Below are 72,089 nucleotides of genomic sequence, written 5' to 3' on the forward strand. Positions count from 1 at the left end.
AAAAATCAAGATTCAAAATGAGAGTAAATGGAGGTGAGTGTGAAGAAGAAAGGGTTGAGAGATTGGGTGATTTTTATTTTTTTTTACTTTACAGAAAATCTGACGCACTTCTTTATTTTTTTATTTTTTTGGCCACATCAATTGTAGGGGGTAATAGTTTCACTTTTAGGTAGTTTATATGTGTAATAGATCGCCATGATAGTCTAAGTGTGTAATTCACTTTTCGGTACAACTTCAGGAGGAAATTTATGCATTTTCCCATTTTAAAAATATAATTTTAAAAAAAAGTTAAATAAAAATAAATATTATATTTGAATATGTATTTTAACTTTGAAGAAAGTAGAAAATTTGTGAGTGAATTTTTTTAGAAATTTTGCGGATATATATATAGTTCAGTTAATTAGTTTATTAATATAATCAAAATATACATAATTTATACATTGATTATGTATAAGTATAAATATTATATAATATTTAGTATAAAATATACACGACCTAGATATTTTATACATATTTTGTAACTAGTTGATCTAAGTGTTTAGGATCGCAATTATCTCCAATAAAATCACTTGAAAAACTAATGAAGACTATTTTTTCAAAGTTAGAACTCATCTTCAAATTATTATTTCTCAAAAATTAGTCCAATGGTATCATGAAACGTCATTTTGATTCCTTCTTTTTAATTAAGTAAAAAGTAAAAAGAAATGATCCTCCTCTGTTTTGGAATGCACCAAAATATCATCAATGAATACAATCACAATGGAGTCCAAATACGAGCGAAACAACCCATTCATCAACTCCATGAACGCTTGTCTGGCATTAGTCAACCCAAAAGGCATAAACAAAAACTCATAATGGACATAACGGGTACAAAAGGCTGTCTTAGGGATATTCGATGACCTAATCTTCAACTGATAATAGTGGAACCTCAAATCAATCTTAGAGAACAATCATGCTCCCTAAAGCAGATCAAACAAGTCATCAATGCAAGGAAGAGAGTACCTGTTCTTGACAGTCACCTTATTCAATTGTCTATAATTGATACACATTTTCATAGATCCATCCTTCTTCTTTACGAACAGAACCGATGCAGCCCAAGGTGACACACTATGGTGAATGAACCATTTACTCAACAAGTCCTGCAATTTTTCTTTCAACTTTTTCAACTCATCCAGAGCCATGCAATACAGAGGGATAGAAATAGGCTTAGTGCCCGGCTCTAAATGAATAGCAAAGTTAATGTCCCTATTTGTAGGAACACCTAAAAGGTCAGTAGAAAATACATCTTCAAACTCCTAAACCACGGGAATGGACTTCATAGGAGGTGTCTCAACGCTAGTGTCCCAGATGAAAGTCAAATAAGACATACACCCTCTATTAATCAAACTCTGAGCACAGATGTAAGAGATAACCTTACTAAGATAAGAACCACTAGTAACCTTCCACTCAATCCTTGGACCATTAGGCATTGTTAAGGTAACAGTCTTAGCATAATAATTAAAAATCACATAATAAGGAGAAAGCCTATCCATACCCAAGATAACATAGAAATCTACCATCCCCAGAATAATTATATCTATCCAGGTGTCATACCTATCCAAATAAACAAGACAACATCGATACACTCAATCCACCACTAAGAGCTTATTCACGTATGTGGAAATATGTACATGTACATGCATAAATATACAATCACATGTCAAATTAAATCCAGATGCAAAATAGGTAGACACATAGAAGAATGTAGATCCTGGATCAAATAACACATGTAGATCGATGGCAGACTGAGAAGATACCTGTGATAATTACGTCAGAAGACTCGACCTCGGGTCTCCTTGGAAAAGCATAACACGGGCTCCCCTACCACCTCTAGTCTGTGGAACTATAGCACCACTAGCACTCATATCGGGAGTGCGGCCACCTTAATTAGTCTAACTCTGCCCTGACCCTTTGATGGAGGCATTGGTGCCTCACTGGAGTAGAGTACGTATGTTGGGGACTTTAATGAGTCTGTAGTTGACATTGACGAATCATATGTCCTGGATTTCTACAATCATAACAAGACCTTGGAATAGAGAACTGTTGTGATGAACTGGAAGAACCTATATGACCACCCAGGGCTCGTCGGTCTCTGCTATGATCGCTGATAAATCTGACCTGCACTGTAGGATCCACGGGATATCTGACCCTCCTCAGAAGCTGTCATAAAATCATGAATTGGCCCTCTACACTGAAAAGAAACACCCGTTCTGTAAGACTCTCTACCTCCATATGAGGTACATAAATACTAACCAAATACAAAGGCCCTTTTTGGATACTGTTAGTAATTGTTGGAACAGGACTATGGAGGGTAATCCAATGTGGTGTTTCCATCATAAAATGAAGAGGTTGGCAGCCACTCTTAGTACTTGGTCCAGATTGCAATTTGGTGATATATATGCCAAAGTTAAAGAATATGAAGACAAGACTAGACATGCAGAGGAAGAGCTAATCTCTAGTAATTCTGAAGAGAAAAGAACAAAGCTCCATGCCATCAATGCAGAGTATATAAAATACCTGAAACTGGAGGAATCCATGCTAAAGCAAAAAACTCAGTTGCATTGGTTCAAAGAGGGTGATGTGAATTCCAAGTATTTTCATGCCATGATAAGAGGAAGGAGGAGGAAATTATACATCCATAAGATCCAGAATGAGGATGATAATTGGGTACAAGGTGAAGAAAATATAGCCAAAGCTGCATGTGATCACTTCCAAGCCATTTTCACTGGTGAGGAAACACAAATTCAGGAGCATACCCTCTAATGTATTCCCAGGATGGTAACTGATGAGCATAACAGAAACCTGAAAGCTATCCCTACAATGGAGGAGTTGAGAACTGTAGTGTTTTTAATGAATCCCAATTCAGCTGCGGGACCTGATGGAATGAATGGCAAGTTCTTCCAAGCATGTTGGAACATCATACAAGAGGACCTCCTTAAAGTGATTCTATCTTTCTTCTGTGGACGAGCTATGCCTAAATACTTTACTCACTCTTGTTTGGTGCTGCTCCCAAAAGTACACCATCCTAACAAGCTCTCTGAGTATAGACCAATTAGCCTTAGCAACTTCACAAACAAAATCATCTCCAAACTCATTTCCCTTAGACTGGCACCTATCCTACCCAACCTCATTTCCCTTAACCAATCTGGATTTGTCAAAGGCAGGAACATTTCTGAAAATATTATGCTAGCCCAAGAGATTATACACCAGATCAAGAATTTAAATGTAGGAGGCAATGTAGTTATCAAACTTGACATGGCTAAAGCCTATGATAGGGTATCTTGGTCCTATACTTGTCTAGTTTTGAGGAAAATGGGAATTGAAGAAGGTTTCATTGATATGGTATGGAGAATTATGGTTGATAATTGGTATTCCATCATTATTAATGGTTCAAGGCATGGATTCTTTCATTCCACAAGAGGCCTTAAGCAAGGGGATCTATTATCACTAGCTTTGTTTATCATAGGTGCTGAAGTCCTCTCCAGGCTCAGGAACAATCTTCATCAACACCCCCAATATCATGGTTTCCTGATGGCTAAAAAGGGCCCTCAAATTAATCATCTCAGTTTTGCAGATGACATCATCATATTCTCATCTGGAAGATCTCATACCTTGAAGCTTATCATGGAGACACTACATACCTATGAGCATGCTTCAGGCCAATTGATCAACAGAGACAAGAGTAACTTCATGGTACCCTCAAATGCCTTCAACTCTACTGTTAGAAGAATCAAGAAAGTTACAGGCTTCAAGTAAAAGAACAGCCCTATCACATATCTGGGGTGTCCTCTCTACATTGGTAGACAGAGGATCATCTATTATTCTGAGCTTATAGCTAAAGTTGTGGCGAGGATAGCTGGATGGCAGGCAAAGTTAATTAGTTATGGAGGAAGAGTTACTTTGATTAAGCATGTCATCCAAGCACTTCCTATTCACTTGTTATCTGCTAGTTCCCCTCCTGCAACTACTATCAAGCAAATTCAAAGCATCACAACCAATTTCTTCTGGGGGTGGAAGAATGAAAGGAGGAAATATCATTGGTCTTCTTGGAAGAATCTGAGTTATCCCTATGAAGAGGGTGGTATTGGAGTGAGACTAATATCAGATGTTGCCAAGTCTTTCCAATACAAACAATGGTGGATATTCAGAACTAAGAATTCCTTATGGACTGAGTTCCTCAAAGCTAAGTACTGTCAGAGGTCAAATCCTATAACCAAAAAATGGCATACAGGACAGTCTCTGATATGGAAGCACCTCATGAAGAACAAGCACAATGTTGAGCCTCATATCCAATGGCAGATACAGTCTGGTTCTTGCCTCTTTTGGTGGGATAATTGGTTGGGAGTTGGCCCCTTAGCTAATTTCAGGTCTGCCAGTAGTAGACAGAACAATACTAAGGTGTCTTCTTTCATGATTAATGGTCAATAGAATGCAAAACTGGTCTCTCAGAAAGCACCTCCTCAGTTTGTACCTAGCATCCTGGCAAGTAACATCAACTATCAGCCCCACAAACTTGATCAGGCCTCTTGGAAGCCTAATAACAGTGGGGTATTTAGTTGTTCTTCTGCCTAGGAACTTATCAGGGACAAAAGGAGTAAGACAAGAATTAACTCTCAAACATGGCACAAACACATTCCTTTTAAGTGTTCCTTTCTACTCTGGAGAGCACTTAGAGGGAAACTGCCTACTAATGAAAAGCTTATCAGCTTTGGAGAAGCCCCAGCCCAATGTTACTGTTGCCATAGAGCTGGTTTGGATACCATTGACCATATATTTGTTTCTGGAAACTTTGCCAGGAAGGTTTGGAGTGTATTTTCTGATTCTCTGGGTATTAGTAAAGAATACACACCCCTTAGAAACCTAATGATGAGGTGGTGGTCCAGTAATTACAGTAATGAGGTCCATAAACTTATCCTACAAGCAACTCCAATCTTCATATGTTGGAACCTATGGAAAAATAGATGTGCCATCAAATATGGAGGGAAGCAGTCCAATATTACAAGAGTGATCTACTCAGTCTTCAAGGATAACTTCAACCTTCTAAGTACTACCTACTCCTATATCAGCTGGCCAAATAGCTGGAAGGAACTGGTCCTTCTTGTGGAAAAATATACTAATGAAGTTAATGTTAGTACTGTCTACTGGAGGAAACCTTCAGCTCACATGGTGAAGCTGAACACTGATGGTAGTGCACTTCACAACCCTGGAAAAATAGGAGGGGGAGGATTACTAAGTAACAATCAAGGAGATCTTCTCTTTGCTTTCTCAACCCCTTTTGGAGAAGGCACAAACAACCAATCTAAAATATTGGCAGCCATCTTTGGTTTGACTTGGTGTCTCCAATTAGGATATACTAAAGTGATCCTTGAAGTGGACTCTGAGCTAGTAATCAGATGGATAAAACACTTAGCTCAACAACCATGGACTGTCAAAGCACAACTCCAGCAGTTGCAGGACATCAACCATCAATTCCAGGTCTTCAAATCTAGCCACACCTACAGAGAAGCCAACTTTACAGCTGATGCCTTGTCCAAACATAGCCACAAATGCACTACCCCACAGATTTATCTCACTAAGCAAGAGCTTCCTAAAGAGGCAAGAGCTTACTTTGAGCTTGACAAACTGGAAATGGCCAACTTCAAAAGAAGAAGGCTTAAGAGAATCAAGAAACCACCATGACCTTTCAGCCCTCTTGGTCCAACTTACTCTCCAAATTAGATATTGCTATGCATAGTTATAACTACTTTGAAGGTTCTATAGTTAGGACCAAGGTAAAAAGGGAACTCTCCCCTGTTTATTACTTCCTTAGAATAACAACTATAATCCTTCAGCTTAGGACTAGAGTAGATCTTTTCTTGCTTTTACTTCCTTTTCTTGGAAGTGTAGGTTCCTATAGACATGCAACATACCACCCAAAAACTAGAGGGACAGTCAGGTGTAAGTCTTGGTACAGCCACACTACAGCAAATAATAACACATGGTGCAGCAACATTATAACAACAGCAGGTGAAGGATCACTCAGCACTAGGAATACCCTCCTTGTTGGTTTCAAGTTTGCAGGTACACTGGAAGTTTGCCACAGCTGTTCCAATATTGAACTTATAGTTGGTACAAACAAGCAGTCCAACAGCAGCAGCAGAGGCCAGCAGCAAGCAACAACCATCAAAATTCCAGCACAGACCACAGCTTCAGCCCCCAACAAAAGTATCATGCAATATCAAATTGACCCCAAACTGGGCAGGAATACAGAAAATATAGTAGTTGCAAAGCCCAAGAAGTTTCAGCTCAAACGGATATTTGGAGACGTTAGTCGAGCGACCTTGAAAAAGTTAGCCGAATTAAGTCTCCAAATGGAACACTTCACTACTTGGAGCTTCCAACTTATCCAGATGACCTCCAAACTTTGCAGGAATACAGAAAATACTATATTTGCACAACCCAAGAAGTTTCATCTCCAACGGATAATTGGAGACGTTAGTCGAGCGACCTTGAAAAAGCTAGTCGACTTAAGCCTCCCAATGGTGCACTTCACAACTTGGAGCTTCTATATGGTCCAAAAGACCTCCAAATGTTGCAGGAACACAGAAAATATAGTAATTGCAAAGCCTAATAATTTTCACCTCAATCGGATAATTGGAGACGTTAGTCGAGCGACTTTGAAAAAATTAACCGATTTAAAGCTAACAAGCTCCAAAGAACTGTTTGAGGTCTTTTCTTTTCTTTGCTTTGTCTTTGTTTTTGTATGTAGGTGCAGGTACTCTAAGGAGCTGATCATGAGGAATGATATCCTCCTGAAGGTAGCTTGCAACAACATACAACTGAGCAATTCCACTATGAAGACACCAAGAAGCTGGCTACAGGTTTGCAGCAGCCTATACTTCCCCCACATTTGTGTGGATCTTTGGCTACTTATTCGTACAGGTCCACAGATATCCAAACAAAGGGAGACAAATTCTAGACATGCAAGAGACTCACCAGCCCCCAACAATAATTCAAACATGCCAGATTCTACCCTTTATTACTTTCATCAGCCCAATGATATCCAAGATACTTGGAATTCCTTGTGTGGTTATTTCTTGGTGTGCAGGCACATAATACATCAGCAATGGAACCTTCCAAAATGCAAGGCACCATCACTTAAACATCTAAGCCAGAGCTACATCCCTTACAGCAATATACAACAGCAAAGACATGGTGCAAAAGGTTATAGAATTGGTGGTTTGTGTGTTTTCCTTTTTGGATTTTCTGGATGAAGGTACTCTGAAAAGATGATCCTGATCATAAGGAAGGGTCTCCTCTTGGGATTATTTTTTAACAACAAGCATCTTAACCCCCTCTACTATGGAAGTAACATGGTGATAACCAAGAACTTACAGCAGACTATGACCAAACTACAGCAGGGTCAGAGATGCAGGGTGTTTTGCAACCTGAGGACCTACACCAAGGCATCCAAACTTTGCAGGATTGTAGTATATATTATTTTGACAAGGCCCAAGAAATTTCAGCTCAAACAGATAATTGGAGACGTTAGGCGAGCGACCTTGAAACAATCAGCTGTCTTAAGCCTAAAGAAAGAGAAATTTGCTATTTGGAACCTCAAACTTGGGAAAAAATCCTTCAAATCTTGCAAGGATAAAGAAAAGGATATATATGCAAACCTCATGAAGTTTCAACTCAAACGGGTAATTGGAGACGTTAGTCGAGCGACTTGGAAAAAACTAACTGGCTCCAAAGCACTGTCTGAGGTCCTTTCTTTTTTACTAGATTGGGAAAGTCCTTTCTTGCTTGGGTTTGTTTGTTGTATTATTGCAGGTTGCTGGAGTGATACATCAACATGCCTTAACAATAACTGCATAGAAGACATCACAGATACAACCACCAAATCAAACACCTCAACTAAGAGGACCTCACATGGCCATTTCTGGTTATCCTGTTTGGTTGGATGCTTGTATTTTGTTAATGGTCTATGTGTAGGCACAATAGCATCTAGGACACCTTGGAAAATAGAAGGCAATAATATGGAGACATCACCCTGCCATGCTAGGACTCCACCAATACATCAGCCCTCTACCCAGGACAACTTCCCTTTTGAAATACCTGCAGCAACAAACATGCACCACAAGCCCCCTGCAGCTCCTTGCTTTTTTATTTGTTATGTGCAGGCACATATTTACTCTAAGAAGCTGACCAATTTTTCTTTGAAAGCAACAAGGAGCTGCATACATGAACATCTAGCACACAAGGAACAGCTACAAGTTACTAGTACTAGTTACATCAACTTGCAAATTTGTTTGTTTGTGTGGTTTGTTGGTTTTGTTTATCTGCGCAGGTATTCCAAGGATTTGACCACCATCCAAATGAGGAATCCTCTACTGCTGTACCTAACAAGCAACAACAAGCAAAGTACCTCTTCATCTGATGGGGCACCTTGGCAAGGCTGCTTACATATGTGCAGCTCAACATTAGCAGCAGTTCCTGCAGCAGCAATGCTGCACCACAACAACAACTCCAACTTCAAGAATCCATTGATCCCCATCCCACCACCAACCAACATCAGCCAACCTCTGCTTCACAAAGATGCAGCACACTCTGAGCAATTACAAGCCAATAGTTCTTGGTATCACCAGATACCTTCAAAGGAGCTACTCAATTCTCCTTTGGAGGCAACAAGAAGCTGCCTACAGGTTTGCAACATCCCCCACAACTATCACACTTGTTTGGTTCTTTGTTTGCTTGTTTGTGCAGGTAAACAAAGTCACAGACAAAGGGACATAACAGCCACAATTGCAAGGGCCTCACATACTCCCATCAACTCTCCATGCATACCTGCTGTAGTCCTTCAACACCTGCAGCAGTCCCCTTTCATCCAAGTCTTTTGGAACTCCTTGACTGTTTCCATTGAGGAGAAGACAAGAAGATGGAGCTCCAACAAACACAATGCTAATTATACAACACCCACCTGGAAATCTTTGCTTGCTGACTTGCTGATGTGCAGGCATATCAAACAGCAACAATGGACCCTTCCAAAGTGCAAGGCACCTTCAGTCAAACATTTAATGCATGTTACAACTACTCTGTACCTCAGATTCCTTAACAACAGCCCCAAGGTTGCTGGATGCTATGGCTCCATTTACTTCATTTCCTTTCATCCCCCTTAGCTGCTATTGTTGTTGTTGCACACTTCATTGGGACTTACTTGGTATAACAAGACTACAAAGGGCAAAGATGAAAAGAATTTTCCCATCACATGCGAGATAGAAGTTTCATATACTTGTTCTTCTTCAATGTAGCTATGTCTGGTACGTAGCATAGTGGAATAGGACTAGTGTAGGTTACTTTCATTTTTTCTCATGGAAGGGGAGAGTCTCCCTCATTTATGCTTTCTTAGTCGATTTGTACCGGGAGGAGTCCTCTCATAGGTTTATTGCTTTCTAGTTATAGTTAGTCTCTTTTTTGTATCGGGGATGAGTTAGCCGACCTTAATAGGTTAGCCGACTTATGAACCACCATAGGATCGGAGGTAAGGTTTTATGTCCCCCTCCTTGTATTTTTACTTTGTTTATTTATGTTAAGGCTTGGGGGTGCTGCTCAACCCCTGACTGTGCACGAGAGGTGGAAGCCTCGTGTAGGGTCTATTCCCACAAAAAAAATAAAAATAAAAAAAAAAAAAAAAAAAAAAAACTCCTCCCTATCCATCAATTCCGCCTCCTTAGCAGTACCCACAATGGACTAGAATGAATCCCCCTCACGGGCAGATCTGAACATCACCGTACAAATAGAGTATGTCAACTTTCTCACAAATCTGCGGACCTTCTTAGTCTCATCGGGAAGAACGGTTAAAGCATGCCTAGATAATTGATAAAAACGAGTCTCATACTTCGCAACTGTAAGGCTCTAACCTCAGACTCTAAAACAACAATCGGATCTCCTCCCTCACACTCCAGGAAATAAAATGATCATAGAAAGCACCAACGAACTCGTTCCAGGTCACCTGCTGAGATCCAATCGACCTAAAACTCAAGTACACTCTCCATCACTCCCTAATCGACCCACGTAATTGGAGCTTAGCATAACAAACTTTGTGAGTGTCATCTAATCCAACTGTCTCAAGCAACTTTCCACACATGGCCATAAATTCATGAGCATCATCGGTCTTTCCACTCTGAAACTGAGGTGGATCCATCTTTCGAAACCTCCCATACTTGTGCTGCTCATCATCACAGACGCTCGTTGAGCTCACTCCCTTTATATCCCAACCCCTACCTTTGCCCCTAACTGGGGTCTCAACATCAACCTCGGGGACTACCTCCCCTCTCTACCAGAAGTTGTAGCTCTTGTCCTATCCATTTGTCAAAAAGGACATGCGAAAACTCAATACTAGAGCAAGTAATATGCACGGTACTAATTGAAAGAACAAAAGAGAATTTTCCTAGCAGCCTTCATAGCCTCTCAAAGATAAGTACAAACATCTCTGTATCGATTCTCGAGACTCTACTTAGACTTAGCTTGTATACACATAAGATCTATGTATCTGGGGCTCTGATATCAATTTGTTACGATCTGAAAATGGATGTGATGGCCCTCATCTTAACCCACTGAAATGAGTTAGCCTGAAACCCAACTAAAAGTAATTGCAGAAGTAAATGAGATAATACAAGGCATAACTTAAGCAAAAGGTATAAATATACTCAAATTTCCCCAAGATTGGTTGTCACGTGTACAAGCCGCTAATGTAATGCAAAATATGCGAAAAGAAATACAGTCTCAAATGTCTTTGTCTCCAAAAAATAGGACTAAGACATAGTAAGAGTAAAAGGTTCCTACCAGAAGGAGGCAACAACTATCTGGAGATGATAGCCTCGACTATAGGTAGGAATAGGAAGGAATCACACAGGTCCGGGCTCACAGCCTACACAAGTGTAGAAGCAAGGAGTGAATACCAAATAACACAATACTCAGCAAGCGGACTACTAACACTAGCAAAGCTAAATAGAATATGAGTACTCTTATCATCCCAATCGAACCTCCTTAACTATAACATGAATGGAAATTAGCTCAACCTAGCAGTTCATATCACATATAACACTCAAGTCGATAATAGCTCTCCAACATCTCCAGTCAAATAATAACAAAAATTAAGTATACCAATCACAGAACCATCAAGGGATAAACACAAGTTCACGTATGAAAAATAATGTAAAATGCAATGTAATGAGATGTCACGTATTGTGATGCATATTTGTCCTAATGATACACATCCGCTGACTACGATGTCGGAACCCACGAGGGAATCACATGGTCTATGTATCCATAGGAATTATTTCCTTTCGACATAATTATCAATCATCGAAACCATTTTCCTTTGACATAATCATCACCAATTCTCATCACAATGTTTCAGAACCAATGTAAATAGGCAATGTTCACAGAAATATATGAGAATATGATGATTACCATAACAACACATAAATTACATTGAGATAATCATGTAACATTTCCACTAATGTATCAAGATCATCATCGCATCAATCACATCGATATAAGTCATCAAATTGTCATTTTATTACCCTTTTTCATCATTATTAAGTCAACAAGGTGAGTAAGTAACCAAAATCGATTCCCATTATTCATCAACGCACATATCAAGAAGCACAAGATTCTACAAGCTTTAACGAAGGTTTAGAAGTTCACTCGCTTCAATTCAAGCACAAACTACTCTCCCCTTGTCGAGTAACTGAATCAATAAGATCTATTCAAATATGAATTCCCAATAAGCATACGAGCACAATGATACCCAAATCATCGATTTTGGAAATCGGGCTGAAATCGACCCAAAAATTTAATTTCGAAAAAGAAGGGTAAATCACATGAATATGTTCCCTAAAGTATTTGAAACTCATTAGTGAAAACCATTCCAAAAACAGAGTTGTATTCAATTCATAATCACTATTTTAAGAAAAGTTTGAGTTCTTGAAATACTCTCAAAATTTAGAGTTTAAAATCATAAATTAAGCCTAAAATCAAAAATATAATTAATGGCATTGAAGAATCTTAGTCCAAAACACCTACCCAGTAGTTTTCCCTCAAAAATCCCTCAAGAAATCGCCTCTACCGAGATCCCACAAATTAAAAATGGTGAAAATGGGTCTATTCCCGACTTTTGGGTAGAAAACACTATTCAAGGCACTTTTACCCATCGCGATCACGGAACAAATCAACCTACACCAGAAACAACAAATACAAGAAACACAAGGCATAAAAGTTCTCGAATGGACTCTCAAGATTCGTTCGGAATCCCGTGCACACAAATCATACATACTACCCCACTATGTTCGATGTTTCAGACTCAATGAAACCGTCAGAATTTGAAATTGAGGTCTCCTTGACCCAAAATTCTATTAGTCACAACTAAACTAACTTTAGGCTCAAAAATACCAAATCAAGCTTGGGCCTCTGAAAAAATCAATCAAGACCACTCCTAAGCCTAAAATCATCATCCAAATCTAACCGAATCGTTAGAAATCTATTTCGAGCATCTGAACTCCAAATATTAACCAAAGTCAACTCTTGGTCGAATTTCCATAAATTCTCAACTTAAGACCTCAATTCCACGATAAGACTCTAAAACTGAAAATGACAATTCTCCTAGAATAAATTACGTATTTCGGAGCTGATGAAACTGACGAAATTTTATTTCGGGGCTCATAACTCCGATTGGTACCAAAAACCACTTTTAACCAACTTAAGCCTTTTGAAAACTCAAAACTTCCAAAAATCTTTAACTTTTCAAAGAAATTCCAAAACCAACTTCTAAAACTGATCAAATATAAATCGTGACAACTATCAGGAGGCGTAAAACGGTCATTTTATAAAAATTTCTAAAAATAACCTTTAGAATCATTACATAATATTTGTATACAAAAAGCCAAAATCGAAGCATTGATACGAATATAAAAAGTTAAAAGACATGAAATTGTAATATTATAGGAGAGGAATAAAAAATAGTCAGCCGATCACAAAGGAAGAAGATCATCAGAACATAGAGAGAATTCATGTTGGACTCAACATCTTCATCATTAGTGCTAGTATTTTCAGCTTTCTTCTTGAGTTTCAAATCCGAAAAAATTGACTTTATTGCATGGGACATTGAGGAAAATTCAAGAGGCAAAAAATAGATTTAAAAACCTCTAAATTTCCTTAGCATTATATATACGAATACATCTGGTTTGGGAAGAGGAAAAAGGTTTGAATAACTTATATGTAAAACACAAATTCAATCTGTAATCGATTTGTAATTAAATAAATTTAATTGAATAATATTTGATGAAACTCATTAAATAGGGTAGAATATGTTTAATCCTTCAATTAAGATCATTAATATGATTATGCATGGAAATGAACAAAAAAATGCCTCCCAAAAAGGAAGAAAAATGCCAAAAAACGAGAAAAAGAAAAATGCAAAGATCATAGAGAAGTGCCACATCACCTTCTCTGTATCTAACTTTATTATATAATTGTCTTCATTTGAACGGATGCCACATGCCAAAAAAGATTTATGCCAAAAAAGGACATAAAAGATTTAATTAGTAAATTTCTAAGAAATTCAGTCGAATGTCAAACCATCTCATTTATGCCACATGATTCTGTATGTACGAGGTTAAGCTATATAATTTTAAGTTGAATTCAAATATACAATTTTCTTAAACTGACTTTATATATTTAAAAATCACATCAACATATTATATACAAGTAAAAAATTAAAGCATTAAATATATGAGAAATTTAAAGATAGCCATATTTATAAAATAAAGATAAGAGTTTCAAACATTATGTAAGAGACTGGACTCAAAGGAACCCATATTTTTGTATTTTGTTCTCAAAATTCAAAAGAAAATTCCGATTGTAATAATAATAATAATAAAAATAATGATTTACGTGTTTCAATAGTTTTTTTTTTTAAATGGAAAAAAGGCTCATAAATATTGCTCACATATGAAAAAAGGCTATAAATACATTCCTTCTATTTTTTGGTCTAAAAATACCCTTAATTTATTTTTTTGGTTTAAGAATATCCTTAATCGATTGGAAATGACTCGAAAATATCCTTCTTTCACCTTTTGGTCTAAAAATACTTTCAACCTTTCCTAACTGCCTTTCACCTTTAATTTTAAAAATACTACCAACTTTTGTTATCTATTTATATTTATATAGCTAATATTTATTATTTTAATATAGATTAAACTTTTGCCATATAAAATTCATAATTTTGTTATTTGAACTAAGTGAAATTTTTGCTCTTTTTTGTCTTTAAACTGTTTGTGCTTGAAATCTTTAATTGAAGATAATCATGTAAAGAATATTATTGGACTAGTTGTCATATGTTTTTCTCAACCCTCAAAGTGAATGTTCGAATCTTTGTAGGAACAATATATCCTAACTCTCATAACATTGTCAAATCTTAACACACCTCAGATTCTAATAATTCACCAGAATTTGTCATTAATTAACGAGTTAAGAGTACGTATCATTAGCGTTATCATAGGCAAACATCATAAGAGATCAGCGTGTGATGCAATAAATGTCCTCATAGTATCATTAATGGTCATTATGTTAGTAAAATCTAGAGTTGTTTATGTTGCTTTTATTTAGTATTGTTTCTAGAAAGTTGGTTATCCTTATGATTAGGCAATGAAGTAATCAATGTATTGGTAGAAAGGATCTCCAATGCATTACTCGACTAAAAAATTTTAGTAAATAGACATCTTATTAGAAAATTTGAATCAATAAATAGTTATTTTGTTTAATGTTGAGGATATTCGTCAATTCTATTAATATATGAATTACCCAAATTTTATCCGTTTTTTCTACTCTTTGTTACTAAAAAGTTTGATAACATAAATAATTTATTGATTAAATATAGTTAAACTTAAATATTTTAGGATGAGATAATATTAAGAATTTGAATAAATAAAAAATTTCATTTGGAACAAATAAAAGAATTAACTAATTAGTAAAAGAGTTCAATTTAACTAAATTTGAGTTGATGATATTTTTAAACTAAAGGCATAATACATAAATATGTCATTTAGCTTGATTTCGACTGACATTTATGCCATCTAACTTTGGGGGTGCACAGATAAACACTTAAGCTTATATAAAGATGAATATGTAGACACACATGTCCTACATGTTATAATACACGTAGGACACCACGTAGGGCACAATTGCTTTATAGGATGTCACATATGTCTTATTTTTCAATTTTATACAAGTTTAAGTTTTTACTTGTGCACATCCAAAATAGAGGGCATAAATATCAATTGAGGTTAAGTTAAATGGTACATTTATGTATTATGCATGGACTAAAGGTAGAAGGTGGGGTGTTCATGAAATAAAAACGAAGTTTGAGGGTTTTTTTAGACCAAAGATGGAAAAAGGGTATTTTTGAGCTAAAAAATAAATTAAATTGAGATTATTTTTATACCAAAAGATAAACAAATGATAATTTATAAACCTTTTTTCATACGTAAAAGATATTCATGAGCCTTTTTCGTTTTAAAATAGGTGTGTATCCAAGAGGTCATATTACTGTGTGTGTGAGAGAGAACATTTGTTACGTGTGAGAGCTAAAGATCAATATTAGGCTTCCACGATTTGATAATAATAAGTTTTTTAAAATGGTCTAGTTATGTTTTTTCCCAAAAAAATCTAACTATGAATATTTTAAAAATATTTACTTTTTATTAAAATAATATATTTAAAGAATGATAGCAACGTTAAAGTAATTATCATTCCGTGTCATCTAATATGAATCAAATCGTAAAATTATCATTCCGTGTCATCTAATATTAACCAAATTGTAAATATGGATGGAGTTAGAATTTTCAGTATTTACATTCAAAATATAAAAAATAAACATATAAAAAAATTATAAAAATTCAACATTTATTATATATATATATATATATATATTCTAATATAATATTTGAACGAATAAAATTCAAATAAACACCATGCATATAGGGGTGCTTATCGGGCAGATTTGACGGATTATTATACTTAACAGTTTGACTTAACGGTTATCAGCTTTTAAAAGTACTAATCTGCTAGCCAACCTATAAGATATCGGTTGGATTGGTATCGGATTAGCAATTATCGGATGGTTATCGAATGGTGTATCAGTGGTATGGTAACATGTAAAATTTCTGCCACTTACTTCAATTCTCCTTCACAACAGGCATGGACAATGTAATTTAGGTAAGCAGATAATCAATATGTCATATGTGAAGTTGTGAACAGATTAACAACAATATACAGGCCTACAGGCTACAACCACTTAAACTTCACACTTTCATAATATATTCACAATATACAGGCCTACAGATCAGCCACCATGACAGTGAAGATTCAAGAAGAGTTCACAGTTGACACTACACACAACTTGACATTAAACACTTCACTGAGATAATCAATATGTCATATGTGAAGTTGTGAACAGATTAACAACAATATACAGGCCTACAACAGTACAACCACCATGGTAGTCAAGTTTCAAGAAGAGTACACAATTGACAGTACACACTACACACAATTTAACAGTAAACACTACACTAAGATTAATGCACTCTTGCTTCTGAAGTGGTGCAAAAGATCATTATCTACTGGAAATTTTCATCATAAATGTATTGAAGACAACCTAAGTCATAAAATCACTAACATATAAAAGCAATTGCAACTTCATTACTGATCAAAATCAACTCAAACAACTTTCTGCTCGTCTTTCTTTTCTTGTGGAAGCACATTCTTCTCCAGTTCTTCTGCATTCAACAAATGAATACAAATCATATTAAATCAAATAATTGTCAAATGTCTACTCCTGTTTCAAATTAGATAACACAATACTGAAGAATTTCAACAATGTATGTTAAACAAAGAGAGTACTCACTATTACAAAAGAGTAGCAAGTGCATTAGTTCTCACCAATACATATTTATATGTCAACTACAGTAGGCATAGGGTATTTTTCAGCGCTGGCTAAATCTGAAGAGAAAATTATCATAATGAGTTATGTAATAATTATAAACCATTTACAACAATAATATACAAGTTACAACAAATATAATAAAAAATATCATTACCTTGTTCAAGTTGTTCAAGATTATCAAGAGCTTCCTCAACGCTAACAAATTATTTTAATTTTTTACTTCGAATCCAATCTTGAAGACACACTAGAGCTTGCACTAAATTAGGAGTCCATGAACTCCTAAATGAATCAAGAAGACGTTCTCCCGTACTAAATGCAGATTCAGATGCTACACTTGAAACTGGTACAACTAATGCATCACGAGCCATCTCAGCAAGAATAGAAAATCTAGCTGAGTTCATTTTCCACCAGTTTAGAATGTTAAATTCTTTACTATCATCCTCAGTTTCTTCACCAAAAAATTTATCTAACTCCATTCTAGAATCCACACCTCCATTCACTATTTTATAGTTCTTTAGATTTTTCATGAATGATTCTAAAAGTCCTGTACTTTGGGTACTTACTTGACTGCTAGAAGGCACGAAAGTAGAAGTGTCCAGTGAAGAGCAAGGTGAAGATTGAGCAAGCACGCTGCCTTTTGAGTTGAATTTTACATACTTGCTAAATAATGAAGTCATATACTTCCTTATTTCTGCTTGTATAGATTGCCCTTTCCCCCCAAACATCTTTACAAGTGCATAACTAACTGATTCAAGCTTGTAACGAGGATTCAAAATACACGAACTGAAAATTATCTTGTTCATTTTTGCTGAATCTCCCCAATACTTGTTAAATTTTTCTTGTATCGTTTTTGCCATATCGCTTAAACCAGTGTCTTCGCTTATCATTAATTGATTCAAATAAATAGCAACCGCACAAATTTCAAGAAAATAAATATTTGATGTAACATAACATCAACCGGATATTTTCAAAGTAAGAAGATAAAATATTTCAAGAAATCTCGTAATTCTTTTCACATGGACCCAATCACTACTCAAAAGTTCACCGGCAGTGATTTCAATTTCAATATAAGAATTTTTAAGATAATGTCTCAGGCCAATTTCACGGGAAGCATAATTTGAAAATGCATTCTCAAATTCAACAACCCTACTCAACATCAGATAGGTGGAATTCCACCTAGTTGGAACGTCTAAGCATAAAGATTTTTTGCAACTGAGTTGTTCATCGTCACAACTTTTTTGAAATCTTTTCAACCTCGCAGGAGACTGCCTAACATATCTAACTGCATGTCTAACACGTTCTATAGATAAAGAGTATTATTTTATACCATCCTGAACAACAAGAGTCATGATATGAGCCATACACCTCACGTGAAGGTGATTACCGTTCATCAAATTAGTTCTCATTTTTGTTAATTGCTTAGACAATTCTTTCACTATCACATCATTTGAGCTTGCATTATCAACTGTGACAGTAAAAATCTTATTTATCCCCCACTCACGTAAGCACCTACTAATATCGTTTGCCATAGCTTCACCTTTATGGCTAATAATAGGACAAAAATTAAGTATTTTCTTGCACATATTTCAATCACTATCGATCCAATGGGCAGTGATACACATGTAATTGATCCTTTGTATAGAAGTCCATGTGTCAGTGGTAATATAAATTCTCTGTTTTTATTTCTATAAAATACCTCCTCAATTTTTGTTTTTCTTCATTAAACAGATTAAAACAGTCCCTAGTTACAGTACTACGGGAAGGGATTCAAAAATGAGGTTGAGCCATTTTCATAAATTCTTTAAAATCTTTTTTTTGACAAAGCTAAAAGGAAGCTCATCAACTATTACCATACAACATAAAGCCTTCCTACACTTTTCTTGGTCAAATTTCCAAGAGACAACAACTACATCACCTTGACTACCTCCCAGAATAGATTTAAAGCCTATGGTTGATTTTTTTTATCAACAAGAGGAGTAGGAAGTTTAGAACTTGTCAACAAATGACCAAGAAGAGTCGGTGTACCATCTCTTGACTTAAAATAGTACAACTTATATCAATGACTACATTTTGCTTTTGTACCTTCGAAAGTTTCAACTTTTGTAAAATAATCCCAAGCAGCAGACCTTTTTCTCCTTCTTTTAGTACTAGCTGATAGAGTTATCTCAGCATGACTTGCTGCATTTGAAGCCTCACTTTCACCTATCACCTTATCACTTTCTTCAGCCATGCTATAAGATTAAGAGTTTAAGACTTTGCGTCCCTATATTTCAATCAACAACCCAAAAATAAGCTACGATATGGATAATCAATTTTATACCAGTAGTTTAATAATGCCAAAATCAGTAAAGCACATACCAAAATTAACAAAAATAATCAAAGAAAATGCGAAGTCGATTTAGACATAAAGTGAGGATTTAGCACATTAACATAAAGATAGGTATCTTGTATGAAATACCTTAGAAGATAAAAAATAATAGTTATTATCTTTCACAAATACATTATATTTTCTGTTATGTACTTTGTCAGTAGCTTTAGAAAATGCTTACAATTCGATGGAATTAGCAGTAGACTTCAACGAAAGTATACAAAATAAGTGGTAGAAATTGAAAATAGAGAAAAAGAATTACAGTAGAAATTTTCCACAGTTCTTATCTTTTTTTTCCACAGGATTTCTGCAGACAGTTATGTACAGAGGAACTATGTAAAGGCAAACAACTGATTGACCTTGTCTGAAGATTCACAGATGCCACAGGAATTTTCACACTCTTCAAATAATCAAACTTAAGAAGATGTAGCATTATCAACATCCGTAGTTCATACAAATCAATTATATTTATACATGCAGAATTTTAAGCAGCCTTACAAATGTATACCCAGAGGCAGACGGCGGCCTAAGGGAAAGGATGGGAGGTATGGAGTCTGGATGTCTGGTGGAGGAGAAGACAAGGCGACGCAAGATGAGAATCTAAGAGAGAGACTGAGACAGAGGCAGAAGTAGTTAAGTATGAACTATGAAGTAGCTAAACCTAAAGTCTAAAGAGGCGGAAGTAGTCACAAATTTGTAGAACTCTATAGAAGAGTTGAAGTGGCCAAGTAGGGCTTCTACTTTAAAAGTTTAAATGGGCCTGCCTATTTAATTAAAGGGAAATTTACATAAATATACAATATTAAGAAAATATTTACCATCTATAGCAATAAAACAAAATTCACTGAATACTTATAATACATTTATAATACAGTTTTAATACATATTGCAGAGAACTATTTATAAAACATATATAATACAAGTTTTATAGATAAATAATACATTTATCACATAATTTAATAGATTTATAATACATTATGTCAATTTTTTACTACATAAACATAATATATATTTTAAAATACTTATAATACATTTATATTGTATGCATAATTCACTTTTAATACAAGTGTAGATTTATCATAATATTGCTATGTATTGCTATAAATTGTAATAAATAAAAAATATTGCTAAAATTAGTAATTAATTTTTTAAAAGCACTCAATTAAGTAATTTTTCCTTAATTAAATTGATTTGACCTGTTTAATTAAATGGGCTTGGCCCTTATTTTAGGTTTACAAATAAAAATTATCAATACTATACATATTTTATATGTTTAGGGATAAAATATATTAAAATATAATAAATTCTTAACGGATTAACGATTTACCCAATAATAAAATTGAGTAATCCGTCCCCACACCGATAAGCCGTTAATTATAAAATTTAAATTCATTCTCCACCCGCTAATTCAATAACCCAATACTAATAAGCCAATAAATTAATTTTAAGATTGAATTATCAATAACGGACGGTTTTGAACAGCCACAATACCCTAATTCTGTCTTTGACCGTAAGTGATCTTCTAAATCAAAAGAATCTAGTGAGAGAATCACGTGTAACAACTCCAAGGTTTCTTTGCCTTTTTTTTAGCTAAAAACTTTTTATCTTCCAAATTTGTTTGTTTGGATATGCTACATTAGATATTTTAGTCAAATTTAGATATGTGTAGTTAGCAAAAGTACTTCCCCACCCAAAAAGGATTAAAGTGATGTCACTATCATCTCCAAATTGTCACGAGATTTACAAAATACCAAAAACAGATTACATTTTATTTTTACATTTTTTAGTAAGGGTTTTGACCAAAGTAGTTTTTGGAGAAAAAATGATTTTTTTTTGGGAATTAATATTTGTTCATATAATTTATCATTATTTAACAAATATATTTGGTAAAAATTTCAACTTCTTAAGTTCTAGTTTTTTCTAGAATTTGAAAATTTGAGAAGTTTTAAAAATTTAAAAATTATCCCAAACTTTTATATTTTATAAAACACTTATCAATTATTAATTTCAACTAAATATTTATCTACCAACTTACTCCATTGCTTCGTCTTCTCAGTCATCTGATCTAGAAATAAAAGCTTGTCGGAAAGAGATTGTTCGTACAATATGAGAAGATTTTATAAAAAATAGTTAGAATGACAAGATTGGAAAAAAAATAACAATTTATTTTTAATTCAATTAATGTATTACTCTTGCCCATATTGTTATTTTGTTGTTGATTATTATCAATTATGTTATAATTTTTTTTTTAACGGAACATGTTCATTAAAATGATAACACAAATTTATGAGTATTTAAAATAATTTTTTAGATTTACAGGTAAAAAATAATATTTTTTGAAACTTCACCAAAACTTGAAAAAATTTATAGCCAAACGCATGGTGAAACTTCACCCAAAAATAACTTTCCAAGAATATTTGAAAACTTGAGACCAAACAACACCTTAATTTCATCCATAATAATACTCCCTCCGTTTATTTTTATATCTATTATATTAAAAATATATTTTTTATTTTTAACATATTAATTTTAAAATATTTTATCATTAATATTAATTATTTATTCATCAAAATCATTTCTTGGCGTGTAAAGTGGAAGAAAAAGAGAGAATAATAGTAATGACATCGAGAAACAGTCAACAAAGTTGAAGAACGTGTCAACCACTCGTTAGTATCGCGTGTGGAAAAAATCCATAAATCATAAAAGTTTAATGACTAAATCAACGGTTACAAGGCAGTCGTACTTGTCGTAAATAAGCCGAAAAAGTAACAACTCCCAAACAGTGCCTTGATTGACTAAATTAAAAAAGAAAACTTGACTATCTTTCTTTCTTCCTTCCTTTTTCATACATATCTCCACTCACTTCCTTCACTGTTCAATTTCTTTCATCACCAAAAAAATAAACAAACGAACACCCAAATCACCCTTTGACTTTAATTTTCAAGATTGAGAAAAAAATTGTTGGGATTTTGAGTAAATGGGGTTCAAAGGAGGAGTTTTTTCCTGTTGTTTTTGTGTAGTTTTTGCTGTTTTTTTGCTGATTTTTTGTTCTTTGGTTAATGGAGGTGATATAGTTCATCAAGATAATGTAGCTCCACATCGACCTGGTTGTAACAACAATTTTGTGCTGGTAATATCTGATTCTTTTTTAACTCCTTTTTTTCATTTTCAGAATTTTGAAAAAGTTTGTCTTTCTTGCTTAAAGGTTCAGTTTTTCTGCTTCACTGTTTGTGTATATGGATGTGTTCTGTAGGTGGTTTTGTATAAATGTAAATCTGCTTTGTGGGGCTTGTTAATGGTTTATGATATGGTTTGTCAACTTATCTAATTTTCAATTTGAATTCTAAGGTAAATTTTATTGATTTGGTAAAATTGAAGTTTACCTATTTGGTCTTAATATAAAAAAGTACTACATATCTGATCAATTTTATTGTAAACCCGGAGCACTAGTAGATGTCGAACCCCCTCGATTAGTTCGTGTGTCTACTTCTTCGGACTTTGAACCCCTTAGTCAAAACTCTGGCTTCTCCACTGATCTCAACATAGACGAAAACATTAGTTGATTTTTTCCATATGTTCTAGGTTTTGGTGGATAGAGTTACTAGTACCTGCTGTTGGTGGGAGGTGGAAGGTATCCGTGGAATTAGTCGAGGTGTCGAAAGCTTGCTCGGACGTCACGATTATAAAAACAATAATAAATTATTGCAAACCCATTCATAAGAATTTGAATCTAATAGTAATAGTGCAGTGCCAAACAATTTGGAACAGAGAGGATATTATATATCTAGGTCTCTCTTTCTTTTTGGTTCGGTTTCGTGATCAATGACTACATTTAATTGGTTTCTATGTTTAGCTGAAATTATATGTTGACTGTTAAAGATTGGATTTTTCCATTGCTAGTATTCTGTGTTATTTATGGCTGTATTAGATTTTCAGTGGGTAGAGCATGCTTGCTGTGCTGTTATTCTGTTAAACGCTTATTTTGCAGTTTATCCGCGATGCATCTTGATGATTAATTTACTCCCAACCACCCAATTTCTACTCCACTTGTCCTGTGGAGTAGAGATTTATAGTTGAGTTAGAAAAATTGAGTTCATAGTAATAGCGGATGTTGCACAAACTAATAAATGTGTTCGCTCCCTATATACGTCATAAATGAGGTGGTCTTACAATTTCACATGGTATAAGATATGGAGGTGGTCCTACATTCTAGTTTGACCGTCACCCATCAACCAAAAAAAAAATCACATGTTTAGCCGAAAAAAGAAAATTAGGCCGCGTGTGAGGGGACATGCTATAATCCTAGAAAATCTATACCTTAAGCTTTTCGATGTGGTGGTCAAATAGTTTGACAGTAATTTTTGTAAAAATGAAGTTTACCTATTTGGTAATCATATAAGAAAGTACAGCATGTTGGAGCAATTTATTGTAAACCCATCCATAAGAACTTTTAATCTAAAAGTAATAGTGCCAAACCATTTAGGACTGAGGGAATACTATCTCTCTAGGCCTCTCTTCTTTTTGGTTTGGCTTCGTGATCAATGACTACATTTAATTTGTTTCTATACTTTAGCTGATATTATCCGTTAGCTGTTAAAGATTGGAATTTTCCATTGCTATTGTTCGGTGTTATTTGTTGCTGTATTAGATTATCATTGGGCAGGGCACGTTTGTTGTGTTGTTATTTCGTTGATTGCTTATTTTGGGATTTATCTGCATCGCATCTTGATGATTAATTTACTTCCAACCACTTGTCCCATGGAGTAGAGATGAACAAAGGAAAGTTGGAATGGTTTGTTATATAAGAGTTAGAAAAAATGACTTCATAGTAACAACTGATATTGTAGATCTAAAATCAAACTAATTAATTTGTTATCTTCCTATATACGTAATAAATGAGGTGGCCACACAATTTCACATGGTATTAGAGAAGATGACAGAAACTTCTCTTTTGAGCCGAGGGTCTATCGGAAACAACCTCTCTATCCCACAAAGGTAGGGATAAGGTCTACGTACATCCTACCCTTCCTAGACCCCACTTTTATTAGAGAAGGTAGCGCGAAAACTTCTCTTTTGAGCTGAGGGTCTATCAGAAACAACCTTGTACCCCACGAAGGTAAGGGCTAGGGTAAGGTCTGTGTACATCCTACCCTCCCCAGACACCACTCACGGGACTATCCTTGGTATGCTGTTGTTATTATATCAAAGAAGACGGCGGTCCTACATTCTAGTTTGATCGACACTCATCAACAAAAATATTTTCACATCCTTAACCCCCTAAAAAAGAGGATTAGGCCGTGTGTGAGGAGAAATGCTATAATCCTAAAAATAAATAAATTATTCCAAACTCCATAACTTAAGCTTTAAGATGTGGTGGTCAAATAATTTGAGGGTAATTTTTGCATAGATGTTACATTGAGACAAAGTAATTGTAAAGCTTTCCTTGTTAAATTGAATTTCCACCTTTCTTTGTTGAGGCATCCATAATAATTGCAATTTTTCTTAAAAGGAAAGACCTTATGCCCCAGGAAGTATAGTGTAGACCATAGTACACGGCACATTCACTATGATGATTTCTCAACCTCAAAATTTCGAAAATTTGAATTTGCGTCCACATGTTTCGCGGTTGACTTTAGTTAGTTGGTTCCGCATTTAGTATTAGTATTTTAAATATGCTCACATTTCCTCCATTAGTAATGATTGTGCCAAGTCGAAAGTGAACCAATCAATTTGGACGGAGAGGCTATTAATCTTTATTAGTTGCTTGAATTTTGGAGATGAATACCTCTTCCATTAAGGGAATGGGTCAAGTGAAAGGGATGGCTATGTTAAGTCCCGCATTGGTTGAGAGGATGGACATTCCTCCCCCCATGAGACAACTTTTAGGGGTTGAGTTAGGTCCAAGAGCCATATTTTCAGTTTGAAAAGAAAAAAGATATGCGAAGTGAATTGGAAGAATGAAGTTAAAATAGTTAACTATCAAAAAAGAAGATTAGGTTCTTTATTATAGAACTTGGCAAATGCCTCTGGTGTATCCTTATTTTGATGATAATAATTAATAGATAAACTATCAATCAAAGCATCCAGGACCAGAATTGAAGGTTTTATTGTGTAGAACCCATTTTCGGCAACTATCGATTGATAGTTATGCCCAGATATACTGGCCTGAAGATCATCCAATCAGGATTTGGGGAGTGTATGATATCTTTACCGCTCAGAAATCTTAGAAATATCACGATGAAGAATCATCAAGCAAGACTTTTTGTAAAGGCCTGCTGTACCTTTGTTTCCAATCCTCTGTATAATGGAGGGCTCTACTTGTTTGCTTCATTTGTTCCTGTTCATATCATTTAATAGTGCTAACCCAATTATTTTAGGCAGTCAATTGCATAGGTGCCAGTTCTTGGAACCCAGAACTTACGGAAGGAAAATATGAGTGCAAAAGTTTAAGTTGCATCTTTAGTTGATATGACTATTCAGTGCATTTTCTTGTGCCTTCTGTGTGGAGCATTCATCAGTTTGTGTTTCTGTCATTTCTTTAAGAAAATAAGGACTAAACCTTCCAAACAGAAAAGGCAGGCTCGGTAGATTAACTCACCACCAGTTTGCTCCTTGGCATCAGTTTATTAGGTCAAATCAAAAGGACTTCCAAATGGATAGAGCTGGAAATTTGCCATCCTCAGTAGTCTTCTGTTAATACATGATGTATAGAGTCCTGAACTTGATGGATTAGAACTAATAGAAAGTGACATTTTCACTTTTGTCATGATAGTTGTTTATTTCCTTGATCATTGTACAGATAGAGATGAATACTCCAGATTCTATAGTTTGGTCATACATGTAGTTTGTAAAACTTACTGGGATTCACGGTGCTATATTGGCTCATTTGACAAAATTCCATGGTATGACTAGCATAGAAGTTATGTTTTGTTGTTTGGCTTTGTGTTAGCAGAATACTATTCCAATGTACTTTGATTATCATTCTCAAACTTGCAACTTGTGACAACACCCATCTCCTAAATAGTGTTTCCTCAAATAGGTAAAAGTACCAACGTGGGTTAATGGGAATGAAGTAACTCAGTTTGTTGGCCTTGGGGCTCGATTTGGTCCCACATTGGAATCAAAGGAGAAGTGTGCTAATCAGACGAGGCTTGCTTTTGCAGATCCACCAGATTGTTGTAGCAAGCCTAGGAATAAGGTTAATCTCACATTTATCTTGCCTTTTTGCAAAACACGATTCTTTTTATCAGAAACATCAACTGGTTGTCATATATGTAGCAAACTCACCGTTTAGGTCTTGCTTGTGTGATAGCTCACCAGTGAGGCCATCCTGGTGCACCGAGGTAATTGCAGTTTCACCACAAAAGCAAAAGTTGCAGAAGCTGCTGGCGCTTCAGCGATCATCATTATAAACAATCAAACAGGTTTTGCTGCTCTAATTTCAACATTTTCCTCAGTAATTTCCTTTTTCTTTTCTCTTGTTCTAATATGAATATAGGCTCTTAACTTGATATGTACTCGTGCAAACGGCTGTAATCTACATAGCAGGCATTATAGCTTTTCAACTGACTGTGGTGCCTATATGTTTAACTTCTTTAGAATATGCCCTGGGATTAACAAATGAATACCTGAATTTCTTGGTCTTGTAATACAAACACTTTTCGAGTATCGTTTCTTGATATGCACAGGCCAAGGGGTTTAAATATAATTTTGTGTTCTGATATTGCTCTATAGAGCTCTTCAAGATGGTTTGTGATCCCAATGAATCTGATGTGGACATTGGTATCCCTGCTGTGATGTTGCCACAAGATGCAGGTACAAGCCTGATAGAGTTTCTCAGGAACAGCTCTGCAGGTAGGCTTATTATATTTCACTTCTTCTTAGTCCATTTTGGGGGTGGGATTTGGGGGGGGGGGTCTGGAGGGAGATGCATGCTTCACTGTTATTTAATGTGGAATCTATTCATGTGGATTTGTTCCCACAATATTGTAACTTACAGATTTCCCTTCTGTTCAGTTTCTGTGCAGATGTACTCTCCAAAACGTCCAGCGGTTGATGTAGCTGAAGTGTTTCTATGGCTTATGGCAGTTGTTACGATATTATGTGCTTCTTATTGGTCTGCATGGAGTGCTAGAGAAGCCGCAATTGAGCAGGACAAGTTCTTAAAAGTAAGTCATAGTCATTCCGTGATTACTTTTCCCCACTCGTTAGTAACAATCATTGCATTTTTTAGATATGCGAATGCTCATTGCACCTCTCCTTGACAATTTGGTTGAAGTATGTATCTTGCTCTTGTAGGACGGCTCAGATGATTATGGTGGCAAGGAGGTGAGTCATTCTGGTGGTGTATTGGACATCAACACAACATCAGCACTTCTGTTTGTGGTGGTTGCATCCTGCTTCTTGATTATGCTTTACAAATTGATGTCCTTCTGGTTTATTGAGGTTCTGGTGGTTCTATTTTGCATCGGCGGCATTGAGGTATGTCTTAGCTATATCAAGTGATTATTTAATAATGTGTTTCCGCTATCAGCTTAGGTTCTTGGATGAGATGGTAACACAGTTCATCATGGTAATCTTTTCCTGGGTTTAAGTCTCACTGTCACCCCATTATCAATTTTTTTTGCTACTGTGCTAGGCGAAGAAAAAGAGTTAGATCAGCACGTGAGGGGGGGCATATTGAAGACATATGAAGTAATTAATTAATAATTAGTAGTGTTCTCTATCAATTTAAGCTTTCCGATGAGATGTATGATACAGTTCAACAATACCGAATGAGGAGTCTACACCCAAGGATACAATATATTAATTGTAGTTCAACTAATAAATCTCTATAAAGGTAGCAACTAAAGACATTTTCATTTGTACTTCTTAATAATTCCATCTGTAGGTGATTCAATTTTAGTTGAGCTGAAGCTAATAACTTGCCAGCATGTGATAGTTAAGCACTTGAAGTAGATGAACAAAATGAATGGAATAAACTCATCTTGTCTCCATGTGACAACATGTGAATTCCATGCTGACACTATTCCTCGTTGTGCTTGCAGGGTCTACAAACCTGTTTGGTGACCTTGTTATCATGGTATGTTTATTTTATTGGTGTTACTAGTTGTTATCTTCTTAGTTATGTTGTGTCAAACAGTTTGGTTGGGAATTTAGGGAGGGCGAAGAGGAAATTGATTGGGAGGACAATTTTCAAGAAATTTATTACTGGAGTAGAATCAGGACCAAACTGAAAATTTCCCCCCTTTTCTTGGGTGGTTGGCTGATTCAGCCCCCTTCATTCTTCGTTCTATATTAACCATTGTAGTGGATAAATACCAAATCATTCTCATTCAATGATGTAGGTACTCACTATTTTTTAGTTTCCACTGTGGCACTTCTTTTTTTATTTGGAAATTTAGTACAGATAGGAGGATATATTGCCCTGAATGGTGCAGCTGTGCAAGCTGATAACCCGTACAAGTTTCAGATCAACCTAGACATCCTTTAACCCTCCTCTTTAAAATTCTCCCTTGAGTTCAGGGACCTCTAGGTAATTCTTGGGTTTGGAGTGATCAATCTAACTAAGAGTTGATAAGACACCCAAATTGGCAACATCAATGCTTTTAAGCAAGTTCAAAGCTGTCTTTCTGTTTGTGGAACAATTGGCACATCTACTCTCTTCTATGCTTTCGAAATGTGTAATCCTCGCACAGTGGATGATAATGACCCATAATTGCATGCCTTCATGGCACCTTAAATACATTGCGACATTCTTGCAGGCTTAGGTTGAGGCCGGATCAACGTACATTCATGTCTTACAGTGCAATAATAGCATGAACTCATACGCAAAGATCAAAATATGTTGAATAAGATCTGAAAGCACTGACAGTTAAATAATGGGTACAGAACAATGACGAGGAATTGCTCTCGCAAATGATAGGCAGAAGTTTGGAAAATTAGCTCTTTCAGTTCTAATTCAAACCTTAGCATTTCAAAAATCTTTTTCCATAATCCTGGCATTAAACTTGCATTTTTAATAATAGTTCTAATAGAAAGTCATCCATTTTTGGACTTATTTGTACCATAAAAATATTACTCCCTCCGTCCTAATTTTTTGGGAAGGTATTTGACTGGCTACGGAGTTCAAAAAAGAAATAAAGACTTTGACACTTGTGGTTTAAAACATCCGATAGACATTTCTGTGGCTACAAAATCATGTCATTAAGGGCAACCTGGGAAGGGTAAAGTTTAACTGTTTCGAAGTATAGAAAGGAGTCATTATTTTTGTGACAGACTAAAATGGAATGTATTAAACATAAAATAGGCAGAAAGGAGTATTAACTATTTCTAGTAAGGGGTGGAATGGCTAAGAAAACCAAACAGTAGACTTAGTAAATGAAGATGCCAAAATATGGATAGCAGACTACTGAGAAGGTGTTGTTTTGTGACACTTTTGTATTTCAGTAGATTGAAAAGTATATTATAAAAGATATCTAGTTTGACTTCTTGAAGTGAAAAGTGTATAATCTGTTTAGGACAATGACCCCTTCGAAAATTCTAAGAAGCCTCCTCGGCAATATATGTTTTTTCAGTTACTTGGAATTATTTGGCTTCCGGAAGATGTCGGCTTTTGTGTAAGGCAGAATATTCCCTTAAGGAGAAATATAAATGATATCATTTTGACTGTAGAGTACTCAAAATTGTTAAGGCATATCATAGGCGTGGTTTCCTATTTCTCACCAGGTTAAACATTTTAGTTTGATTTCTTCTCGCTTGATAGGGCATTTCAGGATAGAACAGTAACAGTTACATCTGGATTCTTCATACCTTGATTCGAGAAAACTATGGCTTCTTTTTATCAAGCACTAAACAATGATTAATATCCGTCTTTTATCCATAGTTGAACTTTTCCTTTTCTTTTTCATGGTGGTGCTCTAAGAGCCTGTCATCATCAGTAATAATGGTGAATTGGTGATTGTGACTAGGTTTCTGCTATTTTATTCTTGAAACAAGGTGTAATTTCATTTTACTTACCATAATGTCATTTCATTAGTTGGTTCTCAGACTAACGGTCATTATTTGTAGTTTCAGATGGTTTGAACATGCTCAAGAATCGTTTCTTAAAGTTCCACTTCTGGGGCCTGTTTCATATCTTACTCTGGCAATTTCTCCTTTCTGCTTAGCTTTCGCTGTTATGTGGGCGGTTTTCCGTCATGTCTCCTTTGCTTGGATAGGTCAAGACATACTTGTAAGAACTATTATCATATTACACTTGTTCCCTTGTAATTTTTTGTATTTATCTTTAAAGCCAGCTGTCTACCTTCACATAATGCAAATAATCTGTCTCTTGCTGTTTCAACCCTGACTGATTGTACTTACGGGTGAAAGAGATGCTCTAATGTAAGGTTTGGCATGGAATGCTGTCTAACCACTGGGTATGTAAGAAGTTGTGATATGAGTCTTATGTGCCAGTGGACCTTGTAAAAAAATGATATTTCGTTGCAGTGATATGAACTTATTTGGTCGAAGGAATAAACTCCTTTGTATGCACGTCAAAAGAAAGAGAAGCTGTTCTGGTCTTGGCAACATGAAGTCATGATATGTTTGAAAAGAGTAGACATGTACGTCAAAGTATTTATTATGAGAAAAAAGGGGAAATCTACTCCTTTTCTATTATCAATATATGGGTAAAAACCTCAGCACTTATATTGCAATACCTGTGTTCTTGGGGACCTTTTTATCTCTATATTGTAAAAAATCATTGCAACTTTCTTCCTGTTGGAACTACTATACTTCTGCAGAGGTATCATGGTTTCTGCTATAGAGTGAAATCAACTATATCTGTAAAGAGTCCTTATATTGTGGAGACATGGGAAATATGACATTGAAGCTTCTTGGTCCGAGCTAGTTTGTTTGGTTTGTCTTTATGTGTAGAGATTGGGGTGGGTGGGGGGATGGGGGTTCTGGGCATCTATTACCTGTTGGAATTCAGCTTCTATTTTTTTCTTGGTTTACATGATCTCAAGAAACTAATAATTATGAGTATTATTTCTCTTTTTATATTTTATAACAAAAATATAAACTATTAAAAAAGAGACTGAAAAACATTTACCTATTAGGTGCTTGGACAATATATTAGTTGAAGTTGAAAATCAAAAGAGTTCAAAGTTGAAGTTGAAAAACAAAAGAGTTTAAAGTTGAAGTTGAAAATCATAAGAGTTTAAAGTTGAAGTTGACAGAAAGTTTGTGGAAGTTGAAATTGTGTCGGGACATGAAGGAAAAATATTTTATTCATAAATTAATAAATCCTTGAATGATGTCTACAACTCTACCCTCTCTCTTTCCACTATATGAAAATAGTTAGCAACAATCGTATTTATACTAGTGCAAAACCTTTACTTTAGCTAGAAACTAGAAAATCTATTCCTATATTATTTTGACTAAAAATTCTACTTAGACATGAATTTTATTAAATACCAAATCCTACATAAATTTGGTTTCCTATTTCATCTTTGAATTATTCTCCCAACAGGACATGAACTTCACTTGGAAAAAGAATTTGTAGAAGTTGAAGATTTTGTGAGTGGAATCCAGTTTTTTAAATTTCTTCAAATCAATATTCAATACCTTGAAGATCAAATATGGAAGTTCAGTATTTGCAATGTGAAATACTCATGTTCTTTTGATTTATGTGTCTTACTTTTCTTTTTAGTCTCTTTCAAAAAGAATTTACTCTCTATTTCGTTACTCTTATAATTTTAACATCCACATCCACGTGGCATGTCTAAAGATTCAAAGGTATTTGGTACATTATACATATCATTAGTTTAAAGACCACAAGATTCAAGCCTCCCCCCCCCTTCTTAAACTCCATACTCCAATCAAATTGAGACACAAAATGAAATGTAGTAGTAGTTATGCCAAAACGGACCACTAGACCAAAGGAGAGCTCCCATTTCTCCTTCTCTCCCCGCACCCTGAATGAAAAGAGGAGGAGATAAAACGAAAAAACCTCTTATGACAGATGATTTGTGTAGTTGTATTCATGTTCTTATTAATATTGGCTTGAGAAGAATATATAGGTCGGTTGGTTCTTCATGTAGAGGGGGGAGGGGGGACCACCTATTATTACACATTACATTGCTAGTTCAAAATTAAATTGTGAAGCACCGTATGAGAGATGTGAATGGGTTATGCCAAGAATCATTAGGTTACTTGGATGGAAATTCAGGAGGAAGAACAGGTGGAGGAAAGCATGGGAGCCGGGAGGTGACCTCCTTTGTGCTCATGTGGACAGTTCGGAAGGAGAAAAATAGAAAGCGTGTGAGGGAGTTGAAAGTTCTTATGTAAATATAAGGGGAATCATTTTGTTTTGTGTTCACTTTAGCTCATTCTACAACAAGAAAATCGTCTTTCTGACATAGGCGGGCCCCCGAGCACACATGATACTCCAATTTGTCAAGGCTTGGATGTTGTTTGTGGATAAATATGTTCTCATGTAACTTTTCATTTTTTGTATATACCTTGTATACGTGGTGTATACCTTACTCCGTCTTTTGGCTGAGATCAAGTGCAGTACATGTTCTATCAGTTTTATATTGTATATGTGGTTTACGCCTCTTCAATTAATGACTGATTTACCTTTATCAATAAAACTGTATGACCATATTTTCTTCCTTCTCTTAACTAGGGTATGGCATTGATCATCACCGTTCTTCAGATCATACGCGTTCCCAATCTCAAGGTAAATCAAATCATTTTGCTACATTTTCTAATTACTGGTTGGATTTTGTGAATAATTGTTTCTGGTATTTAAACCACAAGCAAATCATTTTTTGACAGAACCTTCTCTCCTCGGTGCTTCTAACTTGGATTAACAATTCCTTCCTTAATGTGGTGCCCCTAATTTTATACGTCAACAGTAGATAAGTGCTCCTCAAAAAGCTAAATTTTACTGACATTATTGAGTGACATCTATTTTTCGGTTTTTTCCCCAACAGAGGGGAAAAAAAGGAGTGAGCAGGGAGTAAAGTTGTCAGTCACTTATGACTGACTTTATACGTACATGAATGAATACAATGGTTTACAGTAAGTAGATATGAAACCCTTTTTCACTAAACACTCCGGTCTAGTTAGAGACGTTTATCATGTGCACCCAGCCCCTTGCTTGTTGCAAATGTAAGTCAATCTGGAAACCCCTAAAGGTTTAGTAAACAGATATGCGACCTAATCCGTTGAACTCACAAGGAAGGTTTGCGTAGACCAAATCCGGTTAGAATCCCACGCCAATGTCATGCCGACACGGGTGTGGCATTGAAAGTGAAGAGTCCGAGAAACTTAGCTTTTATGTCCCCTCTAAACTCAAATTGTGTGACTTTAACAGGAACTGGCTGTGAAGCCATTAAAGGAGATTAACATTATTCTTATCTTTGATATTATCAGGTGGGAACAGTTCTTCTCACTTGTGCATTCTTCTATGACATTTTTTGGGTATTTGTTTCCAAATGGGTGTTCCACAAGAGTGTGATGATAGAGGTACGCCCATACTTGGTTGTTTGTCTCTATTTTAGGTTCACTTGTGTATTTTCCGCGCTGCCTGTCACAAAAGGGTGTTGGTGTTGACAAATGAGAAGTTGTTGTCTTCAATGCAGGTTGCACGTGGTTATAAAAGCGGAGAAGAGGGAATTCCCATGCTACTGAAAATCCCGCGAATATGTGATCCCTGGGGTGGCTACAGCATCATTGGGTTTGGCGACATAATTTTACCAGGATTACTAGTAGCATTTTCACTAAGGTTTGATCACTAGCTAAAGGAAACTTGAGTTTCATCCATTAATATGGTTACATAAAGCCCCGTGTATCTAATACCTGGATTACTAGTAGCTTTCATTTTAAGATTTGGTCATTGAGTTGAATCACAGTTGCACTTAAACCATTAATGTTTCCCACTAAGCCCTGTGTCTTTAAAAGCTTCAGCTTTTCCATTACACCACATATTTCATCCTCCAAAGAAGGCCTGATCTATGCACTTGGTCTACACAATTGCCAGAAAGTTGTAAGCCCGATTGGTGCCTCTGGGGGGGGGGGGGGGGGGCGCTCTATATTTTATGGTTGCTTAGAGTACTTTTGTTTGTGTGCAAGAAAGTAATAAATTATAGAAAATGCTGTACCAAATTTTTTGTTTGGGACCGAGTCTTAGTAGTAGTTGTTGCTGTACCAAGGTAGGGAGGTTTCTACTTATCAATAAAGAAAAAAGGGTTGAGGTATCACGATTAATGCTGCATGTTTACAACTTGAAATGTAAAGGCAATCAAAAGCTTTTTAACTCTGTGTTTTTATTTGTTACATTATGCTCTTTGTTGCAGATATGACTGGCTGTGCAAGAAGAGCCTTCGAGCTGGTTATTTTCTGTGGACTATGACTGCTTATGGTTTAGGTATAACTTCTGCATAGAAAAATGTGGTTTGATTTAATCACTTGTCATAATACTCTTCTTGAAATCAAGTTTATACCATCTTCTCTTTGTCAATACAGATCATATAGGTTTGTGTTTTCACGTCACATGTCTCTCTCCCTGTTACCAGCGTTCCCTTCATTTTTGGTCTAATAAACACAAAGGATTGCTACATAGAATAATGTCATGCTACCTGGAAAGTGACGGATAGCAGTTACGATATGTTCTTTTTGCCCACAATTCCTGTTACTGTTAAGATAATTAGATCAGATATATGTTATAACTCATTAAACATTTTAAGGTTATATATTCTCAACATTTGAGGTTCTCTTTTCTTTTGGGGTCCATATGTCTACATTTGAGCTTGATACCTATCCTTCCATCTCATCAAAAGTTAACATGTTTTCTGTGACCAACTGAAAAGTTTGGATATACATGATAGCATCTTTGAAACTGTTACCAAATTCTGCTAGATTTAGGATGTGTCGAAGTTCTCATTTGACTTTTATTTTCTTGAACAGGTTTATTTGCAACATATGTGGCTCTGAACTTGATGGACGGCCATGGTCAACCTGCTTTGCTATATATAGTTCCTTCCACATTAGGTATGTTACAGGAAGCACAAAAAGGCATTCCTACTGTCATAAAAAATATAATGGACCAGCCAATATTTTAGTTCTGATAGTGACGGTGGACTCTACATCACATATTCATTGTGATTCCGCAGGAAAGAGGAAATTAGCCAATTAGGCATCAGAATCTTATGTCCACCAAATTTACTGGCAGGTGTTGAGAAGGAAAATACTTTCTGGACTTCTTAATCTGACATAGAGAGCAATTTCAAATTGGAACTGTTATATCTATGGAACTGAAAGATATAATCAGGAGTCCTACACCCAAGGGTGTGGCCTGACAGTCAATAAAGTGAGTGGAAACCTTGGAGAACATGGTTCAAATCCCAACAGAGACAAAATGCTAGGTGATTTCTTCCCATATGCTTGGTGGGCTGAGTTACCTGATATATGTGTTGGTGGGAGAGGTAGCACGTAATCGTTGGAATAGTCGAGGTGCGCATAAGTTGGTCAGGGTGTCGTTATTAGATAAAAAGATATAATTGGGAGTACCCAATACCAACTTGAACTTTGATTTAGTGGTATCATAGTGCATACAGATGGTGCCTAACTGTTAAAACCATTGAAGCTATATGTCTAGGTAAATATAGGATTGTGCATCTTCACCTATTTGCACAAAGAACCTATAAATGCTGAGGATATGATATAGGTGACGACGACAGGAAATGTTATAGGCAAGTATGCTGGTGTTGATTTAGTCGCAGCATTAAATTTTAGTCAACAAAGGAAAAACAAGTACATATTTTATCCAAATAGGTTGACTTCATTCCTTTTTTTTTCTTTTTTTCATTTTTTCAAGTTTTTGGGCAAGGGGGTCGGGTTGGAGGCTTTTGTCAAATGAGAGATGATCATAGTGATAGGGTTTGAGTAGGTTATTGACAGATTCTTATTCTTCCTCTTGTTGTGGTAATGTACGAACTATAAATTAAAGTACCAAGACCGGGGTTCCTCCCCCTTCTCCATTGTGTTTGCCTTTTGGGTACTAATATATAGGTAAGGGTTCATACTGAAACCCCTGCCATCACAATTTTAAAAAAATACCTACCTAAAGTTGTCTTAGAGTGAGTATGTGACCAATTAACCAACCAACAAAACCACTTGTTACAAATAAGATCTTGTTGCATCGAAAGAGATAAATGCTGACTAATCTAGCTATATAGCAGAAAATAGAAGAAAGAGGTGCCAGTTATGTAATTTAGGATACACTGTAGACACAATTTGGTAGTCCATGTGCTTGCATGCCTCCTGAAGGGTATAAAGGCTGAAATTTGCCTTATTTTTTACTACATCACTGTTCTAGACATTGAAGGGGAGCCTAGGGGTAGTGGTAAAGTTGTCTCCGTGTGACCTATAGGTCACGGGTTCAAGCCGTGGAAGTAGGTGAACAACCACTAACGCTTCCATCAGGGTAGGCTGTTTACATAAGACCCCTTGGGGTGCAACCCTTCTCCGGACCTTGCTGACGCGGTCACTGGATGCTTTGTGCATTGGGCTATCTTTTTTTATTGTTCTAGACATTAAAAGCTCATCCTTTCATTTTCTTGTTATGCTCTTGATATAGAAGTACGCTGAGATCTGTTGTTGTCAATTCCAGGCACATTTTTGATGTTGGCAGCAAAAAGAGGTGAGCTGAAGCATCTGTGGACAAGAGGAGAACCATATAGGCCTTGCCCGCATATTCAGCTTCGACCAGCCGAGTAATTTGATATCGTACTCTCTCTGTAATCACATATAGCTCTGATTTGTCTAAATACAAAGTTAGGGTACATATGTTAGAAATCTGAAAGAGGTTAGAGTTCTCAAAGTCATAGGTTAAACTTAGGCTTCTCCCCGACTCTCCTGCCCGAACGCTTCTGAGAACATTGCTGTTAATGACTTGACTAGCAAAAGGTGAAAAATAGAGCATGTAGTTTACCAGTTATGCAGTTGACTAGAATTGCAACAAAGTTGAGTTTTAACTTCTATACACTGACAACTGACAAGTAACCGTTTAATGTAAAGTGGAATCAGTAATCTAGAAAATAGGACAGGTTACGCCTTATAACAATGTGAAAATTGTTAATGTTGTAAGTGTATACAAGTTAAATCCAATAACGTTTATACAGCTCTGGCAGTTTGCAAGGCCTTCACGCGTAGCTGTAAAATCCCTCATTATATGGCAGCGAGTGTCGAGTACTTTATAGTGAAACAAGCATCATCATCATGTCTTATACAAAATATGTAAAAGTGAAGATCATATCTATGAAAGAGTATGTACAACGACATGGTTAACTTATTATACTGTTCTTTAAATGTTTTGTTGCTTTTCTCCAATTATTTGTCAGTTTTCTTTGAGAAACAGAGTTCAGTTTTGCTCTTGGCAGCTGATACCAATGATTTTTTATCCTTGTTACTGCATCAGTGTGTTCCTTTAATATATACGTAAGTGATTTTTGATTTTTGACTTATATTTGCAGATATACACTAGTATTATTTTCATAATTTTTCGATAAAGGATGTTCAATTGATCAATGTGGCTCTGCCACTTTCGTATTAAAGAAATTACATACAAAATATATACTTGGTTTGTTCATAAATTGTAAGCTTCTATGGAATATTTTGCCCTTTAGCCCCTATTTTGTGTTGGCCTTTAATTTTTATCCTTAGAAGGCAAATAATTTCTTTTGTGGGGGTATAAAATTTATATTTTTATACCATAATGTTTTACTAGTTATGCCTCACGCCGTAAAGAACTTATGCTCTACTAGATATAAGTTTGCTTTCTAAGAGCTCCAAGGTCATCATATGGATTCCTATGTTGCAAGTAAGAACCCCATAGATCTGAAGGTTGAATTCTTGTTTGGAGATAGAAATTTTACTAAGAACATCATGCTCTGTTGAAGTTGACCAATTTTCATATTAAGTTTAAAATCAAAAGGAATATGTTCGCAAAGGTTATCCTACAATTCAGAAAAGACTTGAGAAATAAAAATATGTTTTATTTTATTAGAATTTTTAAAATCATTATCTAAATAAAAATTAATGATGAGGTTACTATGATCTTATATGAATCTTCTATATTATCAATGTAAAAAGTATATAAAATAATTATAATTTAATTAATAAAAGAAGAGCAAGAAGAAAAAGATTACTTCCCACTTTTATATTAGTTTAAAAAGAAGAAAAAAAGGTTAATTAAAAAATAATATTTTATTAAAAAAAATATGTTTCAAAGAAAAGAATCAATGTGTTTATTAAGAAAAGCACATTTTACCCAAAAATAAAGTCGGACATTCCTGGACCAAAGTCTTAACGATAAGAGTATTTTTGAATCAAAGTATGGATGATATAGACATTTTTGACCAAGCTATTAACGAATTGTTTTTTTGTTCAATTTTGTATAATTTAAGAGCATTTTAACCCATTTCCGTTGTTAAAATAAATAAGTAAATGAACAATAATAATAATAATAATAATAATAATAATAATAATAATAAAAAAAAAAAAAAAAAAAAAAAAAGAGAGAAGAGAAATGAAGTATGAAATATTGTACTGCGGTCTGCACCCTCTTCATTATAAGATTTACACAGTATAGTCATAAGTTTCACGATAAATAGTTCTAAGAATCACTTGCATACTACAACTGTCTCTTATTTATATTAGTCTTTATGATGGTTTCATGTTTTGGGAGCTAATTTCCAGAATATAGCTTCAATCTTATGCACTTTTTTTGTTAATTCTGGGAATCAATATTAGAGAGGTATGACAAAATTTACTTCTTGCTTGTAGATTCCACGATTACAACCCCCATCATAACAACTATCCACTCGTTAAACCCCGTCAAAAGTAACACTGAAAAGCAAACCTAAGCTATGGCTTGCATGCAGACAAGCTCATTTTCGTCATCATCATCTTAACGTTGGGTTGATGCACTCCCACGGATAAAGGAACCACGGTGATCACTCCCAATTATCACTTCTTTCAATCGAGATATGGGACTAATAAATGCCCTGCTTATTATCTGCCAATGCAAGGAAAACAAGTCGGTGAATCCAACAATGCAACTTATCAGAGAGTAAATATTTTGAGGTGCAGATATGAAATAGTGTCATATGATTTAAAAGAATCTTAAACCACAGCAATCATTCATTTGTTGTGCCCCATGTCTTCGTAAACAAACTTAAGAACAAAAACTTTAGGCTGCAAAGAACATGTCAGACCCAAGGTAGAACATGATCAACTCAGTGAAGACACCAGTTTATACTATTTTCAAGTTGAACTGTAATAAGCTTACCTCATCATGGCCTCCAAACTTCCACTTCATTTGCAGTACCTGCCACCTTTCTAGCCGCCATCTCTGACCAATAACCACAAGGCCCATAACAGCTGCAGCAAAGAAAATGGACCAGACTGTGTTGGCATCTTTTGCGTGGGCAATAAGTGAAACAGCCCGCCTTTTCCACCAGGCTTGACAAGGAAGATTTTCTGTATCATCATTATCTTCATCTTTAGCCTTTGGCAAATTAGATATGCCAGAATCAATGCCCTGGTGAACGAGTTCAACAGGTTCTGCAAGTATATTGCTTTCCTCTGTTGATGCTGACACACCCATGGGTTCTTCATTATGGAAAGAACCATATGTAGTAGAACTAAAGAAATTCTGCTCTTTGTCTACCAAACTTGATCCCTGCAAGACCGCATCTTCTTCAAATTCTGCACCACTTAAGGATAAGATGCTAACCTTTTCATCAAACATTTGATCTCCAGGAAATTCCGTTGTGCTCAATCCTTTAGTTTTTGTACTCACTTCATGAGTATCTGAATTAACCGCTTTGTCAGCAACAAATTCAGGACTAGCATCTTCACTGCCCTGCTCATTGAGAATCTCCTCATTATCTGGTTGCAATGCCGCATTCTCATACTGATTTGGTGGAAAGCCAAAGTGCCCCGACATAATCATTGGATCAGAAGTTTCAGCTACAAACTCTGCACTACTATCATCAACGAGATCAACCTGTCTTGAATCAGGAGCAGCAGCATATGCTGACTGTGTGAGCGATACCACTTCCCACTCATTTTTAGAAGGAGCAGTTTCCTCCCCTTCTTCATTATTTTCCATTTTATGGAATCGAAACTCAATACACTTTACGTTCATGAGAGAAAGGGGAAACAAAAAAAATGAATAGAGATTAGAGCTTAGGAGCTAATAAAGCATGAACCACATTGAAAAATCAAATATATCCTAGAAACATTATTTTTCAAGACTTGAAATTTGCAAAATTTTCCACCTATCCAGTAGCTAGTTTAACATCAATTGATGCTTTACCTAGCCAGTCGACAAATTTCAAAACCTGAAGTTTCAAGGCAAATACTTTGCCCCGTCAAAAAAAAACATATTTATACCTATAAAGCCAAAACTTCTACACTATTTAAAAACATCTCCAAACTGCCAACAGACTAGGTAGTGGTGGATTATAAAATCCTAGAATGTCATAATTGGCATATAAAGCTATGACCTACAACAACTTTTAAACCATCTCTACTACTATAGTAGAATTTTCTTCAAATCAAGGGTATTCAACAGTCAACATATAGCCAAAAAAATCAATTTTATTCTATTTGTGCAGTATAATTTCTTGAAGAAGGAGATTCAAATCCGTTCCTTCTACATAATCTGCCGCTGAAGAAGGAGATTCAAACCCGTAAACATTATTTAGTTTTGGTACATATATAAGCTGTTAAATCCTTTTAACATAATGGAAGCTTCTAAATATAGCAATTATTACAATTATTACAGATAGGGAGGGTTTGGAGTGGTTGACTGGATTGCTTAATGTCATTTTCATGGCGAATAAAATGTCCAACGAATGGAGGTGGAGTACATTGATTCCGTTGTACAAGCACAAGAGTGATACCCAGAACTGCAATAATTACAGGGGTATTAAGTTGTTGAGTCATACCATGAGAGTTTGGGAGAAGGTGGTGGAGAAGAGGCTGAGGAGGGATTTGTTCATTTCCGAGAACCAGTTTGGATTCATGTTAAGGTGTTCAACTACTGAAGCCATTCATCTTGTGAGGAGACCGATAGAGAAATATAGGGAGAGGAAGAATACTTTGTTTTGGTTCGGCTTTAGCTTAGCGAAGGCATGATCTTAGATAGGGGGCATGAAGATCAAGGATAAGGATAGAAGATTAGTAAGTAGTTAAGAGTTTTCCTATGACTAACTCATTCATGTATTGGGTTTGGTGGTAGTATAGAGCATCGTGTAGGTTGTAGTATTAATGTTGTCTTTGACTTTTGGTATTTGATTTCATTTGTGGTTTACTGTGTTTATGTGATAGGACATTCTTGTTGTTACGGTTCCTTGCATATACGTGTTGTACTGCTTTGCTATTAGTTGTCATGTTTCTCCCCACTACCTTTTTTCGTTTTATTACTGTTTTGATTTGCTTGAGAGTTAAGCCAAGGATTTTTTCGGAAATAGTCTCTCTACCTTGGAGAGGTAGTGGTAAGAACTTTGTACACTCTGTCCTCCCTAAACCCCACTTTATCGGATTTCATTGGGTATGTTGTTGTTAGAAAACCTGGATCTCCACTGCTCGCCACCACCCGTATAAAAATAAATAAATCACATGTTTCGAGGGCGCTACCATGACATATACTCCCTTCGTCTCTGTTACAATTTGTTTGTCTAGTATTAACTTGGCACAAAGTTTAAGAAAGTAAAAAGACTTTTGATTTTTGTGATCTTAAATTTAAGATATGTAGAATGCAACCAAAATATCCTTTAATCTTATGATTTTAATCAGGTGAAAAATTGAAATTAAAAAGTTGTCAAAAAGAAAAAAGACATTCTTTTTTAAAAAGATTAAAAAGGAAAGCAAGACAAATAAATTAAAATAGAGAGACTATAATTAAGCCAATAAAAGTGTGCCCTCTCTCATAGGAGGATGTGGAATTTAAATTTTATGGATTCAACTTTTGAGTTTTTTTTCGCATTAAAGTCAGGTGTATTTTTAAAGTTATGAGTTCATATCTAAAATTAAGAGATTTTCACAAATAAATTTATGATCTGCATCGGGAACACTGAGTTCAGATGAATCGAGAGAATATTAGTAACTTAGTTGATTGACTACCTGAACTTCAGACTTATTAGTAAGAGTTCAATTCCCCTACCTTGTAATCCTTCCCCATTTCCCCTACCCCAAAATTTTAGAAAGGAAAAAAAAAAAAGGTTCAGATGAACCACCACTAGATTCATCGCTCTCTTTCTAACTGTTTACCTACCAGCAAACCGCTCTCTCACAGTCTTCATCAATTTATAACTACGCAAATATGATGAGTCTGTGAAAAGCTTATACACAAAGTTCTTAACATTCAATTTGCTCAATCAATATCTAGTCACACAAAAGGAGGACATGCAAAGAGATCCAGAACCATATCCAATTGAAATGATTATACCAAAGCAGAGCAACTGAATACATAAGTCAATGATCATAGAATCTCACTACCAAAACCATAGAAAAAGAAACATAAAATCAAAAAAAACAAAGAAATAGAGTTCGATTTTTTTGGAATACTTACAGAAGTGAAGATGAAGAAATAATTGAAGATAACGATGCTACTGTGAGAAATTTTTTAGAAACTGTCTCGAAGAACGAGAGAAGAGAGAGACTCGTTATAGTGAGCGATTTTTTGGGTGAAGAAAAGGCTACCGGGAGAGCCGGTAATTGATTCAAGGACATTTACATGCGAAACGGCGCCGTTTGTTTGCTTAACTGTGGGTCCTTGATAGTCCCCGGTTTTTCTTTTTGTTTGATTGCTTGCGTGAGGCGAGAAGCATCCAGCGTGCGGCACGCGATTAATTCTTTTTTTTGTTTTTTTTTTGTTGGTTGGGAAAAGAAATTAATATTTTCCCTATTCAATTTGTTTTTTTTTCTTTTTCTTTTTAGTTGTTAAAAAAATAATTTTTAATTCTTATTTTTCATATGACATATTTATAATCATAAGATTAAAGTATATATATAGTTTAGAATCATAAAATTTTATTTTTTAAACTATGTGTCGGTTAAAATCAGATAAATTGAAATGGAGGGAGTTTTTCTTCTTTTGGGGTCAAAATTTATATCACATTTTGTTTCTCGAAATATAAAATACTCCCTTCGTTCCATATTAGATAAATACTTTCTATTTTACATGATAATTAAGTAATCATTAACAAATTGATCAACTTTACTATTTTGCCCTTTGTTCATATCAATGCACAAAAATAAGTTAGAAAAAATATACAAGAGTATAAGAATAGCTAGTATTGGTAATTGTTCACATTCCAAAGGTCATATTAATTGTAGGGGTAAAATCGAATAATTAAATTAATTTTATCTCGAATTAGTAAGTGATCAAGTAATATGAGATAACTATTTTTAGTACGTTACCCATCTAATATGGGACGGAGGGAGTATATATTTAATATATTGAGGTAGACATAAGATCTGCATACATTCTACCATCTCCGAGTCTTATAGAGTGGAACTATATTGGGTATGTTATTGTTGTTGATGATAAATATTTAAAAATATATCTTTTAATTATAGTGATATGAGAAAAATTACAACCTATAATATTTTAATGTAGTTTTTGAATATCTAATTTTAATTTTAAAATATTAAATTAATATAATTCAGTTTAGCTTCTAAATTAATTTAATTGATTCTCAAAAAAAAAATACACATATTTTGAAATGGAGGTGTTAAGAGTTATTTTATTGTATGAACTCATATATTAACATATTTGTATTGTATTTACCTCCAAAAAAATATAGTTCAATTTATATATGAGATTTAAATGATAAGTGAATTGAATTGATAGAAATAACAAAATACGTAAATAGTACACTGTAAGAGAGAGAAAAGCTAAATTGTTAGAAAGATTAGTGGATGTTAGGTGGATTTTTTTTTATATAAGTGGGGCCCACTGATAAGTGGGCAACCCACTGATTTCCTCTCTTTCTAGCCTATCTTTTGCCTATATATTGCAGGCATGTAAATGAAGTAAAGAAGGGATCGAAATACAAACATTTACATATTCTGCTTTTCTCTTCTGCTCCTTTCTCCTATATCTTTGTTCTCCTCTTTATCTTTTATTTGTTCTGTTGCCAATTTAATTTACAACACGTTATCAGCACGAGGCTCCGGCTATTTGTTTTTGAAGGTAACAAAAAGCGGTAAGAATTTTATTTAATTTTCTTTTCATAAAATGGCAAATATTTCAAAAATTGAATTTGTTGCTTTGGATATCTCTGGAAAGATTACTCCTCATGGGCACTAGATGCCGAAATTCATCTTGAATCGATGGGTCTGGCAGACACCATCAAAGATGATAACACGACATTTAGTCAAGATCGTGCAAAAGCTATGATTTTTCTCCGCCACCATCTTGACGAGGGTCTTAAATTACAATATCTTACATTAAAAGATCCCTTGAAATTGTGGAAAATTTTAAAAGAAAGGTATGACCACCTGAAGTTGGTCATGCTTCCACAAGCACGTTATGACTGGTTAAATCTGAGACTGATGGACTTTAAAAATATAACTGAATATAATTCTGCTTTATTTAGAATTATAGCTCAGTTAACTTTATGCGGAGATGAAATCACGGAACAAGATAAACTTGAAAAAATATACTTCATATTTCCACCCGCGAATATGCTCCTGCAGCAGCAATATCGCGAAAAAGGCTTTAAAAAATATTCTGAATTACTTTCTCACCTTCTTATTGCTGAAAGACATAATGAACTATTAATGAAAAATCATGATAGTCGGCCAGTTGGTTCTTTGCCACTCCCTGAAGTGAATCAAGCAAATTCTAACCAACGAGAAAGAGGCCATGACCCCAGTCGTGGTCGTGGTCGTGGTCGTAGTCAAAGAAGAAATTTTAATCATGATGCTCGACTGGCATCGAGAAATAACCAGCAATATAAAAGGCAGGGTAAAAAGCCAGAAGCTTTACCGAAGAATAATTCAGAAACAATATGTCATAGATGTGGAGGTGTGGGGCACTGGTCGCGTATTTGTCGGTCATCAAAACGCTTGGTTCAGCTATATCAGGCATCGTTAAAGAGGGCAGAAAATAATCCAGAGACAAATTTTATCTCTGAGGACAATATTGAGCCCATGCATCTGGATGTAGCTTATTTCTTTAATTTTCCAGAAGTAAATATGAATGTTGATAAGCCCGATAATATTTAAACAATTCTCTTTGTTGTTGTATGTATTAAATATTATGTTTGTATTTTTCTAGATCCATGTAATAAAATAAAATTTTGTATAATAAATTATGTATTAATTATAATATTTACTTTCTTTCTTTGTGAAGAAAATATGGAAATGCCTCAAATCTTGTTTGGATCAATGATAAATCACGAGGATATTTGTGTAATTGATAGTGGAACAACCCATGCTATATTTAAAGACGAGAAATATTTTTCCAATTTACTTAGAAGAAAAGCTAATGTTACTACAATTTCTGGTAATTCAAAAATGATAGAAGGCTCCGGAAGAGCTACTATAATTCTGCCTAAGGGAACAAAAATTGTTATAGAAGATGCACTATTTTCTTCTAAATCCCCAAGAAACTTGTTAAGTTTTAAAGATATCTGCAGAAATGGATATCATGTTGAGACACTAAATGAAATAAATATTGAATATCTTGGTATAACCAAGAGTGTCTCAGGCCAGAAATATATTTTGGAAAAATTACCAACTTTGTCATCTGGCCTATATTATGCAAAAATTAGTGCAATTGAAGCACATATGATCGTAAACCAGAAGTTTACTGATCCAAATACATTTGTGCTATGGCATGATCGAATAGGTCATCCTGGATCAATAATGATGAGACGAATTCTTGAAAATTCAACTGGACATCCGTTAAAGAACCAGAAGATTCTTACAAATGATGAATTTTCATGTGCTGCTTGTTATCAAGGCAAATTAATTGCCAGACCATCGACCCTGAAGGTTGGTATCGAATCTCCTGACTTTTTAGAGCGTATACATGAAGATATATGTGGACCTATTCATCCACCTAGTGGATTGTTTAGATATTTTATGGTCCTAATAGATGCATCATCTAGATGGTCTCATGTGTGCTTATTATCATCTCGCAACCTGGCGTTTGCAAAGTTGTTAGCACAAATAATAAGATTGAGAGCGCAATTCCCAGATTATCCAATTAAGGCCATTCGCCTTGATAATGCTAGAGAATTTACATCCCAAGCATTTAATGATTATTGCTTATCAATTGGGATAAAAATTGAACATCCTGTTGCTTATGTTCATACTCAAAATGGCCTTGAAGAGTCATTTATTAAGCGCCTACAATTAATAGCAAGACCTTTACTAATGAAAATAAAATTGCCAATTACTGTTTGCGGTCATGCTATCTTACATGCAGCAGCACTTGTACGTCTAAGACCGACACATTATAATAAATACTCTCCGTCACAATTAGTATTTGGTCATGAACCAAATATAGCCCATTTAAGAATTTTTGGTTGTGCGGTATACGTGCCTGTAGCACCACCACAACGTACAAAAATGGGCCCTCAACGAAGGTTGGGTATATATGTCGGGTTTGACTCACCCTCCATAATTAGATACCTTGAACCATTGACTGGAGACTTATTCACTGCTCGATTTGCAGATTGTCGGTTTGATGAAACAATTTTCCCGCCATTAGGGGGAGAGAAAAAGAAACCCAAAAAAGAAAAAGAAATTGCGTGGAAAGTTTCATCACTATCATATTTTGATCCACGCACCCGCACATGTGAGCAGGAGGTCCAGAAGATCATCCACTTACAGAAAATAGCAAATCAAATGCCAGATGCATTTACTGATTTGAAACGGATAACTAAGTCACATATCCCTGCAGTGAATGTACCTATCCGAATTGATGTCCCAAAAGGACCATTTACAAGTATCATAGCTTCTGAATCCCAAACACGCCAGAAGCGTGGTAGACCGTTGGGTTCAAAGGATAAAAATCCTAAAAAAAGAAGCATAAGAAATAATAAAGATGATACTACACACGAACTTCCTGAAGAAGGTCAAGGTTTGAGTAATCCTGATATTCCTGAAGAAATCAGTGAACCCGAGACTCAAGTGAATGAAGAACTTTCAATAAGTTCTACCGGTGATGAGATAAATTTAGATCGATCAAAAATTACTGTGGATAATGTTTTTGCATATAATGTTGCAATTAACCTCATGCAAGATAGTGAAAGTCTTGAACCTAAATCCGTCGAAGATTGTCGACGTAGATGTGATTGGCCAGAATGGCAAAAAGCAATTCAATCAGAATTAGACTCACTTGCTAAACGTGAGGTTTTTGGACCTGTAGTCCAAACCCCTGAAGGTGTAAAACCAGTTGGTTATAAATGGGTTTTTGTTAGAAAACGAAATGAGAGAAATGAAATTGTAAGATATAAGGCACGTCTTGTTGCACAAGGATTCTCTCAAAGACCCGAAGTCAACTATGAAGAAACATATTCACCGGTTATGGATGGAATAACATTTCGATATCTCATCAGTTTAGCTGTACATAAAAATCTTGAAATACACCTAATGGATGTGGTTATAGCTTACCTTTATGGTTCACTTGATAATGAAATTTACATGAAAATCCCAGAAGGATTAAAATTGCCTGAAGCATGTAAAAAATCTCGGGAAGTATACTCAATAAAACTCCAAAGATCATTATATGGTCTGAAACAATCAGGGCGCATGTGGTATAATCGCCTAAGTGAGTACTTAATAAATGAAGGTTATATTAATGATGTTATTTGTCCATGTGTTTTTATTAAGAAAACGGAATCAGAGTTTGTTATACTCGCTGTTTATGTTGATGACATAAATCTCATTGGAACCCCTGAAGAGGTCCAAAAGGCGATTGAATATCTAAAGAAAGAATTTGAAATGAAAGACCTTGGAAAGACAAAACTTTGTCTAGGTTTGCAAATTGAATATTTAGCAGACGGAGTTTTTGTCCATCAATCTGTCTACACTGAGAAAATCTTAAAAAGATTTTACATGGACAAAGCACATCCATTAAGTACTCCAATGATTGTTCGATCACTTGAAGTGGAAAAAGATCAATTTCGACCTCCAAGAGAAGATGAAGAAATTCTTGGTCCTGAAGTACCATATCTCAGTGCTATTGGTGCACTTATGTATCTTGCTAACGCAACTAAGCCTGATATAACATTTTCTGTTAATTTGCTAGCAAGGTATAGTTCATCCCCAACGCGAAGGCATTGGAACGGTATCAAACATATTTTGCGATACCTGAAGGGTACTATTGATATGAGTTTGTTTTATACTAACAAAGGTTGCGCAGACCTTATTGGTTATGCAGATGCAAGTTATTTATCAGACCCACATAAAGCTCGATCTCAGACAGGTTATCTGTTTACACACGGTGGGGCTGCTATATCATGGCGATCTACAAAACAGACCATTGTTGCTACTTCTTCAAATCATGCTGAAATAATAGCAATTCATGAAGCAAGTAGAGAATGTGTGTGGTTGAGATCGATGATACAGTTCATCAAAGAAAGATGTGGTCTGGAAAATAATGTTAAAATACCCACAATTATATTCGAAGACAATGCCGCGTGCATAGCTCAATTGAAAGGTGGTTTCATAAAAGGAGACAGAACGAAACATATTTCACCAAAATTATTTTTCACACACGATCTTCAGAAGAATGGTGAAATTGACGTACAACAAGTTCGTTCAAGTGATAATCTTGCAGATTTATTCACAAAGGCATTACCAACATCAACTTTTGAGAAATTAAGATATAAAGTTGGAATGCGCCGTCTCCAAAATATCAAATGAAGCTTTCATCAGGGGGAGTAAAATACGCGCTGCACTCTTTTTTCCTTAACCAAGGTTTTGTCCCATTGGGTTTTCCTGATAAGGTTTTTAATGAGGTAGCAATTAAGGCGTATTACCAGATATGTAGACACAACATCTATGGAAGCACATTACACGTGGACATCCAAGGAAGAGTGTTAGAAAGATTAGTGGATGTTAGGTGGATTTTTTTTTATATAAGTGGGGCCCACTGATAAGTGGGCAACCCACTGATTTCCTCTCTTTCTAGCCTATCTTTTGCCTATATATTGCAGGCATGTAAATGAAGTAAAGAAGGGATCGAAATACAAACATTTACATATTTTGCTTTTCTCTTCTGCTCCTTTCTCCTATATCTTTGTTCTCCTCTTTATCTTTTATTTGTTATGTTGCCAATTTAATTTACAACATAAATCAAATTGACTGAAATAAAGAATATTAAATAAATATAGCTTTTGTTGGACCTCATTCCAGCAATATTCTTGGCTAAAGATATTTCTAGGAAAACTTGATAAATGCTCAAAGCTGCTGAACAAATAATGACAATGCTAGAAAGAAATGTAAGTATGTTGTATTAAAATTCGATTATCTACAAAGTAGTGATTTTATTGCTTTTATAGGGGTGACTATTCTGGAGCTGATTGTCAAGAATTAACCTCTTTTGGCTCACTATAAATGATCAACTAAATGACATTCAAGGATAAAAGAGTAATGTTCGGCGCATATAGACGTATTCCAAATTTCAAGAGTATGGGTGCATTATTACGAAAAGATGGATCTAAGATATAAATTTGATCCGTTCGATTTTTAGGTTCTTAACACTGCATTATTAAGAACAAATGAATCTAAGATAAAAAATTGATCCATTTGACTTTTAGGTTCTTAACACTAAATGTGTTACAATGCTAAAAAATATTAGTAATATTCAATGTGACACACTTACGGTTTTTGAAAGATTAAAACAAAAAAACACAAGAAAAATTAATTGAAACGCCAAAAGTGTTACCGATAACCACTTGGAGAGGTGTTACTAAACTTTAGAAAGAGAAAAAACAAGATAGATATAAGATTTAAATTTCTAACCTCACTTAGAGAGGTGCACCCAATCATCATCACGTTGTATGATATTTTGAACGTGAGTTCATACATCTATATTTAAATATTTTATAAATAATATAACACTACTATATATGATCTAGGGAGGGGAGCATGGGCTCATGTGAACCCACGGAATCCCCCTAGATACACCCCTGGCTCGGCGTTGCTCCTAGGACGATTTCATAACGACTAATGTTGATTGATGACTTTTCTCTGGGCGTTTCAACGATTAGCCCGATGTTTTTCCCACTGAATGAATCGTATCATTAGTTTTTGGGGTATCATCGCTATCTTTGTAATCTCCCATACATCATTATATAGCTTGGCCACTTGTATTATCTAATTTTGACTTGGGTAATTCTCACTACTCTTCAAGTGTCATGATTAGATATGACCAAGTGTCTTGACTATTTTTATCCTATACAAATAGTCCCCATGTTCTCCGGATTGTACTTTTCTTTTGTCTAGTGAGCGTATTTGATTTACTTTCTCCTCTCAACGAATTTCAAATTCTTATTTTTCCTTTGAATCATATCTTCTATCAAAAGGTACTAAAATGTCTCATCTAGCTAATGTCAACTTTTCGTACTTTCTCACTAGTGCATTCACACACCTTTTCTTTATATGTCCAAACTAATTTAGGCTCGCTTTCCTCATTTTTTCCACCATGTAGGCCATTCTCACCTTATCGAATATAACTTCATTCCTAATCATATCTCTTTTAGTATGTCCACATATTCATATACACATCCTCATCTCTGTTATCTTTATCGTTTGAACATGTGCATTCTTGACTAGTGAACACTCTGTTTTATACAATAAAGTAAGTCTAACTACCGCTCCGTAGAATTTACCCTTAAGGCTTAGTGTCACTATGTTATCCTATAGAACCTTAGAAGTGAGTCTCCATTTCACTTACTCCGCTCCAATATGATACGCAACCTCCTTCTATATCTTCTTGTTACCTTGTATTATGGACCCAAACTACTGGATACTTTCTTTTCTTAGTATAGCTTGTATATCAATTTTCACTTCCACCTATGTCTCATTGCGTTATGTAAACTTGCAATTAAGGTACTCAATCTTAATCTTGCTTAACCTAAAATCTTTAAACTCTAGGGCCTGTCTCTAAATTTTTAGCTCATCGTTAACTTTTCTACGAGTCTCATCAATTAATATTATGTCATCTAAAAATAACAAATACTATGACACCTCCCATTAGATATGTCATGTCTATTCATCAATTACTAAGGAAAATAAAGTGGGCTAATATTGAACCTTAGTGCAATCTCATTTTGATCAAAAAGTGTTCTGAGTTTTCTCCTATTTTTCTTAACTGGATTTTGGTTCCATCATATATATTCTTAATTGTGCGAACGTAAGTCATAAGAACATCTCTAAACTCTAAATATCTCCATAGAACCTTCCTAGAAACTTTGTCATATATTTTTTCTAGGTCAATAAACACCATATGTAAGTTTTTCATTCTATCCCTGCATTACTCCAACAGTCTCCTTACAAGGTGAATGACTTCTGTAGTTGATAGCTCTGGCATGAATCCAAATTTGATTCTCAGACATCATACCTAGGGGTGGGCATAAATATATATGTATAAGATCGATTTTTCGTTGCACCGAACTTCGAGACCCTTAAATGAACACCGAATCGAAGAATCAAACTTTTGAAGAAAAAAAACATTGACACCGAATCAAAACATCGAAGAACTAAATTAGTTCGATTCGATCTGATTTATAATTTTTTGATATTTATGCCCACTTTTGTAACCAAAAAATAAAAGTCAACTAGCAATTAAACCATTCATGAACAAATCAAAGTAGTGAAAAATTTATAATTCAAATAGTTAAATTCAAATATTAATGCTCAAGAGGAACCAACATGTATTTTTGCTAATGTACATCATGAAAAGGAATTCGTCTTCGTCCTTGTTTTTTTCGAGCATTAGTTGGAGGCACAATGTTCTTGACAAAGACAAATATGGTCTTTGAAGCACAATAAATATTGCATGGTGAGATACATCATCACTTAATATGATTTTAATTTTTTAAGTGTCTTATACTTTGATTTTTTTCTAATTTTATATTTAATTCGCACCGAAAAATCATTTTAAAAACACTGAATTAATTCGAAATGAATTGAAGTTGAAAAACCAAATCAAACAGAATTAGTTCGGTTTGGTATTCGGTGCACACTTTTTCAAAATCAAAAATAGAAGAATTGAACTAAAATTTAATAAAATCTAACTGAAGGAACCGAATGCCCACCCCTATTCACACCCCTTCTCATCCTCATCTCTATCACTCTCTTCCAACTTTTATAGTGTGTCTTAGAGTCTGTTTGGATTGACTTTTCATTTTTGAATTATAAATCAAAAGTGATAAGTTAGAATTTCTAATTTATGACTTTTGATTTATGTTTAGAATTTTAGCTTAAAATTAAATGCTTATAAGCACATTTTAACTTACCCAGTGCTTAAAAGCACTTAGAATAAGCTAACCAAATAGGCTTTATAGTTTTTGCAATTCTACATATTTTCATTATTCTTATACTAGAAAATTATTGTACTCCACTTCCAATCTTCTGACATTCTAGTTGTCCTAAGAATTATATTAAATAATACATTCAATCACTTCATACCTATTTCGTGTACGTTCTTATAAAATTTCACTGCAATCTCGTCTAGCTCAATAGCTTTGCCCCTCCTTATCTTACGGATCGCCCCCTCAACCTCTGCAATCTTTATGCATCTACAATACCCAAAATCTCTACGATTCTCATACTGCTCTAACTCCCCAATGCAATATCCCTATTCCTTTCTTCATTCAAGAGCTTATGGAAATATCTCTCCATTTTTTGTGTGTCTCTTTTATCAAAACTGCATCATTCTTGTTTTTAATGCACTTCACTTGATTCAAATCATGAGCTCTCCTCACTCTCGCCTTGACGAACCTATACAACTTTCTATCCCTACCTTTACTCTCAAGCTTTTTATATAAGTGCTAAAAAATTGTCAGTTTAAATATTGTAACCACTAACTGTACTTTCTTATTCACCATTTTTTCAAAAGGCATAATATATAAATATACCCCTTAACTTGAATTCAGCCGGTATTTATGCCCTTCAATTTTGGATGTGCACAAATAGACACTTAAATTTGTATAAAACTGAACAAGTAGACACTCGTGTTCTACATGACATATTACACATAAGATGCCGCGTAGGACACAAAATTGCCATCTAGGATGCCACTAGGACAAATGTATCTATTTATTTAATTTTATACAAATTTAAGTGTCTACTTATGCTCATCCAAATTTAGAAGAGATAGATGTCAATTAATGCCAAATTAAATGATATATTTATGTATTGTACCTTCTCAAAAAGTACTTATGCCAGTTTTTACGAGTGATAAATCACTAAAAAAATGTGGCCAAGATGCATCTCTAAAGTTGTCATTGTCAATGATTAATAGAGAATAACTTTATATAAACGTTACTCCTATGAATTCAGATTAATTAAATCAATAATTTTAATAAAAATAAAAAGTGGAAGAGTGTTTGGTTGGACATGTCATTCAGGTCGGATTCGGGGCAAAAAGGCCCCATAAAATCGATAAAAGCGAGGATGATTTTACAATAAATCAGATTTCAGTTGAGTCAAAGGTATTTGATCAAATTTGATTGGCGGGTGTTGAATTCCCCATCCTACAAGTTTAGATTTTACATCCTAAGAGCCACAACCGACTGAGTTGGGATTGGATGGGGCATTTGTATGTTTAGATTTTAGCGGAGTTCTCTGCAATAGCTGCGGAGAGAGCTCTCTTTTTGCTGTTAAGTTCATTTTTTTACGTGTCCCTTTTTGCTTTCCAATATTCAATTCTATCATTAACATTTCACCATATCTCGACAATCAATATTATGTTATCTACGAATAACAAATACTATGACACCTCCTATTAGATATGTCATGTCTATTTATCCATTACTAAGGGAAATAAAAGTGGGCTAAGGTTGAACCTTAGAGCAATCTCATCTCGATCGAAAAATATTCTGAGTTTTCTCCCATTGTTCTTATTAGGATTTTGACGCCATCATATATATTGTTAATTGCGCCAAATGTATCACTAGAACATCTCTAAACTCCAAACATCTCGATAGAATCTTTCTAGAAACTTTGTCATATGTTTTTTCTAGGTCAATAAACACCATATGTAAGCTTCTCATTCTATCCCTGCATTACTACACCAATCTGCTTACAAGGTGAATGACTTTTGTAGTTGATCTCTCTGGCATAAATTCAAATTTGATTCTCGTAGATGATCACACCCCTTCTCATTCTCATCTCTATCGCTCTCTTCCAAACTTTCATAGTGTGTCTTAGGGCCTGTTTGAATTGACTTTTCATTTTTGACTTATAAGCAGCGTTTTAAAAGTCAGGGGCGTGAGACAGGGTGTTTTACTTAGTATAGGGCGAGACGTAAGTCTCGAGACGTGGGGCGTAAGCCCTATGAATCTTTAAATTTTTAATTTACAATATGGTATAATAATATAATAACACAAAATTATAAAAATACATCAATAGTTTGAAATAATTACAAATATGATTAAGGAAACTCATAGAAATTAAAACTTCTAACATGACTATACAAGTATATATAATCTAATATCTTAACTTTCTAATAATAAAAGAATCATTATTTCTCAAAATATTTTTTATCATACTACATAATTTATCCCCTAAAAGAAAATAATTAATAAAACTTACTAGTATTATAATAAAAATATCACTCTATCATGAATAAAAATAAAATTACTTTCAAATAGATAAATAAAATATGATAATTTTGAGACATATGACAAAATCATGAAGACCAATGATAAGTGAAAAAGTAAAATTTTGCTACGTATTTTTTTTTAAATGTTACGTAATATATAATCACCTTCATAGTGTTACCAAATCGGAAAGATGTGATACTACAACTTATTATTTGAGTTACTCTCAATCTTCTTATCTCTATAGATTAAAAATTATTAAGTATCTTCATTTATTCAAGAATTATGAAGGTCAACAATATTAATTAAGATTTTAACACATAATTTGAGTAAGATCTGTTAGGTGAGCCCTGAGTGTTGGGCGTTGAACGTGCTGAAGGCATATAGTCGGGCGCTTAGGGCGTAAGTCTTACAAAACTAAGTTCCACACTTGAGTCTTGGGGTATTTTACTAGAGCCCCAGACGAGTCCCAACAGAGTCTTTTAAAACATTGCTTATAAGTCAAAAATTATAAGTTAAAATTTCTAACTTATGTCTTTTGACTTATTTTTAGCATTTTAGTTTAAAACTAAATGCTTATAAACACTTCTTTAACTAATCCAAATACTTTAAAAGTGCTTAAAAATACTTAAAACAAGTCAATCTAAACAAGCTCTTAGTGGTTTGATACTCATGTAGTTATTGCAATACTAGATTTTTCCCTTGTTCTTATACAAGAAAATTATTACACTCCATTTCTATTCTTCTGATATTCTAATCGTCCTAAGAATTTTATTAAATAATACGGTCAATCACTTCATCCTTATTTTGTTTACGCTCTTCCAAAATTTCACTACAATCTCGTCTGATTGAATAGCTTTGCCCCTCCTTATCTTACGAATCTCCCCTTCACCTCCGTAGTCTTTTTTCATCTACAATACCATAAATCTCAATGATTCTCAGACTGCTCTAACTTCTCAATGCAATATCCCTATCCTCTTCTTCATTCAAGAGCTTATGGAAATATCTCTCAATCTTCTTCTAATGTTTCTCTTTTATCAAAACTTCATCATTCTCGTCCTTGATGCACTTCACTTGGTTCAAATCACGAGCTCTCCTCTCTCTCGCCTTAACGAACCTATACACCTTTCTATCCCTACCTTTACTCTCAAGCTTTGTATATAAGTGTGCTAAAAAAATATTATTTTAAGTGTTGTAATCACTAATTTTACTTTTTTATTCACCATTTTTAAAAAAATAATACTAATACCAATATTTTTAGGTGTGAGAAATCACTAAAAATAAAAAAGATAGCCAAGATGCATCCCTTAAAGTTGTCATTGTAAATGATTAATAGAGAATAACTTAATATAAAACTTTACTAGGTATGAATTCAGATTAATTAAGTCAATATATTTTAATTTTAGAAAAATAAAAATAAAAAATGGAAGTGTGTTTGGTTGGACATGTCATTCGGGTCGGATCCGGGTCAAAAAGGCCCCATCGAATCGATAAAAACGACGACTATCTTACAAGAAATCTGCTGCCAGTTGAGTCAAAGGTATTTGATCAAATTTGATTGGCGGGTATTGAACCCCCCATCCCAACAGTTTTAGATTTTACATCCTGAGAGCCCACAACTGGCATAGTTGGGATTGGATGGGGGATTTGTATGCCTTAGATTTTGACGGAGTTCTCTGCGATAGCTGTGGAGAAAGCTCTCTTTCTGCTGTTAAGGTCATTTCCTTACTTGTCCCTTTTTGCTTCCCAATATTCAATTTTATTTTAAAGAAAATTTGTTGGTTTTACAGGCTGCTAGAGTGAGATGGCCCAGCCTTTTCAATGGGGTGGACTCTTCTTTGGAAGATTGGATTGTAGATCAGATGCATGTGGTAAAGTTTTTCTCTTTTTGTCTTAGCTTGTCAAAGTATGATTCTTTCTTTGTTCATTTGCTTTTTGATGTACATTGGAATGTGGCTATACCATGTTTGTCTTCCCATTTCCTTAGAAAGTAATAGTACAGGTGAAATAGTGAAAGAAAAGCTATTCATGTAAAGGAGATACATTAGTAGTAGCAGGGGCAGAGACAAGAATTTGGCGAAGGGTGTGGAAATTTTCTTTTTTAGTTGTGTTAAAGGTGCGTAAAATTATATATATATGTGTGTGTGTGTGTGTATGTATAATTTTCTAGTGAAAGGTGTGCGCCGGACCACCCTACGCGTAAGGTGGCCCTGGCTATGTGTGGTAGAGGTGGCTTTGGACAAGCTTTTGCCTGTAATTTAGTTAACATATGTCTAGAATGTTTATATATGCAATAGGTTGTGTTAAGCATGCTTCTTCGACAGAAAACAAAGTCTTTTCTCATGAGAACAGTCACTACTATAAAGGGTGTGCCTGAATGCACACATTGAGTTCAACATCATTCCAAGTTTGGTTCATAAGAGTTTTGCTTTTCCATAAGTGATTTGTTAAATATTCTTAGCATATCAATCTGAGGTTGGACTAGGCTAGTTAGAGGTGGAGCCTGGATTTGAACTTTTATGGGTTCTAATTCTAGGATAGCGGTAATATTTGCCCTATTTTAGTGAATTTCTTAATATAAATATAGGGTTTGAACTAAAGCTACTAGATTCAGCCAAACCTGTATGTCGGCTTTTCACTCCACTCCTAAGGCTAGAAATATTGGTGTTTTGTGTGTATATAATCATGTGAATGTTGAAATCAGTGATTTAGTCAATGGACCGATGAGCTGTGCACCTCTGGGTTGTGTCATGTATGTAATTGCAAAAACCAGGAGAAGTATGCATTTCAAACTCGTAAGTGTCATTCTTGAAATGCTGATGGTGCTCTGAAACTTCCATGCTTTTGACTCTCAGCAACAGGTTTTCCTTTGGTCTTTTTATCTTTTGGGTGGGGGTACCTTGTGAATAAGGGGAGGAAATGGAAGTAGAGGGAGGAGAAATTTGGTAATATTTGAATCTTCTCTGACTTTGTGGGACTACTCTGGATATGTTATTGTTGTTGTTGAATCTTCCGTCTAAGTTGTGCAATGTAGAGTTACAACCACTAGACTGCTACATCAATTAATCTCGAATTTTCCTATTTGGTAATATCATTATATGGGAAATACTGATTTTCCTATTAATGTTGAACTGATTTCTCATCCCTTAATAACTTGAGCAGAAGTGTTTTGAATTGCATTTGGTAATAATTGCACATATACTATTCTAATAAGTGAATGTCGCTGGCAATCATCTCCTTCTTGTCAGAGAATCTTTTGTCAGCTAGTGAACTATTTCTGTTATAATAACAATGATATTTGAGATCCATATACGGGTGCTAATTGTGCTAATCATCGTAGCTTTTAATTTTGCATTTCTTTCAAACTATTTTGTTGAAAAATGATTTTCTTGAGCCGAGGATCTAGTTGAAGTAGCCTCTCTACCCAAAGGTAGGGTAAGGTCCGCATACACCCACTATGGGGTATGTTATTCTTTTAGAAAGTGATAAAGCTTCAAACTTTCTGCAGGTTAGACCTGTGGTGGAAACTGGATATGAAAATCTCTTACTTGTGAGGTTGCTTTTGGAGTCGAGAATCCCTTCTATTCGCAGGTCTTCGGTGGGTACACAGAAAAAAATACAAGTGTCTTGGATATGATGACACAAATCTATTCATTCTAGCTGATGTATCATAAAGTTCGTCGAGGTGATATCTTTCTTAATGTGATAGGTTGCAGAGGGACTAACAGTTGAGGGAATACTTGAGAACTGGGCAAAGATTAAACCCATTATAGTGGCAGAATGGGATGAAGACAGGGATTTTCTCATAGATCTTTTTGGTAAGGTTAGAGATGAATGGATGGACAATGATTTGGCTACTTGGATAGGTGCAAACAGGTAAATGTAGCTGTTGGTTATGCCTGTGAGATCGAATCAGCCACTTGAGGATCCTGACTAGCCCTAATCTCTTGGCTAATGTATAATCATCGAACCAACTTAAAGAAATACAGAGAAACAAACACTCTATAGACTATCTATATCGAGTGATCTACTCCAAAACAAGCTAAATCTATCTGCCTATCAGTTCCTAGCTTGATAAACTTTTAAGACTCTGAGTAGTACTATGACCTATAAGTTGGTTGGTGCTCATCTTATGTCGTTCTCTAGAATCACCTATTCTTTACTGTCAGAGGTGGATCTAAGATTTCAAGAACATGAGTGCACTACTAAAGAAAAGAGAAAAAAAAATTAAGTAGGAATCGATCCTTGTTCTTCTAGGTAAATAACTCAACTTTCAACCAAGTACACCATTAAGCCCTCTAATAACATGGGTGCCAGCAGGCAATATTAGATCAATTCAAGGAAATATCGTACATAAAATATCTAATTTTGCAGAAAGACTATGCATTCACGTGCACCATAAATTGCACAATAAATTTGCCCCTATTTACAGGTAGTACTTGATCACGTTAAAGAATATACTGTGTTAGAAAAGTACTAAAAAGTCTATGCTTTCTCTACAGGTTTTATCCTGGAGTTCCTGATGCACTGAAATTTGCAAGTTCAAAGCTTTATATAGTCACTACAAAGCAGGTTCGTTAGAATGTGCACATACACCTAAAGATAAAATCTTATAACTAATTTATCCTGAAATATTCACCACCCATACAAGATATTATATTTTTTTAAATCTTTAGCTTGTTCTTGATGAAAGTGGAATTGGAATCATAGAGCCTTGAGATAAGCCATTCATCTAATATTTCTTCTTCACTGCTATTTGTAGAGTCGCTTTGCAGATGCATTACTTAGAGGGATTGCTGGGATAACCATTCCAGCTGAAAGGATCTATGGTCTCGGCACAGGGTAAGTTTACATTCACGCATGTGATGTTGGATTAAGCTAACTGCATATCAAGAGATGCGGTCAATTAGTGTTACTTATTTCAAGAACACACTTGTGCTTATGTGAAACTTCTTTTTAATCAGACCTAAAGTAAAAGTGCTTAAGCAACTTCAGGAAATGCCGGAACATCAGGGTCTGACACTACAGTAAGATTTTTATAGCATAAGAACTACTCAAACTTCTTTTGAATAGCCATCTGGGTTCTACTGTTTGAAATTAAGCGTGTCTACTTTTCTCCATATTGCTCAGCTTTGTGGAAGACCGGCTTGCTACATTAAAGAATGTGATTAAAGAGTCCGAGTTGGATGGATGGAACTTGTATCTAGGTGACTTATCATACTCTCTTGGTTTCTTATAGATTTGCAATGTTGTAGTGAATGCTGATCTGATTTCTTGAAGCAGGGGACTGGGGTTACAATACTCAAAAGGAGAGGGAGGAAGCTGCTAGCATTTCCAGAATTTGCCTTCTCGGGCTCTCTGACTTCAGCAATAAGCTGAAATGATCCTGTATTCTTTCAGTTAACTAACTTGCATTTCTTAAAAGCCGACAGGGTCTGCTGCAATATCCTCCGGTATCAATAATCTTTTCTTACAGAATTATGTATTGAGCATCGGGTCCGCTCTGGTCATCCCTATGTATACACACTTAAGTTTGTGGGATGGTTTATATTATGTTTGAATTAAAACAATTTTATGATGAGCAGCACAAACTTTAGGAATGTCATATAACGAGTCCAGCACAAGATGTTCATTGATCAAAAATCAGAAGAATTCATTGATTATTTGGGCACATAGCTTGTAAGCACACAGTGTTGAGTGTATATCGAAAAAAGAACGTGTAAGATGCCAGTCGTGTACACCTACCCTCCTGATAATACATGTTATAAGTGATCAAAATTAGTTGTCAAGAGTTCTCTTCTGGTGATTACAACTCATTATGTCTATCCTTCTTTTTTGAACTGGTACGATCGACTTTGCTTTTCTCACTCTGAAACTTTTCAAATGCTTCTTCAAAAGGAGGATCTCCTGGTCTTCGAAAAAGTTGGTCCCCTAGTTTGATCTCATATGCTTCTGGTTGGTCCAACAAAAACTCTTTCAACTGCAAAATGGAGTAAGAGAATCTCAAATTTCTAGTATACAGAACTAGTGATTCTATCAAATACCAATTAACATGTCGTCCCAACAGGACGAAGAATTGAACCAAGCAAAACCATGCGATAAAGGATGCATTTGGAGGGCTAAAAATATAAAGCAAAACTAGAGCCTTGGCATTCTTCATACTAGTGTTGTGATAATATATAAATGATTCAACTCTTTGTTGGCAGGTACAGAATAAAACACCAGATTTTGGAAGTAAGACAAACCTCTATAGAGTCTTGACCTTTCTCCATAGTAAACATGATTGTGCTCACATCGACGCTTATGAACTTTGCCTCAATTGCTCCAGTTCTTGCTAGTTTGGTCCATCTCATGGCTATTTCAGAAACTTTCTCCTGGAAACAAGTTTTATCTCAGTTAATAATACAATACAATTACTTTGCAAACCTCCCAAAGTCTCCTTTCCCAACTATATAACCTTCCATTCAGTCAACTATGGTTCAATTTCAATCCGAATCAATTGAGGTCAGCTTTAGTAATCCTCTACATTTAATTCATTCTATCTAGGTATAAACAACAACATACCCAGTGTAGTTTCACAAGTGGGATTTGGGCAGGTAAGATGTACACAAACTTAGTCCTATATTTGTGGGGTAGAGAGGAAGTGTAATCAAAGCAAAGATTGGAAGGAAAATAAAGACAATAAAATAGCAAGATAATTTAAGTAAATAAAGCAACATGTAGTAGCTTGAAGTTGAAAGACAATTGGTAGATTACTCTTTCAGCAAGACAACTATTTTACTAGATTCGATGCTCAAAGTTAGGAAAATCAATTTAGCGCTTCATTACTCATCAAATTAATCAGAATTAACACACACAAAAAAGGTAAAGCAATAGATACCTGAGTCCGACGAGTTCCAAGTCGGAGTTTAACGAACCCAAAGACAGGACCCAGCTGCCGCTTCATCATTTCCGCTTGAATTTCCGACGGACTCATCGTACCAAAATCCGTCGGCGGCGGATCGAAATCGGAGCTAGTCGATTTCTTTCTGCCCCATTCTCTCCAAGCCTCATCCTCTTCATCGTCAACGACGTCGTCTAGATCATCGGAAACTTGAATCGTCCGTTGTGCTCCATCGGCAAATCGGTAAAAATTTCCAATTTCAGTAGCAATCAATAGAAGCAACGAACAGAGAATTACTGGTAATACATTCCGAATTTGCCTCTTCATAGTGTTGTCAGTAAATTTAATTTCAATTATGAGATTTGTTTTTCTTGCTTCTTCTATAATACTTGCGTGCGTGTTGGGTATAAATATGTAATCAGAAATTACGTGCTGCAAAGTGGAAATGTGCATTAATATGTTAGAAAGTAGAAATTAAGCAGCACTTGCATGAATGTTCCACTACACTTGTTTTCTTTTTTATTTGAGGTTGGAGACAAGGAATTAAAAGTTTTTTTTTTTGGAATTAATAGTTCATTACTATTTTTAGGGTTTGGTTTTTGGGTGCTCACAAATAGATTATAGCAATTTTCGAGTATTATATATATGAAAAGTTTTCCTCCTAGTCAATATGGGTGCTCGAGCACTCGATATGCTATACGTTGGTCTGCCTCTACTTAGGGATCATTTGGTACGAGGATAAGAGATAACTAATCCTAGGAATGATTTTATCTCATGTTTGGTTGAATAAAATTGCAAGATGACTTATCTCGATCTAGATTAGTTATTTCGGAATTGTAGAATTATTTTTAATGGCTAAACTACATTATTAGACATACATCGCTGCCATATACACTAATCTTACCTATACTTTTAAACAATTACCGACACACCTCGAGAGGGTACCTTAGGCGTGATCGGCACTCGAAGACCATTGTTGGGCCTAAGCGAACCACTTTGTCTGATGACTCATTCAATCATAAAACAATGCAGCGGCGGATCACATCAATACATGGAATAATGGTATGTAAAATAGCTGAAAGGACATATGACCAACTATATTCAACATCATGCAACTCAACTCAAGGGACATGCAAGTTTAAAAATAAACAATGCTTTGAAAATAAACTCAATGATATGCAACTCAACCAAATCAAACCATTCAATTTTAGGGAGTTTTTCTAACCGACACTCATCATTCATGAGCTAGTGCTGATACAATGCTTTGCACTGTCGTTGCCGCAACCGTCTAATATTTTGTCAGGGTAAGGGACGATCAACCTCATTGGATCCACAATCAATCAAAGTCCTCTTTTTTGGGACTAGAGAGGCATAACTCCTATCCTATGCTGGCTACGTAGTTTATGGATTTGAGTTGTTATTTACTCTTACCCAAATCGGTGCTCAATACTACTCCCAAAGACTCAATATGTTCATATGCTCAATTAGATCAATCTATTCAATCATCACATCTAGTCTCATTAGACTTTCATCAAACTCAATCTCGTCTTAGTCATTAATTATTTTATTTAAAACATACTTTCAAACTCATTCATACCTTCTCAAAAATCTATCTCAAACAATCATTTATACTAAAATATACTCATGTTCAAAATAGTAGAAATTTAAGAACTTTTCAGACTCAAATCATTTTCAAATATATGTTTTAAAAAAAATGTATTAACACTAAATTCTTTCATGCTCAAAATGGTAGTGTAACGATCTAAATCGTCGTTAATTTTGATTAAAAAGAAATCACAAGAATCTAGCTTGACTGGGTCCCACTATCCCTCTAGAGCGGACTGGTCCCACCCCAGTGGCGCCGCCAGAGTGAGAGTTCGTGGGACAGAACTTAAGTCGCGAATTTCTTATTTTTCTCACTTCTCCCTAGTATGAGTTAAAGGCGAAGGTTTCTGCAAAATCCTCCAAAGAGGCTGCTTTTGAATGAAGAAGAGGAGGGGAGGGAATCTCATCTTTTAGAAGGCTTCAACTCAGAGAATTCAATCTGGTCTTGCTCGTAGAACATCTGAAACCAATGATTATAGCAGTGTTATCTCTCCGCGAATATTTGGCGCCCAGATGACTAGGCTTCTCTTCTCTGAATAGTAAACCTATACCTACCGTGTAATATAGAAGGGAAATTAATGAGACTTCATATACTAAGTTGTGGGTCATGGGTTACGGCCAGAGATCCGATTATGATAGGGTTAAATTCAAATGTGACCTGGGTAGAAAGTTGCTACAGTGAATTGAGAAATTATTGATTGTGATGTTTTTGTGTGCAGCTGGTTAATTTATATCGAACATAGAATCTCGTACAAAAAAGTAAAACTAGTAGATTTAAGGTTAGACCTGTAAGGTTTGGTAGTGTGGACGTTGATTATTCCCAAAATTATCTTAAATGTGTAATTAAGTTACTTATGATATGCCTAAACGTGTACAGATAAGGGTAACAAGTTAGTCCTTATAAAAATGAGATCTCGCTGGCCTATTTTTGTGATAAACCTATTCTTGGTAATATAATAATGTGAATACTGAATGAAATTGTGAATGTGGTATGTTTGGATCGAGTGTTACGTTTCGACATATATATGGATTGAGTGTCACGTTCTGACATGTATTTGAATCGGATGTCACATTCTGATATATTTTTGGATCGGGTGTCACGTTCCAATACAAATATGACTGAATTAGGCCCTTGAGAAGGCCAAGTATATGTGTGGATGGTCCCATAAGAGGATTTGATGATATATGTATTTTCACGTAATAATAAGGTTAGTGGTAGATGTACCATGGACTAAGAACTATAAATGAACCCTTGAGCTGAGGTATGCTAGATATAGAGAATTATGATCATCTATACACTTATTGGTGGGTAAGAAGATAGGCCCTGTTAGGCCCGGATGTGATATATATGGTATAATCGTATTCTATATTTATACACTTAGAATTTAAGGTTCTAGTAACTAAAGAGTGTTACCATTGTGATTTCCATGAATAACTGAGGTAGGGATAGTGGCTATCTAGAACTCAAGTTAGTTGGAGAGTGTGGTTGTGAGACGGATATGCTTTATGTGGTGAGACAATTAAACCAACTAGTGAGGGTTGAGGAAAATCATTGTACTGTTAAGGTTGCTAGGTGGGTACTATTGGGGTGATGGAATAATAGTACGGTGGGTCCCTAATCCACAGGTTTTAAGTTGTGACTAGGGTGGTAGTGAAACCGTGTTGTTTAGGGTGGTGAATACCCTAAGGGTGAGAATAATGAGTGCACTTATTATTGGGCTGGGGTGACTAAATTGAGAAAGTTTAAGTATTATGATATCTCTTATTTCTCTGTTCATATATTATGCGGTGGGTATCAAATGGACAATGATGCCTACCTGTAGGTGTTGTTTGTACTGATACTATTCTTGCTATGACACTTGGCATAGTTTGGTTGCAGGGTCAGTTATGTCTCTTAGGTAAAGATGAAGGCGATTCTCCAGTAGCTTATATTTTTCCGTTATATTGGTGGAAGTTGGGTCATTGGTATTTTATTTTATTTCTACTCTTAGTAGCTCTTGTACCTGTTTAGACTAATATCCTTGGGGGATTTTGTATACTTGCATAAACTGCTCTTTAATATAGTTTTCTTTAGAAATTCTGGTTTAATTAATCAAGTTTATTTTAAATTCTGCAACTGTTCTTATATAAGAAATTAAAGATTCTCTTACTTAGGGTGTACAGTGGGTGCCTGCATGGTTCGGTGGGTTGGATCGTGACAATTTGGTATCAGAACCTAGGTTACTGGTCTCTCAGTACAAGAGAAAGTGTGGAATAGACTCCTGCGGATTGGTGTGTTGACGTGCACATCTAATCTTTAGAAAGTTATGAAGCACTTTAGGAAGTAGTTCTATTCCTTCTCTCTTATTCGTGCGACCTATCGCTTGTGATATGGGTTGAGTCCAATTAGTATCTCTGGATTTCATTTGGTATCTCAATGAGGTAAACTGAATGCCGTTGTCAAGGCTGAAGTAACACAAGCAAAGAAATTAGAACCAAGAAGATTTCAATTGGTATCTTGCCTTAGAGGCGGTGAGAATATATATATGATCAACTAATGATCATCCATGAAGCTAACTAAATTACTTTACTTGCTTGAGTTATGTAGCTGAACATTTGATTATGTGTATTGTGGCTCCTGATTTAAAGTGTGAAATATCCTTGTTTGTGTGTTGAATTTGTTGGTATATGTTTTCTAATAAGTTTTACGAACTAGATGTTAGGGAGGAGTCATAACTGTATTATGTGTTTTGAACTGTGTAAGACCCAAGACTATTAAGGGATGAGTCCTAATGTGTTGAATGATATACTCATGTAAGGGAATGCGGCTTGTAAATGGTGCATGGACTTACCATTTGTGCTAATTGGTAAAGGAATTTAACTAGTGGGGACTGTGGAGAAACTCTGATTTTGGGGCAGTCGGAATTTGGTTTGAAATCAGGTGAGAAAAAGATCTAGTGTTGTACACTAGTCTAATGGTGATCACGAAAGATCCTTAGCATATTTTGTAACTGAGCTAAAATAAGGTGTTGCTGAATTGTGCCTATCTGATATAATGGATTGAACTATTGGCTTGAGTTAATAAGAATTTGATGTCACAAGTTGGTTTAAATGATGCCTTGTTTATCTTGATGTCCTTGTTTCTAAGGGGAGCGATAATCCCCTATGTATAGTGCGGGGTTTGACTTTGGGACAATCGACGTCAAAATTCTCGTAGAAAAAGAAGTCAGAGGGGTTGAGTTTAACCTTGGGAGTCTAAGGGGGAATATGGGGCAGGAAGAATGCCCCAAGGGAATTCTCTGAAGCTACTATCTCAACAAATACTGCACCAATGGGAATATCCTGCCAAAGTGGGAATTATCCCACCAGAGCGGGATCTCGCGAGATAGAATCCTCAGAAAGAGGTCCCCTGGGGTTCCCTTGTTTTTGGCATTGATCCTTTAAGCGCAATGGCTAGATCTAAGGTTGTGTAGTGATCAACTAAGACCGAATAGCTAAAAAAACGGTAGTGATAATATGTACAAAGATGTGAAGGAATTAAAAAGCATTCGGTGCTTACAAAAATAAGAGAAATAGTAAATCAAAGCGATAAATTATTTGTTCCTTGCCCAAACGGGGCAACCTAATCAAATAACAAATCCTAACGGGGGTGAGGGGGAGTGTCGACATCTGAATCTAGGTCTTTCGGGGGGTACTCTCCTGCCCAGGCCTCATTTAAAAAGGGGAACTCGCGAAATTCGTCGGGTTCCAACCTGGACAATTTCCTCTAGGGAGCGACACAGGAAAAGATGTTCTTGATAGTCTTCCACATCCTCATCATAAGGCGGTCCCTCTCAATGCTCTTCCTCCTCTCCCACCGCAGCTGACAAGGAAGCATCTCCACCTCCATGGCAGTAGCTGGTGGCACTAGAGCAGGGTCTGGGCAAAGTGGCCTCCTAATCGCCTCCGAACTACAACTAATTCCTCCTCCAAGCGAGGGTCAACTGGTGGCTGTGACTGAGTGGGAGGGGCAACCTCATCGTCCTTGTCCTCGTCCTCTACTACTGCTGCCCGACTGCTCTTAGCCCCGTCAACCCTCCACTTCTTCGGTATCCGAGAGGAGGCTCTCGTGATAAGTAAAGGGTGGAAAGGAGGATCCATGAGGCCTCGGCCATCTTGCACATGGCAGTGATAAGGCCCAGCAAGAAGAATGCCTTCTTGTTGCCACGGTAGAACATCTTCCACTCTGACACAATTTGGGCCCTAACATTTAGGCCTATCCCCTGAATATCACAAGCCACCACTAGAGCCCTCGGAAAGGTCATATTTGTACAGTTGCTAGAAGGGAGAATCCTCTTAGCCACCAAGTGTAGCCATCTCTTGGCATTGTCAGACCAGTCGTTGCTAGTGATGCCCTCGGTGCTGGGCCAGTAGACCCTGCTCTAGCGCTCTGGGACCACTAGAGTGTTTTGTAAGCACTCTAGGTTCATCTCTCTTAGCTTGGCCTCATATTCAGCATTTAAGTCCTCTCATACTTCGAGCACAACATTAATATAAGCAAGACTCAGGGGGATGTCCAATCCTCTTATGCGAATGGTGGGGTTAAGATCATCCTAGCGGACCGTAGGAAGGATGGCATAGAACTCCCTCACCCAACCAATACGTGCGGATGTAGGGGATTCGGTCAAGGGACCCCACCCGAACTCCTCCAATCGAGCATAGAAGGCAAGTATCTTGTCTTCTACTCCTAGCATGTGGAATCCCCTCTTGGGAAGGAATTTGGTTTTTCTAAAGTCATGGTGCCTTTCCCGAGAGGCGGCATCGGGAAACCTGGCAAATGGGAGGTTGGCATCGTTGTGGTGAGCCATAGTGAAGTACTTGCAAGTTTCACAAAATTTCAATTAGAACTAAATAGGGTAAATGTGAAATCATAGGGGAAAGGGTCTCTAAAACGAGGCCACTACCTAGCGAAATCCCACCAGAGCAGCAGGATCCTACCAGAGCGGGATGAAGGCCACCAGAGTGTGATTCATCCTGTATGAACACCAGGTACGATCTATGGCGCCTCCTCACCCCAACTCACAAATTTCCTCCAAAATTTTGCAGATCAGTACTCCTAAGTGTCCTAGCAACATTATCTACAAAGGAATTTGGGTAAAAAACTCCAAATAACTAGCATAATCAAGATTTAGGCTAACAAAAACCTTTCAACTTTCACCCCCGCATTCTAGTCTGATATGGATGAAAATTGTTGTTAACCTTACGCCCAAGATATCAGGGAGACATTGTGGACGTAAGGGGATAGTCCATTCTACGCTAATCTAGCAATGCAAGCGAAATATTTCTAAAAAAGTTGAAAACTACCCTATTGGCCTCTGATTTTACGAATTCCTAGCATGATTAAGCATTGAATGTAAATATTATCATGAAGTTAAAGTTAAGAACGAGTTGTGACTGTTACACAGGCGATTAGAGTGGAAGGTTAGAGAGCGTTTTGGGAGATTTTGAGCAAGAAAATGTGGAGAATGGGAGAAACCATTCTTCTCCCATTCTTTACTGATCGTGCCCATCCAGCCAGGGCGACAATATCCTACTCCAGCGAAAATATTCTCGCTAGAGCGGGATGAAGTGGGTGTTAGTGTGGTTTGAAAGGTGGGTCCACCTCCTTTGGATAATCCTTGTCGAGTGTGTATTAGAGGTGATTTCATTTTGCACTGTAATTCGGAGTATGCGAATTTTTCTTAGATTATGGACAGTGTTCATTCCCTGCAGGGAGCACTAGATCGGTTCGTACCTTCCCTTGCGTGTCATTCGGGGAAAAATAAGGGGTAAATTGGTATCTATTGTAATAACCCAAACAGTCGTTAATTTTGATTAGAAAGAAATCACAAGAATCTGGCTTGACTGGATCCCACTATCCTACTAGAGCGGGAATATGGCCCCCATAGCAGGAGGTCGTGCGACAGAACTTAAGTCTTTAATTTTTTATTTTTTCCACTTCTCCCAAGTATGAGTTAGAGGCGAGGATTTCTGCAAAATATTTCAAAAAGGTTGCGCTTGAATGAAGAAGAGGAGGGGAGGAAATCTCAACTTTTGGAAGGCTTCAACCCGGAGAGAATTCAATCTAGTTTTGCTAGTCGAACATCTGAAACCAATGATTTTAGTAGTGTTATCTCTCCGTGAATGCTTGACGCTTAGGTAGGCTAGGCTTCTCTTCTCTGAGTAGCAAACCTATACCTACTATGTATTACAGAAGCAAATTTAATGAGACTTCATGTACTAAGTTTTGGGTCATGGGTTACAGGTAGAGATCCGATTGTGATAGGGTCAAATTCGAAAGTGACCTAGGTAGAAAGGTACTGCAGTGAATTGAGAAGTTATTGAATGTGATATTTTTGTGTGCAGTTAGTTAATTTAAATCGGGCATAAAATCTCGTACAGAAAAGTAAAACTAGTAGATTTTGAGGTTAGACCTGTAAGGTTTGGTAGTGTGGACGCTGATTATTCCCAGAAATGTCTTAAATGTGTTATTGAAACTTATGATAAGCCTAAACGTTTACAGATAAGGGTAACAAGTTAGTCCTTATAAAAATGAGATCTCGCTGGCCTATTTTTGTGATAAACCTATTCTTGGTAATATAATAATGTGAATACTGAATGAAATTGTGAATGTGGTATGTTTGGATCGAGTGTTACGTTTCGACATATATATGGATTGAGTGTCACGTTCTGACATGTATTTGAATCGGATGTCACGTTCCAACACAAATATGACTGAATTAGGCCCTTGAGAAGGCCAAGTATATGTGTGGATGGTCCCATAAGAGGATTTGATGATATATGTATTTTCATGTAATAATAAGGTTAGTGGTAGATGTACCATGGACTAAGAACTATAAATGAACCCTTGAGCTGAGGTATGCTAGATATAGAGAATTATGATCATCTATACACTTATTGGTGGGTAAGAAGATAGGCCCTGTTAGGCCCGGATGTGATATATATGGTATAATCGTATTCTATATTTATACACTTAGAATTTAAGGTTCTAGTAACTAAAGAGTGTTACCATTGTGATTTCCATGAATAACTGAGGTAGGGATAGTGGCTATCTAGAACTCAAGTTAGTTGGAGAGTGTGGTTGTGAGACGGATATGCTTTATGTGGTGAGACAATTAAACCAACTAGTGAGGGTTGAGGAAAATCATTGTACTGTTAAGGTTGCTAGGTAGGTACTATTGGGGTGATGGAATAATAGTATGGTGGGTTCCTAATCCACAGGTTTTAAGTTGTGACTAGGGTGGTAGTGAAACCGTGTTGTTTAGGGTGGTGAATACCCTAAGGGTGAGAATAATGAGTGCACTTATTGGGCCGGGGTGACTAAATTGAGGAAGTTTAAGTATTATGATATCTCTTATTTCTCTGTTCATATATTATGCGGTGGGTATCAAATGGACAATGATGCCTACCTGTAGGTGTTGTTTGTACTGATACTATTCTTGCTATGACACTTGGCATAGTTTGGTTGCAGGGTCAGTTATGTCTCTTAGGTGAAGATGAAAGCGATTCTCCAGTAGCTTCTATTTTTCCGTTATATTGGTGGAAGCTGGGTCATTGGTCTTTTATTTTATTTCTACTCTTAGTAGCTCTTGTACCTGTTTAGACTAATATTCTTGGGGGATTTTGTATACTTGCATAAGCTGCTCTTTAATATAGTTTTCTTTAGAAATTCTGGTTTAATTAATCAAGTTTATTTTAAATTCTGCAACTGTTCTTATATAAGAAATTAAAGATTCTCTTACTTAGGGTGTACAGTGGGTGCCTGCATGGTTCGGTGGGTTGGATCGTGACAATTTGGTATCAGAGCCTAGGTTACTGGTCTCTCAGTACAAGAGCAAGTGTGGAATAGACTCCTGCGGATTGGTGTGTTGACGTGCACATCTAATCTTTAGGAAGTTATGAAGCACTTTAGGAAGTAGTTCCATTCCTTCTCTCTTATTCGTGCGGACTCAATGACACATTCAGAATTTCCATACGAGATCATTTTAATAAAAAATAGATTTCACATCTAAGAGCCATTTTAAGCCACATTTTACAATGGGCCTTATATTAGTCTAGAAGTCTCAAAAAAGAACGAAGGGTCGTTCTAGACCAAAATCGACCTTCCGGAACTAACCGCGCTGTCAAAATTTCATCCAAGCTCGTTTTCTAAGAATGTTGACCAAAGTCAACCATAGACTAACTTTCAAAGTCAAAAGCGCCAAATGGCCCAAACTCGTATCGATTTCCTCGATAGTCATTCCAATAGTGCTAGTAGCCTAATTTGGTTATTCTGAAGCTGATGGAACCATCCGAATTTGAATTCAAGATTTCATTGACCCAAAACTTGGAACGTCG

At 35.7% G+C, this 72,089-nt stretch overlaps 5 protein-coding genes across 5 annotated transcripts; 3 read left to right on the forward strand and 2 right to left on the reverse strand.

The window, feature by feature from the left end:
• The first annotated feature begins 2,814 nt into the window (after positions 1-2,814).
• On the forward strand, positions 2,815-5,718 carry LOC129875801 (uncharacterized). Its single transcript, XM_055951037.1, has 5 exons — positions 2,815-2,929; positions 3,506-3,791; positions 3,843-4,406; positions 4,489-4,839; positions 5,106-5,718. Exons 1-5 carry the CDS (start codon positions 2,815-2,817, stop codon positions 5,716-5,718), a joined length of 1,929 nt encoding a protein of 642 aa, XP_055807012.1.
• A 16,475-nt stretch (positions 5,719-22,193) lies between these two features.
• LOC129876037 (signal peptide peptidase-like 4) lies at positions 22,194-37,426 on the forward strand. The gene is made up of 14 exons (XM_055951324.1): positions 22,194-22,521; positions 26,431-26,589; positions 26,704-26,815; positions 27,126-27,245; positions 27,408-27,559; positions 27,690-27,872; positions 28,439-28,473; positions 30,462-30,624; positions 33,067-33,120; positions 33,819-33,911; positions 34,028-34,170; positions 34,742-34,812; positions 35,352-35,435; positions 37,057-37,426. Exons 1-14 carry the CDS (start codon positions 22,369-22,371, stop codon positions 37,161-37,163), a joined length of 1,629 nt encoding a protein of 542 aa, XP_055807299.1. The 5' UTR covers positions 22,194-22,368; the 3' UTR covers positions 37,164-37,426.
• A 1,548-nt stretch (positions 37,427-38,974) lies between these two features.
• LOC129876839 (ATG8-interacting protein 1-like) lies at positions 38,975-43,131 on the reverse strand. The gene is made up of 3 exons (XM_055952322.1): positions 43,027-43,131; positions 39,736-40,584; positions 38,975-39,462 (listed from the first exon to the last, which is right to left on the reverse strand). The coding sequence occupies exons 2-3, from the start codon at positions 40,558-40,560 to the stop codon at positions 39,355-39,357; spliced, it is 933 nt and encodes a 310-aa protein (XP_055808297.1). The 5' UTR covers positions 40,561-40,584; positions 43,027-43,131; the 3' UTR covers positions 38,975-39,354.
• Positions 43,132-56,763: 13,632 nt separating this feature from the next.
• On the forward strand, positions 56,764-60,816 carry LOC129876138 (uncharacterized). The gene is made up of 9 exons (XM_055951473.1): positions 56,764-56,962; positions 57,037-57,117; positions 58,755-58,844; positions 58,956-59,122; positions 59,749-59,818; positions 60,009-60,088; positions 60,211-60,273; positions 60,377-60,453; positions 60,530-60,816. The coding sequence occupies exons 1-9, from the start codon at positions 56,885-56,887 to the stop codon at positions 60,628-60,630; spliced, it is 807 nt and encodes a 268-aa protein (XP_055807448.1). The 5' UTR covers positions 56,764-56,884; the 3' UTR covers positions 60,631-60,816.
• A 32-nt stretch (positions 60,817-60,848) lies between these two features.
• LOC129876139 (uncharacterized) lies at positions 60,849-62,711 on the reverse strand. Its single transcript, XM_055951474.1, has 3 exons — positions 62,127-62,711; positions 61,492-61,620; positions 60,849-61,226 (listed from the first exon to the last, which is right to left on the reverse strand). The coding sequence occupies exons 1-3, from the start codon at positions 62,580-62,582 to the stop codon at positions 61,053-61,055; spliced, it is 759 nt and encodes a 252-aa protein (XP_055807449.1). The 5' UTR covers positions 62,583-62,711; the 3' UTR covers positions 60,849-61,052.
• Positions 62,712-72,089: the final 9,378 nt, after the last annotated feature.

Source organism: Solanum dulcamara, chromosome 12 (assembly GCF_947179165.1).
Source record: "Solanum dulcamara chromosome 12, daSolDulc1.2, whole genome shotgun sequence".
NCBI classification, from domain to species: Eukaryota; Viridiplantae; Streptophyta; class Magnoliopsida; order Solanales; family Solanaceae; genus Solanum; species Solanum dulcamara.

What these genes read in the sequence shown, in the direction of transcription:
- LOC129876037 (XM_055951324.1), top strand. Translation starts at nt 22,369, where the DNA reads ATGGGGTTCAAAGGAGGAGTTTTTTCCTGTTGTTTTTGTGTAGTTTTT. An exon ending in TTGGTGACCTTGTTATCATG is followed by an intron (nt 28,474 to 30,461) that starts GTATGTTTATTT and finishes CATTATTTGTAG; the next exon opens with TTTCAGATGGTTTGAACATG. An exon ending in TATGACTGCTTATGGTTTAG is followed by an intron (nt 34,813 to 35,351) that starts GTATAACTTCTG and finishes TTTCTTGAACAG; the next exon opens with GTTTATTTGCAACATATGTG.
- LOC129876839 (XM_055952322.1), bottom strand. Translation starts at nt 40,560, where the DNA reads ATGGAAAATAATGAAGAAGGGGAGGAAACTGCTCCTTCTAAAAATGAG. An exon ending in AGTTTGGAGGCCATGATGAG is followed by an intron (nt 39,463 to 39,735) that starts GTAAGCTTATTA and finishes TTGCATTGGCAG; the next exon opens with ATAATAAGCAGGGCATTTAT.
- LOC129876138 (XM_055951473.1), top strand. Translation starts at nt 56,885, where the DNA reads ATGGGGGATTTGTATGCCTTAGATTTTGACGGAGTTCTCTGCGATAGC. An exon ending in TTGTAGATCAGATGCATGTG is followed by an intron (nt 57,118 to 58,754) that starts GTAAAGTTTTTC and finishes AACTTTCTGCAG; the next exon opens with GTTAGACCTGTGGTGGAAAC. An exon ending in TGGATGGAACTTGTATCTAG is followed by an intron (nt 60,454 to 60,529) that starts GTGACTTATCAT and finishes TTCTTGAAGCAG; the next exon opens with GGGACTGGGGTTACAATACT.
- LOC129875801 (XM_055951037.1), top strand. Translation starts at nt 2,815, where the DNA reads ATGGTAACTGATGAGCATAACAGAAACCTGAAAGCTATCCCTACAATG. An exon ending in GGGACCTGATGGAATGAATG is followed by an intron (nt 2,930 to 3,505) that starts GCAAGTTCTTCC and finishes TGTTTATCATAG; the next exon opens with GTGCTGAAGTCCTCTCCAGG. An exon ending in GGCCCCTTAGCTAATTTCAG is followed by an intron (nt 4,407 to 4,488) that starts GTCTGCCAGTAG and finishes CTGGTCTCTCAG; the next exon opens with AAAGCACCTCCTCAGTTTGT.
- LOC129876139 (XM_055951474.1), bottom strand. Translation starts at nt 62,582, where the DNA reads ATGCACATTTCCACTTTGCAGCACGTAATTTCTGATTACATATTTATA. An exon ending in TTGGAACTCGTCGGACTCAG is followed by an intron (nt 61,621 to 62,126) that starts GTATCTATTGCT and finishes ACTTGTTTCCAG; the next exon opens with GAGAAAGTTTCTGAAATAGC. An exon ending in AAGGTCAAGACTCTATAGAG is followed by an intron (nt 61,227 to 61,491) that starts GTTTGTCTTACT and finishes TCCATTTTGCAG; the next exon opens with TTGAAAGAGTTTTTGTTGGA.